Source organism: Pelecanus crispus, chromosome 1 (assembly GCF_030463565.1).
Source record: "Pelecanus crispus isolate bPelCri1 chromosome 1, bPelCri1.pri, whole genome shotgun sequence".
In the NCBI taxonomy this organism is placed as follows: Eukaryota; Metazoa; Chordata; class Aves; order Pelecaniformes; family Pelecanidae; genus Pelecanus; species Pelecanus crispus.
In genome coordinates, this window is record NC_134643.1 from 178,921,269 (window position 1) to 178,993,357 (window position 72,089).

Here is a 72,089-nt window from a genome sequence, read left to right on the forward strand (position 1 = left end):
AAATAAGAGGTATTTATTTTTGCCTTGAAGAACTGTTGATTAAATAATACTTGTCAACTAAACTTTAAGTTTGCTCAGTTTTCATGAAACAATCTGACAATTAGCTTTTTAAATGTTGAATTAGATTTTCTTGTAAGATGCCAGAAAAACTGTAATCTAACAACTGAGACCTTATTAAGGACAACTATGCTCAAACTAGAGTCTTAGGATTTAAAGTTGGTTTGATTTTAGTGATTAGCGGAGACAGCCACCAGAAAAACACAACTTCTCCATGTTTCATCTGGAGACCATGTGAATAGTCCTTACTCAAAGAAGATGTTCAGGGGGAAGAGCTGAGCACATCTAGCCAGGAATGATCTGATTATACATCCTTGTGTCTGCCAGCATACAGACACAGAGGGAGCTGAGTGACCCAAGTGAATAAAGCTGAGCATGTAGTCACACCACTTTCTCCTTTTTGCTTTGATTGCAGTTCTTACGCAGCAGGTATCATGCATTCTTACACATTTTCTAGGTATGTATGGATTCCATACACCGCAAGTTCAGCTTGGCCCCTCACAGAATGACTTTGTCCTTGTTTCCAGTTCCCATTACTTTGAGAAACATTTCAGTCTAATACATTCCCAGCTGGAAGATTCACTTCATCCAGCCACCAGAAGAATATCTCTCCACATCTGGACAGAGTCCTAGTACTTGATTTTTTCCTAAGGAACTATGCAAGTGTCACACAAAAGACATAATTCAGAGTATGAAACTCTCAATACATAAATCTGTGATTCTTAATTAGCAGTGACACCATCACAGTGAAAGCACTCCAAATGCAGTGAAGAAAAACCCTAAGGGGGGAATTCTGACAGCATTTCTTGATGCACGCACACTGAAGCTAGCCATGAGAAACTCATTGCCTGGCAAAACGTACAGGCACTTCATTTTCTAAATAATTGGTGCTTGGTGAAATATTTGTGCACACTTATCATCATATCAGAGATGCCAAGGCCAATTGAACGTCTAAGGCATTCCTCAACTGAGATGACAAAGGCCTTCCACTGCGCAATTCATGCTGCTGTGGCTCAGTGAAACCTTTTATGTCAAGTGTCAGACATACTTGAATGTATCTGCTCTACATGACGTTGGTGGCATTCCTTCTTGATAACAATGGACTTTCATTTAGGCTGGATCAGTTAAAGTTATGTGAGCAGGAAGGGTATGAAGCCCATACTGAGTGCAGTTTACTATGTGATACACACAGGGCCTTTGCTTAAAAAAGCTTTCAAATGTTTCTTGTATCTGTGGGCTGCTATTCCACTTCATTGCTCTTTTAGTCTCCAAGGGACATTTCTGCTCTCTTAACATCCGTCCATAATTAGCAGGGGAAGACAATTTAATCAATACTAAAATACCATGAATATATGACTAAACTAATTCTATTATAGGCAAGAAAAATCACCCTCTCCCTTTATCTCCAGCCCATCACTAAAGAGAGCACTCCCTCTGGTATGCTCTAATAGCCCCGTGCCATGTCAGATATGCAAAGCAATCATAAATCCACTTTAGCTTGTTAGTTTACTGCTGTTTTCTATCACCAGACAAGCACAAAGCAACTGGAATGTGTCAGTGAATCTGGCCCTAAATCACACTTCTTTTTTATCTTTTTTAAGTGGTATTTTTAAGCCGTGCCAAGTAATAACATTCCAAGACACCCAAGGAAGAGAATTACACCACATTCACTGGCTTTCTAGTGTGTGGATGGCCCAATTCTCTGTGAAGTCCTGGCTGCTTGGCACAGTTTGGGCAAAGCAGTATAAGCCCAGCTCAGCTGACTAGTTAAAACAGTTTACTAGAGTAGTATGTACAAGTCTACTATTCCTGAAAGAAGTGCACCAGAATTCAGTAATTCAATTTTTTTTGTTTGTTTTATAATTATATTTTGGGGAATTAATTAAATCATAATTGTAGTGAAGGAGAAGTTTCTCAAAAATTTTCTAGGAGGAATAACTTTCTTCCCCTTCTTACTTTCCTTTTGTTTTGAACTATGCTACATCTTGTTTTATCAAGAGGAAAACCAGAAGTACATAAGTGACAGTCAGGAAGATAAAGCTGCACTATTAATCCAAAGTTAAAAGTCAGATCTGCAGCAGGGTAAAAAAAAAATGCATAGAAGATGCAAAGACAGTGGCTGGTGAACCTAGAGAGACAAAATGTCTTTCTTTAGCAAGACATGGAAACACATAGAAGTCTCTTTAACACCACATTCCTGAGTGACTATGCCTCGTTCCGTAGTCAGACTAAATGAAATGGCAATTGCTCATCCATTACATTTGGCAAGGATGCTGCTGTTATTAATAAAATCTTGTTTCTTTAGTATGTCATTTTATTCCAAAGAAAACCATGACAGTACACCAATGGTTCATGAGACATCATGGTGATACGAGTGCTCCTGTGACCAGGGAATGACTTATAAACATATGGCTTTTAAAACTATGGAACTTATATTGCTTTGCTTAATGTGATAGGAAAGAGCAACAATCTAATTCTGTTTTTCTCAAACCATGGATAACAGTTTTAGTTGCTTTAAATAAATAAGTGGATCAAATTAGCTACATACATAAAGAAGAAATTTCTCAGGAAAACCAATACAGATACACTATGCCAACCTACAGTCAGCAGCTACTCAAGTAATCTAGGGCAGGAGAGAGAATATTGGTACTGGGAGCCAATTTGTCATTTAACTCTCCAGCCCAGCAGGGCTTCAAATACAGCCAGCAATTAAAGCTAGTTAGGCAACCAAAAGTTACATAGAGACAAATGAGGCCATAAAGGGGCCTTGCTTGTCAAAAAGATTGAGAATTACAGATTTCTTGTGTGTGTATTCTTCTGCCCTTCTTCCACAGGAGATGCATTTCACAAGTTTTTCACAGTGCTAACTTAGTGGTATATGCTTTCCTAGGGCAATCTGAGAGAGAGATAGTAAATTAGTGATGTAGATGTTGGTATAATTTAGTGTCCTGATTTCACAAAGGTCCAAGGATGTGGTCATCTTTTTCCCCTATAAGCCTGTAGTTTTGCCTGATTTTTACAAAGCTAATTAAGTGCTGTCAAGTATTTCAGCTTGTGGCTGTGGCTAGCTGTCTTTGATACAAACAGCTTAAAAGCACCATGGGAATGTGCTTCACTTTCAGAATACCCTATGTTCATATGACTACCACATGGGTCAAGGGTCCACCTATGTATGTCCTTGTCCTGAGCATGCTACCACGCAGTGAATGCTTATGCCCAGAGGCTATATCTATACTACATCATAAAATAGCCAGGAATGGTGCTCAGGTCCTTTGTGCTCTTCTGAAGACTTACTGTAGAAGAAGGTGTAATATGTGATGTGTAAAATGCACCCACTGGATAAGCCTGTTTGCAAGTCTGAAAATAAAACACCTACTGAGAAAAGGGGGAAGGAAGTCCTAGAAATCATATGTGACCTAGTTTCTCAGTTTCCATTTAAATCAATAGTTAGTCAAATTCTCAGAGAACTTTCTGAAATACGTACCTTAGCATATTTCACCTGTAATGATGATGTTGGTATTTGGGAAGTAGCCATAGGGTAACAGGATCACAGAAAAATTCAGGTGGCAAGGGACCTCAGCAGGTCTCTAGTCCAAGCTGCTGCCCAACACAGGGGTAGCTCTGAGGTCAGATCAGATTGCTCAGGGCTGCACACAGTGGGGTTTGAAAATCTGACAGAGATAGCAGAACCTCTCTGGGCAATCTGCTCCACTGCTTGACTGTCCTCAAGGTATTGGGTTTTAGTTTTGGTTTGGTTTGGTTTGGTTTGGTTTGGTTTGATTTGGTTTGGTTTTTTGCTTTGTACCATTTGGTAGCTTTTCTGTTCCAATATACATCTGTTGTCTCTTGTTCTCTTGCCATGCACCTCCTTAAAGAGCCTGGCTCGGTCTCCTGATGATTGTCCTGTACCAGGGGGCTTCTGTTGGGTCTCCCTAAAGCCATCTCCTCTCCAGGCTGAACAAGCCCATATCCCTCAGCCTTTTCTCAAAGGACAAGTATGCCAGCCCCCCTGAGCATCCTGGTGGCCCTCCACTGGACCATTCTCAAGATCTGTGCAATTGTATCTTCTGCACATGTGGCTGAGAACAGAATTTGGATGGGACCACTCCTTTTAAAAATTATTTAATTCAGTATGTATTTGAAATACAGTTCTATGATCCAGTATCTACAAGAGTTCTCACTTAAACCTGACATCACACTGCAGAGCTTTCAGAAGTTTCTCCTTAGACTTTCACATCACAAATGCCCATGTTTCCTATGGGACTCCACATTGTATTCCCTCATTCCCTTGGGACTTTCACCTCTCTCCTCCTCTCTCCCTCTTTCTCTTTCTCATGCCTTCCTTCTCTCCACATTTCATCTTCCTTTATGAGGAAAAAAAAATCCAAATACCTTTTTCTAATACTTTTGGTGAGAGCACTTTCAAACTCACAAGGTTGTAAAGTTGCAGCACACCCAAAATAAAAAGCCGCTTAGGTCCAACTTTCTTTTCTCTGGTGGGTCTAGGCTTGCTTAGAAGAGTAAAAATTGTAATAAAAGCTGTAGTGCACCTTGAAGCAAGACCTGGCAATCTGTGAGACAACTCAAAATTAAAAATACAAAACAAAACCAAACAATCACAGTAATTCCTGACAGGAACAAAACATTTCTTTCCTGTGACTATTTTCAAATTGTTATCCCTGTAGTTAGTTAACATATAAAAAGAATAATTACCTTGAACTGACAGGCTAAAACAATTTATAACATATCTTAAGTTCATTATTAGAATTTGGAAGATTTCAAAGACCCATTAAACCCAGAAATATTATATTTGTTATGAAAGTACTGTTTAAAAATACTCAGTGTTATTACTGTTTGGCAGCTGGTTGCCCTCTGCATTGGCTAGGGCATTCTAATTCAGCTTTAGGCAGGAAAAATACATTCTGGAATTGGCATGTCAATATTTTATTTTGGTCCTTATGAAAATGAGCTCTAAGCTAGTCAACAAAGCAGAGAATGAACCAAAGCACTTATTGTGCTATTAAGTCTCTGTGCATTCAGAATACTGCTCCTCAGAGCTGAAATTTTTCCTTCTGCTATCTGGACTCCTACAAGAAAAGCGATATATAAAGAAATACTTTTAGGTGCAGCCAAATCTTTAGGTCAGAAAGGAAAACATCCCTATGGGCATGATGGTCCAGCTAAATGATGAGAAACAGTGTCAGGAGAAGAGTCTAAATTTCTTGTTCCCGTTCCCAGTTTACTCAGTGCCTGGATAAAATTAAGCACAACAAAAGTCCTGGTAGCTAGTGCCAAAGCCTATTGACCTGTTGCATAAAAGGCACCATCATAGAGCCATGGGCTTCCCTTTTAAAGAAAGTGGCAGCAAAACCTGTCAGCATGTATTATACATGCCCAGGATACATTAGTTGTATCAGGCCTATCAAGGAAGATAGGCAAAGGAATATTCACTTTCCAGATTGCAACTCAGTTAGGCAGAGATGCTCAGCTCTCTTAAAAACAGAGTAAACTTGGGCATAGTTGGAAACACAGAAGTCACAGAGTGAATTTTCTAAGGCATTTGAGTATTCCAAGTCATGTGATACCCGTGTAGTCTTATTTGGATGCATATCATTTCAGCTTCAACTCTCCGTTATCTACATAATTCCTGAGATGTGATCTAGCTCTTACTGTAACCACACCATTTTCCCCCTCTTTTTCCTTGCTTCATTTCTCTTTATGGCAGGTACCTACAAAATAAGGATACAAATGGTCACACAGCACTAGGAAAACAGCTCCTATCTGACCCAACCTCCCAAAGTCAGGAGTTACTTTCAAAGTAGTGATTTCAAAGGAGCAAGATAACTGCAGATGAGCTGACCTTGTTTAAATACCTTGAACAAAACAGAATCACTCATGCTGCATGCCAAAATCCATACCAAAAGTGGTTCTAAGGTTTGCAAAATCTTTTGTTATGAAATCTTAATCTAATGCAGGACATTTCTGCAAAGGATTTTTGTTTCAACTACAGTTTTCTAATAAGAATCTCTCTCCGCAGAAATGCCTAACTGCTTCTATCCACGAGCAGGACATGAGTCTCTTTAGAGTTAGATTATGACATACCAGTTGGCTATACCTTCTTGGGAAACACAGCAGACAGAAAAGCAGTTCAAAGTGGGTTTCATCAAGCCCCAAATTTGTCTGGTTTGTACTGTTTTATGAGGGGTCAATAGCCAGTAAACTTTGCTCCTTCAGTGCAATAGCAGCAGCAATGTGCATGACAGGCTAAAGCATAAAAACCTTATGTAGTTTGCCTCAGGATTGTCCTGGTAAATCCTTATCAATTATTCTTTAAGGCCTTGAAAAAAAGTTGGATAAAAACATCATTGTTTTGTTCTCCAGTCGTGACGTGACTCTCATTTGATAATTAATCCCTCACAGGAGTCTAGTCCTCTCTTCATGGTCCCTTGGAAGTGAGACTAGCATGAGCAAAAAAAAGAGAGCATTATACTTTAGCATCTTAAAAGGAATGATATTAAGAGAAACAAATCAAGACAACTCAAATTTAGAATTATTTATTATTATATTGTCTTTCCTGGAACAAATTACTGCTTGTCACAAAAACTGCTCTAAATATTTCTGTGGTCTGGTTTTAGATTATTGCTATCTTTTGGGGCTTGCTTATTCAAAACAGAAAATGTTATATAATTAAAAGCACTAGGGTACTCAGTATTTTACACTGATGAGGGACATTTTGGATCAGATTATGAGCTGTTCATTTATTCTTTTGCTTGTCTCGTTGTTCTTTGGCTAAGACAGCATCACTTGTTTATGAGCCTTGAAATGAGCTCATCAGTAAAACATAACTATAGACGTAGCCCTGCATAATGTCCTTAGTCAAGTGAAGTTCAGAAAGGAATCCACTGGAGTATTTGTTTAACTGTTTTACAGGGTCAGGAAAACAGTGATCAGCCTATTGGGAGATCAAGTCCACCAGTGTGGTACTTTGATGAGAGAAAAACCATATATGAAACTGCTGAAGTTATCATGTACATTATACATTTGGACCAAGCAAGAATTCAGGATTTGTTATGGGAAGATAAAGGCAGTACTTTCTCTCCTGTATTACTGTCGTGGTTTAGCCCCAGCCAGCAACTAAGCACCATGCAGCTGCTCGCTCACTCCCCCTGCCCCGATGGGATGGGGCAGAGAATCGGAGGAGTAAGAGTGAGAAACACTCCTGGGTTGAGATAAGAACAGTTTAATAATTGAAATAAAATAAAGTAAAATAATAATAATAACAATATAATAATAATAGTAATAATAATATACAAAGCAAGTGATGCACAATGCAATTGCTCACCACCCGACGACCGATACCCAAACAGTTCCCGAGCAGCGATCGCTGCTCCCCGGTCAACCCCCCCTAGTTTCTATACTGAGCATGATGTCATATGGTATGGAATAGCCCTTTGGTCAGTTTGGATCAACTCTTCTGGCTGTGCCCCCTCCCAGTTTCTTGTGTACCTGGCAGAGCATGGGAAGCTGAAAAGTCCTTGACTAGCATAAGCAGTACTTAGCAACAACTAAAAACATCAGCATGTTATCAACATTCTTCTCCTACTAAATCCAAAACACAGCACTGTGCCTGCTACTAGGAAGAAAATTAACTCTATCCCAGCTGAAACCAGGACAATTACCGAAGAGAGAGAAGAAGAAATTGTAAAGGTTAATCATGGGGAAAGAAAAATTGTCTGAGCTCCCAAAGAACCCAAGTCACTTCTGAAGGATAAAGAATGGAGCACATGGCATCACCACCACTTTGTTAAGAATATGGTCTAACATGCCCTTCTTGCCTCAGAAATTATCAGTATCTAATTATTTTGGGGTCATAATTCTTTTGCTGCTTTCTGCATTTCAGTCACAGCCAAGGAAAAAAAAAAAAGCTTAGTACAAAAAGAAGGCACAATTGAATCAAATATGTTTATAGGTTCAGCAGTGGAAACAGAAAGAAACATGCTGACACATAGACTTGCAAAATAAATTAACTTTTAAAATAGTATACTTAAAAGATCATCAGTAATATGGAGGATAATCAAGTGCCCTAGACTTATTTAGGCTGGTTTTGTTCACTTTTAGCATGATCTTCACAGTAAAAAGTTAAGGGAATGCTGGCATTATTGCTGGTAGTAGATAAGGTTTCCATGAACGTATTAGGTAAAAAGCAGCGTGATCTCAGTGGGCACAGAAAAGATCTATCAAATCTTCCAAACTTACCACTTGTCACTGTATGACTTTTCCTCTGACAGCAAAATTCATTACTGCTGCACAGACCGTGTACCATGTGTCAAAAAGGACCTATTAAGGTCTTACCTCCACAGTGATGACATAAATATATTTTACCAGGTTCAGTATAATTTCCACCTATTCTACTCTGTCCACACATCTGCACATATTAAGACATTAATCCTAATTCTAGTTCAGACAGTAATTTCATACTGCTGAATCACCTAAAATAGCCTTTCATTTTCTACCCTCTCTGCAGGGTAGAAGTCTTTTATTGAAGCCTTATTCTCAGGGCACAGGAAAACTGCACAACCATATATAATGAGATTGCATCATGTCATTTAGGCTTCTCCTTAACTGCCTCCAAATATTGCAAGCATGAAATCTAGGCTATTCTCTGCATCTCCACCTGTTCCATCTGAACATCAAGAAACACTTTTTTACTGTGAGGGTGACTGAGCACTGGCACATGTTGCTCAGGGAGGTTGTGGAGTCTCCATCCTTGGAGATATTCAAAAGCTGTCTGGATATGGTCCTGGACAACCAGCTGTAGGTGGCCCTGCTTAGGAGGAGGGTGGACGTTCCAACTTCAGCCTTTCTGTGATTCTGCAATTGTGTGATCTCAAATGACAAAAAAAAAAATGACGCCTTATGAGGTAAAAATTTCAAAGGAAGCATGATCAGGAACTGGGTAAGTATAAAAAAAAAAAAGCTGTGACAGAATAGGGAATTAGTGTAAGTTCAAATAATTAGCATGAAAAGATATCTCAAGCTACATCTTATTATAGCTCTTCAGCTTATCCTATTCACCATACATTTTGCTACATGAGCCTGCTAAAATTGAGTCATTTGCATTTGCTATTTCTGATAATTAAGAGTGAGGGAAGGCACAGGAGAACACAGGCCACTTGGACTCCTGCATGATAATCCAGAACAAAATTCACATAAAACATGAAATACGTCCCACATTTATGTTACACTTCTATCTTTGTGATTTGGTCCTTATTAAACAGCCTGGAAACCTTACCAAAGCCACTAAGAGCATCCACACAAAAGCATCTGAAAAGTGGCCACTCTAGGTCTCTGTGGCAGTGAGATTTACCTATTGATGTCAGACGCAGTAGCTGTTTCAGATTCCCTCTTCTCCTTAATAACTTCATTCTCTGGTAAAGACAAATTATCCTTCCTTCAGGGTTGATTTGTGCTTCAGGTGAAAAAGAAAATTCCAAAGAATTCTTCACCCAATAGCATATAATCCTCCTTTTTTGTCCACAGCTCTCAAGAAGCTCTTTTATTAAGGTATTTCTTCGACTGCCTTTCAGACAAGATCTTCCTGTGTTCAGTCCTGGATATCTGTGGGGATGTCTAAAGTCTCTATCTGTGTAATCTAAAATACCTTAGACACTTTTTTTTCAACTTCCTAGTTATTTCTTAAGCACTTGTCTTCTGATACCACTCAAAGAAATCTTCCAACCCTTCATTCACCCATCAGTTCAGGGGTCAGCCATATTTCATAATACTGGCAGGAGTTCATCTCACTGGAGTTCACAGCAGTCCTTTGAGATGGAACCAGAAGATTTCCTTTATTTTCAGCAGTCTTGTAAAGGAAGTATCTTGCTTGGTCTGCAAAACTCCTTAAAAGCAAAACCTTGTTCTGTTACTTTCCCAAATAACAGTTTAGTTGGTCAGCAGCTGAATCACACAATTTGCTATGAATTCACTTAATGTTACTTTGGTTGGGTATTTAAAACCACATGTTACAAAGATGTGTGATGTTTCTGTCAGGTCGCATTCACTTCGGTCTTGGGAACTAGGTAAGTACTCAATGAAGTGTTTTCATACAGAAAATAATGGGCAAATTTTGGAAAGCTTGGATAAACCAACAGATGTCCAAATGATTATTTAAAGGTCATTTGAACTTAATCAAGTTGTGTTTCGTGACAACCTCATGGCATGAGTTTCTCTCAAATACTTCCTAGCTTTGACTATGCCCAAAAATACATGTAAAACAGTAATTTCGTAAAATATATTGTCAGACACATATCTAATCCAGCAGCAAATAATGCCCTGTAACTCTTTAAAAAGGAACCTAACCAGATTTGATTGGTTTGATTTTGGAAAGGGTTTTAGTTCAACTCGGTGTTCGGAATGATGGGTCTAACTGTGTTTCCTATAATCTCACTTTTTTTTACAAACTAAGTTAATTTGCAAAAGTATCGGAAATTATAATGAACAACTGGCAATCAGTTATGCTAAAGTAAGACATTATACCGTGTTTACAAAAGATTTTATGGAAACTGTGTGTCCTCTTTGCATTATAGTTGAACACAACAAAAAGAATGGTAGAAGACAGAAAGGAAGAGAAAGGCACAAGAAAAGAATAAAGATGGAAAGAGAGAAAAGATCCACCTAAATTAAAAAAAAAGGAATTTGGAAGGGCACAATTCAAACGTCTGAAATTACATTAGGAATCAGGAGCTGATTAGCTGCATTAACAGCAAACTCCCTGGATGTCTTTGTTGAAGTCACTAACACCTTTGCATCAGTTTTTTCCATCTTTAATAAGAGTATTTATCAGCACAGAGGTAACGGTTAAAGTTAGATCACAAACAGCCAATAAAAATGTTTTTTCCTCACATGTGTAGAAATAAATCATTTGTATAAAATAGAAATTGCCTGCTGTGCTTTTTATCAAAATAACAGTATCACTTCAGACAATGAAGCCGAGGGTGGGACTACTAACAGTTATAAATACAACATTAACAACGTCATTGTATTTCCCTTGACTTCCACACTTGTATCTCTGGGGAAATAAAGGCCCTGTTACTTACTAACTTGAATTCCTGTCATTGTACTTTGGGAATCAGTCACTTGAGATGAAAACCTACAACGTGTGCCTAAGGTTATCATATTTGGGGTCATTCACAAGCACTGATGTATAGTTGAAAAAAAAAATTTTTCTTTTTTTTTAGAAAAGCAGAGAGATAGAGAGAGACCTGTAATAAATCAAGGTAAGCAACAAACTATGTGATGGCAGAAATTGTAGTGGAAAAGTGAAAAACATCCCAGAGCCTTTTTTTTTTTAATTAAAAAGTAACCACATTTTACTGTGATAATCATAATTTTTTTTAAGTTTTCACCCAGTCCAAAGCAGTGATGTGTCAAGTTTTGTAAAACCACCAATTCATCATTTCCTTCCCAGTATCTTTCCCTCCCTCCTGGCATTACATAGTTAAAGTGAACTGATGGCAGCAAAACCTTAAGCAAAATGCTTATCCCCTATTCTAGCTAATACCAGTGGGTAATTATCTCTCAGCATGCGCTAAAAATCTACCCTGGGTCAGACAGAGCTGCTGCTGCTAAACTTCTTCCATCAAGCTGTAGCATTCCTTTCCTTCTGAAGACATCTATTTTTGTTTAGAAAGGACTGCATTAATGTCATTACATGTTAAACCGCATTATACACATATAGACCCTTCTTTGGTTGGTGTGGAATCCTGTTGCTCATGTAAATGGGTGTCTAAGAGCCCTGGTGGAGCCAAGCATGGTGTCGGTCAGGAAGGGATGGACCAATCAGTTTGACAAAATAATGTAATAAAAAGTCAGCCAGACTTCCAAGGTTGTATAATCCCAATGCCATCTCAAACACAGTCGGGTTCCTCCTCAAGACTGTCATTCAAAAGAAATTCTTGGAAACATAAATGAAGAAGCAGTCACACAGGGACAGGACACAAGGGCAATGGTCCCAGGCTGCTCTGTGATGCTTCTCCATAACCTATCTGTGCTCATGGTTGTTATATATATTCTATTTCAAGAAACTCTGAAGTCCGTAAAAGAAATAAGGCAGCACAGTATCAGCAGTCATTTATTTTGTGTTTAGATGTAACATATTATGACATCCAATACTTTGCTATTTCCATTTGGTCAAAAAATTTATAGCTGTTCATTTAAAGGGGAATGGCCAAATGCCAGTGTCAGTTAGATGGTGGAATGGCAGCAGCAGTTTCTTTTTGCAATGTTCCTTAATCTGCATAGTTAAGACAAGTCAATGAAGGGTCTTTTCACTTTTAGTCCCTGGACTGAGGCCACATCTATAACAGTGAAATAAATAGGCTCAAACTATTCCCTGGCAGCCAGGCTGAATGGCATGGGACAGCCAACTCCTATACAGTTAAACTCGCAGTTTTGAAGACAAGATAGCTATACTCTGACTGCTTGTTGGGAATAGTTCTTGCCACTGCTAACTCCAGAAGCATGCCCACGTATTGTTTGGGAGGGTGATAGCTAACCACTAGAGCTGTCCCATGGACTATAGCATACTTCAACAGCATGGACCTCCAAATTCCTGTGCCTGGGATGTTCCATGGGAATGTCTAGTTTACTTATACTAGCATAGCCAGATGTTCTTGGGATGGTAAGATGTGTTAACTTTCTGCCATATCTGAAACAGTCTCTGCAGTGAGAATGTAGAAACAAAAAAGACTGAAGTCTTCTATTTGCTTTCTTCTAACCTTCTTCCCTCATGCACTGCAGAAAAAGAGTAGATGCTGATCAGCTTCTGTTTTTTCTCCACACTGATACAGCAAGAACATGGTTTAGAAGTCACCTTGTTTTCACAGAGCTATCCTCAGAAAAGTTGGACATGTTTCCCATCGGCTTCCTTGGTCTAGGACTGAGAAGGATGTGTAAGCCTTCTGTTTTCTCAGTTTTCCTTTGTCTGTCTGAGGAGCTGCTTCAGGAAGGTCCTGAGCAGCCTAGAAGACACAAGGAGCTGCACCTGTGGGATATGCATGTGAACAGATCTCACTTTGTAGTTTCTCTAGGCATCACTTTTTCAACATTGTAAGGAATATCTATTTGGGGTTTCAATATTTTCCTTTGCCCAACTGGAGAACAGACTTCTGTTTGTGTCTTCTTTATGCATGGCCCAGAAAAGAGGCTCTTGTTATGACTTGTGGCCATAGTTTCTCAGATCTGTCCAGACACCCATCTTTCCTCAGACACCCATTTCAGACTCAGATCCAAAACAAGGATTACATATGTGTGCCTATGCAGATGAGCATGCCAGCGGTCAGAGCACATTGATAAGTCCAGAATTATGGATTCATTCTGGAAAAAATCTAGGAGTCAATGACTATAAAAAGTGCACATCTATGGCTACAGATGAGTGAGAGTGAATGAAGTTATCCTGTTTCAGAGAAAATAAAAATATTGGGTGGATCAGCAAGGGTAGGAAACTTTTAGAATGAGAAGTAAGGTTTATGAAGACATCAGAAAAGAGCTGGTTTGTGAAACAAGCCAAACCTAGGCCCAAATGTGCCATCTTGTACTGAGCATTGTGAAGCCCTATGGTGGCCCTGTATTTTCCAATCCATCCAAGATCAGGATGTTTTGGAAACCTTGTAACATAATTTAACCTTCTGAACCTTGCAGCATCCATTGTGAACTCAGGAGAGGCTAAGCAATTACCCAACCCAAATCTTTGGAATTTACTGTGTTTGTCCACCATTATAAGAAAAGCTTTTTCAATGCATGCCTTTGACGCCCTGTTGTTTTACGTTGTACTTCCAAACCCACTACCCACTGTATAAAAAGCAGACAAATCGTAATGTGTGTTTATTATATTGACAAAGCTCTAGTGGACACCAACTCTGAGCCAACAGCGTATTTCAGTTGGAACCAGGTCCAGGTTTCAGGCCAGTTTTCTGGAGGCTGAACCCATTTTACCAGCAAGCACTTCAAGCACTGACTCTGTTGTTGTCACTTGTCTCTATTTTTCAAACTGGGTACCTAAGTCGAAGCTAGGCACAAAGGACCGGAAAGGGTTGAAACAATAAACATTGCAAACTCCTAGCATATAGTCCCCCTACACAATTTGGAGAACTCAGTCCTAAGTAATCCTGTCTGAAATGCTTTCATGCTTATTTGGGAAGTGGGAAGTGGGAAGTGGGAAGGGGAGGGGGAGGGGGAGGGGGAGACGGAGGGGGGGGAGGGGGAGGGGGAGGGGGAGGGGGAGGGGGAGGGGAAGGGGAGGGGAGGGAAGGGGAGGGAAGGGGAGGGAAGGGAAGGGAAGGGAAGGGAAGGGAAGGGAAGGGAAGGGAAGGGAAGGGAAGGGAAGGGAAGGGAAGGGAAGGGAAGGGAAGGGAAGGGAAGGGAAGGGAAGGGAAGGGAAGGGAAGGGAAGGGAAGGGAAGGGAAGGGAAGGGAAGGGAAGGGAAGGGAAGGGAAGGGGAAGGGGAAGGGGAAGGGGAAGGGGAAGGGGAAGGGGAGGGGAGGGGAGGGGAGGGGAGGGGAGGGGAGGGGAGGGGAGGGGAGGGGAGGGGAGGGGAAGGGGAAGGGGAAGGGGAGGGGAGGGGAGGGGAGGGGAGGGGAGGGGAGGGGAGGGAAGGGAAGGGAAGGGAAGGGAAGGGAAGGGAAGGGAAGGGAAGGGAAGGGAAGGGAAGGGAAGGGAAGGGAAGGGAAGGGAAGGGAAGGGAAGGGAAGGGAAGGGAAGGGAAGGGAAGGGAAGGGAAGGGAAGGGAAGGGAAGGGAAGGGAAGGGAAGGAGAAATCATTTGCCTCAGACAAATTCTACCCATTTAACTTCACTGGTAGGACCTACATGTCCTAATAGAAAGGCTTGGGCCTTCTCTTCAGCTCTGAGGCCAACTGGCCTAGTTACAGTCTCTACAGATAAATGTTTTCACCTTCCAAAGGGTGACATCATTCATAGTACCTCTTGGAAACAGACCCTCATGCATACTCTCAAATGCTCTGACATTGTACTATTGCTAGTCAAACCATGTCAGGGACTACTTTAACAACTTAAAAATACTGACAGCTGCAGAATAATGCATGAGCTCACACTTCCATACTGCTTAGTTTTCTAATAACATACGGTGAAAGAGACATCTGAATTAAGAGCATTATTGCTCTAAGTTTCCTTTCTTGCCAATAGGAGAGACAGGTCCTTCAGATTTCATATGGCCCAAATCTCACTCTGCTTATGTTGATCTTTTCCCATTGAATCTAGGGGTTCTGGGAAAACTAAACTCTGAACACAAATGACTCAGTTAAGTTCATTATGTTCGTTGGAACTAAACCAGTCCAAATTTTGCCACTCATATTTATCAAACTACTTGCATGATAATTTAAAGTTCTCAGGTCAAAACCTATCTTCAGTGTTATTTGTGCATACCCAGCAAAGACAGCCTAGACTGTCGTTCAACTTACTTTTTTTACTGTAATGATTTTTAGATTTTCAGATATTCTGAACTGTTTTAATCATTTTGATGTTCCATACAGACAATTTCTGTTTATCAGAGAACATTGCCTTTTATTTTTCAGTACAAAAAATATTAGACTGTTAAAGTATTTTCATTAATGTAGAGTATCCTGTGTCCTTTACTCACGACATATTCATCAAACCTGGATTTTTTCCAGAAAAATATACTACTGGCACTAATTTATTTACTTTGGTATCACTGGTTTTAACTTTAATATAATTGAATTCACCAAAGATATTTATTATGAAGGACCCTGTCCTGTCCCTCCAGAAGCCCGATGGGAGTGCTATTACTGATTTCCAGAAGAGTAGGACTGGGTCCAAATTATCTGAATCAATGCCAAGAAAAAATTTGTTTTGGTTTGAGCTTTTGGCTAGTTCCTTACACCAAAAATAGAGATAAAGGAAATGTTTCCTCTTGATCATGAATATTAACCCATTAGAATCAAAGTATATGTTACACTCTGACTGTGATTTTAGAAACGGAAACTGCACGGAACATGCAACAAGCCATTGTCTAGAAAAAGTGATTTGAATTTACTGGTGGCTTAAATGGTGACTAAAGTTGCACACGAAGAATTAGTTGGTTAGGAAACAGATGGTAAGAAGAGGAATAAATGATAAAAGAGGCAGTATGACATCATCTGCCCTTGAGTGAATGTAAAATTTATGTGACAAGACAGAGAAAGATAAGGAATCTCAAGAAACGCGATAAACGGATGTAGGAAAAAACTTCTCTTTTTAACATCTTTATCCTACCCTAATCTTTCTTTCAGCTAAAACTCAGACACTGGGCTTAATCTCATCTAGTTTTAAACATCTAGAAGCTTGAAAATTAAATCTAAGCTAGTCACAATACTCTCACCAGACTCAAAGGAGAGATAATAGTAGGTTACCCAGAAGACAAATCCTCTGAGCAATCTTATGCCCTAATGTCCAGGTGCAATTAATCACTTTCAGAGACAACTGATCTCATTCATGCAAAGAAATCTTATAAACGATACTTCAGGTTTAGCATCTATCATGCAGATGTCTAGCTCAGAAATTACTCTCACAAAGAGTACAGCCTCCAGCACACTTTTTGTGGCTAAACAAGGAGATCAGGGAAAACAGAGCTCCATTTAGCCAGAATCCATCCACCATGGCCTAGTCATTGCTGAAGGTCTCATTTGCATCATACTCTTTCAGACACAACACAGCGCTCTGCAGACATCCTATGGCCAACCTGCAGAGACTCATTAAGCTATTTAGATAGCTCTCCACCTAGCTTTAAAAGGGGATCAGCTTTTTTTCTTCCCTGTTCCACAGCTGCCAATTCCTTTACAGTTCAGGCTGAAATGCTCCATTGTTTAGCCAGATGACCCTTTTCCATCAGCTACTCGTCTTCTCCACTATCTGCATTACAAGTGGGTCCAGCCCCAACTCTGAGAGCTCTGTCTGCTTACATTTGAGGTGGGTAGCTCACTAACTGCATGTCATTCCTCCCTGTGCAGAAGGCAGCTCCAAGGTCCACCATAATCCTGCCTTCAAGGCTTTCCTGGAACTTGCAGGATACGTCTGTATCAGTAAATAGGATTAGCCAGTGACCCACGGATCAGGGGCATGGCACAACTTACTTGCACACATCTAAAGCCTCTTGCCCCACCCCATACATGCCAAAACAAGTTGGCTGTGTCTAGACTTCTTACTGGAACAGTCTCTATCATGCATTATCCCTGTAACACACCCAGGCATTATCTAGGCCAGGGCTAGATGGGATATAACCACACTGCTGGGTGTGGGTTCTCTGAAGAGTGGTGGATTTATCCCATCTGTCAGTTAATATGAAATACATGGAATTACTCTTTCCTGTTTGCCAAATCTTGCTCCTGCACATTAATTTTTAGAACCATAACTGTTCATGGTGCTTAACAAACTGGTATGCTCTTGAAGCAAATCACTTGCCAAGGGGGAAGCGATAAGTGGGTCATGAAGCCCTCAGAAATTATAGTTTACTTACATTCTTAAGAACAAATTCATCACTCAGCTGCTGATATGTGGTAGAAAACACTGATTACACATTCGCAGCTAACATGAAAACGTTAGGAAAGGAATCTGTTTCTCTAGCTGTTCCCTTCCTTTTTATTCCAGATGCAAGAAATATATATACCAGTTTTGTGTTTCACCTATTGAGCCTGTTGGGGTTTAAAATGCTAAAAGGGGCAAAGGGGTTGCTTAAAATAACAACTGCAAAGGGAAGGATGAGAAAGGGAGTGGACTGCATCTTTTTTTAACAGTGAGGGCAAGCACAGATATACATTGTCAGGCTCATTGCTGGTCTGAAGTATAAGTGTTAGCTAACCCCAACTGCCTTATACCACCAATAAGCAGCAGTAAATCTACCCCTCTGCACTTATCAGTCCATAAAAGGGGTTTAAATTTAGTAAGAATTAATTTTAACATTGTTACACTTGTATTGACAAGATACTTTTGGCAAGTTGGATGTTCCTACAAAAGGTATCATACAGCAGAGAAAATTACAATTGCATTCTTACATGTTATGGCATCTAATTTTCTTTGCCCTAATTCTCATGGCTTTTTGCTCTTTGCATCTGGACTTGTGGCATAACACAACTATGAAAGAAATGTGCGTTTCAGTCAATTGATTCAAAGGAAGGGTTGCATCAATCTAAATGCACAGGAATCATGTCTGAGGGATGTAACTTGTATTTAATCAGGAAATTCCCACTAAAATAAAGTGTATTGTTTGCAAGGGTATTCTGTGTCTAAAATAGGGGAAGGAGTGATCCTTGTTCATGTCATTAGAGTAGGCAGGCAAGGTATCTGTAGTGAGGACATGGTCTAATGGGTTATCATTCCTTGTCCTTAATCCAAAAATACAACTTTGGTCCTTCATTTTTGACAGAGGAGCAAGTTCATTCTGCTGACAATGAACAGAAATAGGGGAAATGGCTCAGATATAACAAAACCCACTTTGACATTTAACATAATTAGAATGACCCTTTTGGAAGTTGCAATATTTGCACTTGTTTTTCTTCATTGTCATTTAATTTTCTTCCTTCAATTCTAACCAGAAACATAAGTGACAAAGAACCAAGGGAAAGCTAGTTATTGCACAATGTCAGTCCTGACTAGAAATAAAAGAATTTTGAAATGAATAGACTGAGTTTTCAGCAGGTTAAAGTTGCTTCCAAAAAGTACCCAGAGCTGAATTTTCCAACCCAAACTGAATGCACGCTCCAGCTAACATGAGGTAATACAATGCTGTGAATTTCTGTTCAGTTACTTTGCACATTTTACATGGTCCCATTCTAAAATACAATTGCATATGAATGTCAAACACACCAGAGAAGAGGGACATGGGGCACAGGAGTAAATTCATGAACCATTTGATCTGCTGTGCAGATTAATGAACACAGGAAGACAAAGGTGTGCTAGAGTTGGGGTTGTAGGCCACCAGGAGACTGGCATGATGGAGAATGAGAAATGAGCAATACAAACCTGGCATGGTGAGAATGATGCAAGGCAGAAGAATCTTGAAAACCACAACATCTACTTGTAATTTTTCAAGATGCTGAATATTTATGAATTTTAAGGACATTTTCAGCATCTGTGGGTGAAAAGCCCTGGGGAATTTATTCCCTGCTTATAAGTCACGTGGACTGCAGCTAAGTTTGGAACAAGTTTTCTAAGACTTTCTCATCTGTTTGTATAGTCTTTCTGGAACTAAAAGCTGAAATTGCAGCACAGAATTAGAGACACTATATTCTGCCTGCTTACTTCAGAATCACAGCCCTTAATTATGGTGAAAAGATTATAAATATGTCCACAAGAAGATACTGGCTTTATGAGGGACTCAGAGGAGCTATAAGCCTCTGCAAATAGAAAAGAAGCAAGATCAAGTTTCCACAGGTAAAAAATGAAAGAGTAGAAGAAAGGTCAGCAAATTTAATCTATGAAGGGTAGGTGAGAGGATAGCAGCAATGTTTGGATATCAGTTTTGTCAGAACAGATATCTGGGTGATGCTGTTAGCCTGCAAATCTGTGAATATGGCAGTCTCTCTGGGCCTTGTAATACATTCATGTCATATTCAGAAGCTTTGAAGCAGGAGAGTTGGAGAAGAAACCAGAGGGTTGCTCTGAGAAGAAACAGTATTATGTGGCTGTAGCTTCCAGTAAAGTTCAAGTTCTTCTATGGAAAGATTTCAATAGATGAGGTCAAGGCTACAAAAAGTACATGAGATGTTACAGGAAGAGATATGCCAGAAGTAGGATTTCAATGCCTGGATGAAAAAGCCAAAAAAATCAAGGAAAAGTGAAGAAAGTAGCTTTAGAGAACAGTTAACAAAGGAAAGGAGATAGAGCAGAACCTAGAAGACTACATTTGTATCCCATGCAAACTACGGAAAAATGAAGTTTGTGCTGAGATAGTGCCATAATAGGGAAGCTTACTTGGAAAATAATAAATGCCAGTAGCAGAAAGTCTCCAGCTTAAAAAAAGTGGTGGGAGGAGTTGTAAGGAGTTCATTTCTGACTGATGTTGGGGAGAATATGATTCTGCTGGCCAGGAAGCTTAAGAGAAAGAGATATAGGTACTCTTCTCTAGCAAAGCAGAGAAAGAAGGAAGGGTCATGAAGGGGAGGTCACAGATAAAATGATACCTAAAGGTCAAGGATGGGGAGAGAGCTAAAAACAAGTTAGGGAGAACTTTTCCCTGGAGAAATCAAAATGTATTTTTAAGCAGGAAGTAGCTTTGGAGAGTTCCTCTTGAAACAAGAATACTCCATTTCCTGGAGATAAAAAATAGATTGCTGTTAGGAGCAAAGAGGTCCACTTCAGAGAATGGTGGTTTGATCTGTGAATAAATACATGACCAGGCTACTAGAGCATCTACAGAGGCTTATTGTAGATCCGTAGACTCAGAAACAAGCAAGGTGATGTTCTGTTAATGGCTGCAGATGGAGTGGGTATCATGGAGCATAGGTCTGTGCAAGCTGGGTACAGGAGTTCTGGGCTCCTCAGTACAAAAGAGATAGGAGCTACTGGAGAGATTCCAGCAAATGGCCGCAAAGATGATTAAGGGATTGGAGCACCTCTCCTATGAGGACGGGTTGAGAGAGTTGGGACTGTTTATCCTAGCAAAGAGAAGGCTCAGGAGGGATCTTATTAATGTATATAAATACCTGAAGGGAGGGTGCAAAGAAGATGGAGCCAGGCTCTTTTCAGTGATGTCCAGTGACAGGACAAGAGGCAATAGGCACAAACTGAAACACTGGAGGTGTTGTCTGAATGTCAAGAAATACTTTTTTACTGTGAGGGTGACTGAGCACCTGCACATGTTGCCCACAGAGGCTGTGGAGTCTTCATCCTTGGAGATATTCAAAAGCTGTCTGGACACAGTTCTGGGAAATCAGCTGTAGGTGACCCTGCTTGAGTGGCGGGGTGGACCAGATGACTTCCAGAAGTCCCTTCCAACCTCAACCATTATGTGATTCAATAAAAAGTGGTGAAGATAGTACCTGTGGCTACCAAATGTATTCAACTGAAGGACTAGAGACAGCACAAGAAGATGTCACACAAAATCACAGCATTTAGAAACCAAAATAGATTCCAGAAAAACAAACCAAAACAGAACAAAACAACTCCAATGCACTTGGGAGAAGAAAGGATAGCAAAGACGAGTCCCTTGTGTAGCAATGGAGTGGTCCATCTTTTATGGAGGTCTTGAAGGTTGCAACTCAATACCTGTATGGGTTATGTTAAAGGATTATTTCAATAGTGGGCATGCACCTGAGCAAAAGAATCCACTTTGGCCTTTAAGCCCAGATTCCCCAGTGTGTCAAAGTAATGTAAAACATGTTTGGAACGGAAGGAAAGATTTTGAAGCCAGAATCATCTTGGTAATGTCAATAACAAAGTCAGATTTTGAGACTTCTTCCAGAGGCCACCTTCTATAAACAAAACAGCATCTGAAGACAGAATTCCTGTTTTCCCTTGGCTAACAGCATATGATCCTCTAGCACCAAATATAGATGTATGTAAAACTGACATTCACAGTTTGAGCCTTTACCATACAAAGGGAGAAGTCATGTTACTCCATGACCACATTTTTTTAATTGGGGGAGGCTAGATTTTGCTGCAAAATGTACAAGATAAAAATAACACATGCCTGTTTTCAATATATTAAGGACTGTATTTGATGAGGTCCTGAGAAGATATGCATCCATAGTAACCCAGAATGTCTATGTAGAATACAAATCCTTCAGCAGTGCCTTGAAAAATGTAGTTAATGTAGCCATCTCAGCAAGCAGCTGCACTGATTTGAAAAAGTGTGGTTTCAGTTCATTCGATCTGGGCGTCCCAAATACATCTTACCAAAAATGTGGTGTCCAGTAGGACTAGTAATGTTGGGAGCTTCCTAAAAGCTATCAACCAGCTTCGATATTTGCTGACCTGCAGAAGAGAGTGCTCTGATGTTCTCTGCACTGAGAGCTAACAAGCTACCCTGCTATTTCCATGGCCAACATCCAAAATGGAGAAAACGGCCAAGCACTTTTCTTCATGCACAATCCAACATTTGTTTGAAATAAAAGTGAAGAGCTTCTTTGAAGGTCTGATCAGCGAGGACCTATTTGTACATATAAGATCTTTTCATGTCTTATAAGAGAAAAATTTAGAGCCCAAGGATGTGATGTAAATCTGTAGAAAGCCTTTTCTAGGTCTCTATGAGCATTTGAATAGGTTCTAGTCATCCATATAAACTACTCCTACCTCTTGGGGTACATGGCATCTAAACACTATCTCTTGCTTCTTTCTCCGGGTAAACAATTACTGCATTCTGTCAGTGCAGTTTGGTGAAAGTCATGGAATCATGGAATCATTTAGGTTGGAAAAGACCCTTAAGATCACCGAGTTCCCTCAAGGGAACAACTCTCACCTTTGAAATGGAAGTGTCTCCCGCTCCAAGCCGAGCAGATGATCCCAGGGATTATTTTAGTTGTTAGGAATTGCAGCCACGTTACTGCACAGAAGGATCCCCAGTGGCTCGTGGCAAGAACAGGCTTTCATCGCCACTACTTAGGGCTGAGCCCACAGTAATAGATTTGATTTGGGGCTAGTTGGAACCATCCTGAACAGAGCCAAGAATGAAGCCTGTGGACAGCCAGCCGTCTAGCACCTGAGATCTCTCACCATCCCTCTTTTATTTCACAGAATGGATTTCTTCACAGATTTTTAATGGAATTGTTTAATTGGTGTACAGCTTATCAGTACAATTTAAAATCAGTAAGTGGTGGTGGGTTCATTCTATCCAGATGAACGCTGTGTTTGTATTACATGGCCACATTTGCAGAAAAGCATGCGTGAGTGAATCACTGTAGCTCTTGTTGAGGTCAGACATTTTGCCTGGAAATGAATTTAATCTACACTTGAAAGGCTCGCCTGGAGTGATTTCTGTGCAGCAACATAAACAATGTATGGTCAGTTATCACCTCCTTTGTACAAATGCATACATTTCCCAGCAGCCGAAAAATGTACTTTTTTTTCGATAACTGATCTTATCTAGGCTTCCTGGGAGATTCTGATCCAAACTACTACTTCAACTGGCATTTAAAAGTAAACTTGGTCACCTTTATTCTATTGAAGTAGCATGGAAAAAAGTGTCTTTAATCATTTCCAAAAAATTCAGAAATGCTGCTCTTTCAAACCTGCAGTTACATTCCCAAACCCATTTTGGTAGCTTTTCCCTTAATAGACAGTGCTGCAGTGTATTTTATACCTCAAGTTAATTACATGCTGCTATATTAATTTCAGAATTTTAATTTACCTTGTGATTTCCTTTGCTGATGCTGAATAGGAAGGATGAGGGGAATAAGTTTTATTGTGGCATATTATTTTTAATCTTAGAGTTAGATGGGAAAATAAAATTTCAGTTAGCAACAAGTCTGACTTAAAGGCTTGAACTTTATTTCGTATAAAAATCCTTGAACTCATATAAATAAGGACTATTAGAGACAGACTAATGCCGTCGTCTTAGTACAAATTTGATTGTCTTTCATTGTTTTGCATCTTGCTGTTTTAAGATAAAATATGGAATCATTTGCAACGTATTCTATATTAAAACAGGTATCTGCACCCAAGCTTCACGTTTCGTATGTGATATCTACTGCTATTTTTTTATTATAACTTTTTATGATAAAATAAATATTGTTCCACTGTTTCAAGAATTAGATATAATGTCAATACACTGCAGCTGACAGCCAACACTATAATTTATAGAAGTTGCTTATCTTTGTAGAAGAAGAGACAAAACATAGCTACACATCACACTAAAAAGAATTTCATATTTTTGCACAAATTTAGACTAAGGGAAAAAATGAGACAGATAACGTCATTCTTCTGTATCATCTGTCCAGTATATAAACATATGCAGTTACAAAATGGCAATATTCTAATTTCCCAATTTCTCAAAGTACATTTATTCCTTTAAAACTGCCATTGGTAATGTTTCTGTGGTAACTTCTAAAACACAGAAAACTATTTTCTGACTTTAATTCACCTCATGCATGTAATGTGTGGCTCATGCTGAGACAGCTATTCTTTCTATTCATCCCAGACTTGCCCCAGTTAGTTGACAAATTTCGACCAGACTCAAAAAAAAAGAAAAGCAGGCCCGATGGGGCAGATTTCCAGGGCTACTTAGTTACTGAACAACGTAAACAGAAAATTAATGAGAATCGTAAAAGTACCTGCAAGCTTATGACAAAATTCCCATTGATTCAATGAGTATAACATGAATTAAAATATACAGTCCTGTGGTGTGTCTCATGAGCTTGTTAATGAAAGTGTTTTCCAATGCCATAATTGTGACCATTTCTCATGATTTATACTACATACAGAAGAATAATCTTTAAAGTCTTTCTGTTGTTAAAAAACATTCTGGTGGTGATTACAAGTTATCTGGTCTATTTACTTTCTGTATGACACTCCAAAGAAAAAAAAAGTCAAAACGTTATCAGTCCTTGATGAAAATGTTGCATCTGACTTAAAATAGTCTCCGGCTATCGTTCACAGAACTGTTAATAGCCGGTGGGGTGGAACACAGTGGAAGTGCAGAACATAACAAAATGAGCGTCAGACAGTCTAGAGGATCTTTCAGGTCGTGGTCCAGCTTTCTCTGTTTTGTACAAAAGTGAACTTCCCATAGGAGAAGGAGTATTTCTGCTTCTAGAAAAAAAAAAAAGCCAGATACACTAGCAGCAGTTTGCACAATCTTGTATAATGAATTCCATACAGTTCAGTAAGGAATTTATTTCATAGCTTAATTAGGAAAGGCCACTTAAGGGGCACCAGTCTATTATATTTACAGATGGTTTTCTCTTGTTGCAATCTAGATTAGTCTTGTTAGTTGCTTCTTCACTTAAGATACGGTTAATTTGCTATGATATCCACTATGCTCTCAGTGTTTCATACAGTATTATCGTAATCCTCACATAAATTTTTGTGAAACTATGTTTTCCTTTGCTTTTTCACTAGGCAAAGGAGACTTGCACCACAGCATACACTCTTTTTAATGTCTCAAACATTCTAATCTCTGAAAAGCCAAAGGAGAAACAAAAAGGGTGGTAAACTTAGCTAGTTTTATTTCCTTGACTATCTCATCATTTCTGATGAACAGCCAATTTTTTCGTTATTGATTGTTCATCATAAACACCAGTAATTACAAAAAGAGCCAGTCCAGACAAACTGCTGGCAGCCAGAAACAATTTAGATGCTTTATCACATAGATTCATTTTGTGCAATACTACAGGGTAATTCTGCTTTAGGTATCAGCAGCTTCCCGGAGTTCTGTGTATACTAATCTTACTACTAAAATTTTCTGAAACTAAATTGCTATTACTAGAACTTCCAAAGCTGAAGTAAGTGGCAGCAATGGTGTTGCTACCAAACAGTAGCAAACATATCTTGTGGAGTTGCACTAGCAAGAATGTTAGCAAATATATCTCTGTGTAGTCGCAAACTATTTCTTGATGGTCAGGACCAGCTTAGAAGCCTTTGAGACTCAGCAAGAACTGTGCAAGTAAAAAGCATTTCAAGATAAAAGTTAATGCCATGTTAATTGGCAAGAGTTTCTAATACAAATGAATACTACATTTAGCAAAACATTGTTCACGTATGGATCGCTGAAATGGAAATTCAGAAAATGCAGAAGTGAAAACGGAATGGAGTTTAAGTCCTCAGGACTCAGAATACTATAGGGTTAACTCAGTGTTCACACTTTTGTCATTGGTAGAGGAATTGGCCCCTGTGCTGCAAAAAGCAATCTGAAAAAGCCTGAACCTGAAAAGCTCTGTCTCCCAGCTGGAGTGCAATCAGCCTCCAGCCACCCTCATACAGTTTAGAAGTGACTCTAGTGCCTTTATTTCACAAATACTGCAGTGTAAAACAGGGAAGAAAAACGAGTGTGACAGCTAAATTAGGAAATGGATCAAGAGTGATTAAATGGGAAAGGTGTTTGATGTGGCAGACTTTTACACAAAGAAGGAGATGTGAAAAGGAAGCTAAATGAGGATGGGAAAAGGTAGTCTGCTGCAGTGGTTCAAGAAGCAGGAGATGCTGGAAAGATGAGATAGGTCAGACCAGCAATTTTGAAAGAAACATTTGGTTTTCAGTGTTTTCCCCTGTGGGGATGTCAATAATGTAGGTGACTTGGTCACTTCTGTAATGAAGTGTTTATACATTCGTGTTCTGCATATAATTTAGCTTCCAGCACGAATTAAAAAAAAAAAACCCAAACATCAGGGAGGTGTAGGTAGAGATGCTGGAAAACAGCTTTAAATTCAACTCTTTTTGGTTAGACATGCGATTGTTTCCAACCTTCAGAGGCTGTTCTTAGTCGCCACAAAATCCTGTACAAATCTCTTTGCTCCTTCCCTCACGCTTCACCAAAGGGCGCAAGGACTGGAAGGAGCTCGCTTGAGTTCAGATGCATTGCTAAGGCTGCCCAAAGCGGCACCCAGATAACCCAGCTCGATCACTGCGACTTCGGAAGGGTCAACACACTATTTCTGATATAAGAAGAGTTTACAAAAGTAGCCCGGTTTGGGAAGCACTTTCAAACGTGGTATTAATCTCCTACGTGTTGCACCAGCAGCTTCTCCAGCGGTTTTGCCGCTCTGGAGGCGTGAGGGGGCTGTCTGCAGGGGGGAATAAAATGCAGAGGGAGAACCCCCATACCCAGCTACTGGGAACGAGTGTCGGAGAGGACAGCGGGGAAAAGGCCTCTTCCTCCCCGCAGGCGTCCTCTGACAATGCCAAAACCTCTTGTAACAACCCTTCTGATCTGAAGGAAAAAAAAAAAAAAAAAAACCAAAACCCCAACCAACCAACCGAAACGTTTCAAAACCCGCAAATATGACTTCTTTAGGCCGCCACAGGCAACCTGCTCCGAGACGAGGCAGGGCCGCGAAAGGTGCAGGTCGCAGGGCAGATCGCCCGGCGGGTACCGAGCTACGGAGCACTCCGGCGGGGCGGGGGGGCTCCTGCCCGCGGCCGGGGGGAGGCACGGAGGGCGGAGGGGCTGGGCTGGGCTGGGCTGGGCTGGGCTCCGCGGCGGCTCCGCGGGGCGGGGGGCGGCTGGGGAGGAGGGCGCGGGTGGGGTCTGGCCGTGAGTGATGGGCCAGATGCGGTCGAATGTTTTAGAAAAGGAGGGGGGCCTGCCCCGCCGGCGCGGCTTTAGCCACGGGGTTTGGTGCGGGGCTGACGGCCGCCGGGTCCCGCCGCAAGCGCCCGTCCCTCCCGCCTCGGCGGCCCGCGGCGCCCATCGCCGGCCAGCGGCCCCGGCAGCGGCCCCGGCAGCGGGCAGCCGGCCCCGGCAGCGGGCAGCCGGCCGGGCGCGGAGCGCGGCAAGCGGCGGAGCGCCTTTCCCCGGCTCGGCAGGCAGAGCCCCGCCGGCGGCGGGCGGGGAGGCTCGTCTCGGCTCGTCTCGGTGAGGGGGAGAGGAGCGGGGGGCAAGAGCGGGGCGACGCCCCGCAGCGCCGGCCCGAGGGGACTTTCTCGCCCCAGCCGCCGCGCAGGTTTTCGCCGCTGGGCTGCTCCGCCGGCTGCAGCGCCGGCACCGCCGCCCGTCGCCGTCCGGGGGCAGGCAGCGCCCCGGCTCCGTCCCCGAGCGGCGGGAGCGATGGCGGCGGCCGGCGGGGCGCGGTGCGCTGACGCCCTGTCCCTTCTCTCCGCGCAGGTCGGCGCTGACGGCGGCGGGAGATCGGCCGTGAGGCAGCGCCATGCCCGCCGCCCGGCCCTGGCGGCTGCCCGCCCTCCTCCTGCTGCTCCTCAGCTGCCGCTCCGCCGCCGAGGACGACGGCTCGCTGCGCCAGGCGGGCCCGGGCAGGCAGAGCCCGGCGGCGGCGGCCGAGGCCGCCCCCCCGACGGCCGGGACCCCCGCGCTGCGGGGCGCCGAGCCCAGCGCCTCCCGCCCGGCCGCGCTGCCCAAAGGCGGGGGGGCGGCCGGCGGGCGGCCGCGCTCGGCCTCGCCCCCCATGTGCACGGGGCAGACGGAGATCAAGGAGACTTTCAAGTACATCAACACGGTGGTGTCCTGCCTCGTCTTCGTCCTGGGCATCATCGGCAACTCCACGCTGCTGCGGATCATCTACAAGAACAAGTGCATGAGGAACGGCCCCAACATCCTCATCGCCAGCCTGGCCCTGGGCGACCTGCTCCACATCATCATCGACATCCCCATCAACGTCTACAAGGTGAGGGGGAGGCGGGGACGGGGCCCGCAGCGGGCGCGGGGGTCTGGCCTCGGCGCTCCCCGCCGGCCCCCGGCGGGGTACCCGGCGCCTCCGTGGCTGCTGCGGGAAAACGCGCCCCGTTTCTGGCCGGGAGACACCCGGGGGCTGGAAACCGTGCCGGAAGGTGCTGTTCTGGCCAGACGTTGCCCTTGCCGCCCCACGTGCGTGACACCCCCTCCGTGCCCCAGTCCCAACCCTTTCAGCCATCCGGGCTGGGAATGGGGCAGCAGCGTGCGGCTGGAGGTGGCCAGGCTCTGAAAGTCACCTGGAAACAGGCGCTGTCCTGGGGATAAAGGAAATCAGTGGAATAGATAAATGTGCAAAGGGGTGATGGCTCCCCTCCTTTCCCCCGCGGAATGGAGGGGGAGGCACAGGACACCCTCTCCTGTGGGGTGGGTACCACTCGCTCCCTCCGGCACAGCTGGGGCGGGCTTAGTCATGTGCTCCCCATGGGTCCGTAAAGTCCCTGCTGGCACGGGGACTTTTTCAGGAGGAACCAAGCTCGTTCAAACCGAGCGACTTGTATTAGTTTTATACGTCCAGCGGTTGTGAGGCATGATGCTCTCCTGAGCGGCAAACCCTTTCCTCCATTGGCCAGTGTTGGTGCATGGGCAGCCGAGAGGGAGTAAGCCACACCTGCTGCTCTTGCACCTTCTTTACTCTGCCCTTCGACGTGGTAAGACTTGCCGCGGAAGGAGTAGCAAGCCGTCTCTTCCACCCAGCTTGCGCAGTGCCTCTGTCCTTAGGAATTCGTTGGGCAGTCGAATCCAGCCTCTGGTTGGGAGCAGTACTCTTGGGAGGGATGCTGGAAATAACAAGGCATCTTCTTGCCTTGAGAGTTTACAGTCTGGGTCCCTGAGCACCCATCAGTTACTGCATAAAGTGAACACGAGAGCCTTCATCTTTTCCTTCTCCTCACTTCATACGCATGTTTGTAAACTCTGGGGTTTGTTACTTTTAGCTTTGGAAAACCGCATTGAAGGGACGGGTTTTGAATTTAGTCTTCTGTATCCATAGTGATTACTTCAGAAGCTGCTGAAATGGGAGAATCCTGTATCTTTATCCTTTTAAAGTACTGAAATATTACGAAGCAGGGAACATCATAACTGTGTTAAATTTATGAGCTGGGTAATTTGGATTACACGAGAGTTCTTAGACTTGGAGTTTCAGTATTTTCCACACTATACATTTATCTTACTTCTTGTGAGAGGCGTGTACTCTTCTGAGAGAGAGTGGAATTTATGAAACAAAATACTTTAAGCTGTTTTGAACAAACTGTATTTTGGTGAAAAAAGATACTGAACAAAAAGGGGTTTTTTTATCTGTTCTCAGAAAAAATCAAAAATTAAATCAATAACAGCTGCTCAGTACAAGACTTTGCAATCTCAGTGACACTATTTCAAAATTAAATTAATGATAACATGCAATGATATACCGCAGTCCTTATCTTGATTGAATGTCATCAAGTATATCATTATGAGTAGGCTGGAGCAGGAGGAATAAAAGGTCAGATTGCAAACCTGTAAATATCATACCAGCTGCAAGTCCAGGATTTTTATTGTGCTATTGGTAATGCTAGGAGCTAAGCAATAGCTCTCAGGTGCTAAATCTCCCACATTGCTACTCGTCTTAATGAAGAGCCCATAATAAATTTCTATTATCCCTTACAATGATGAGTGAAATACTTGCTGGTTTAAAACGGGACTTTTGAATAAATGTGATTTAAAAAAAACAAACAAGCCTTAGACATTGTGTTTATTTAATAAAAAATAAGAGTTTGAGTGAGGTTTGAGTTGATGATAATTTTTCATCAACTCCATATCCCATTTAAGTCCATCCGCAGAGCAACGTTATGAGGGACAATACAGTAATGCTGTCAAAAGCTGGCTATAATCACCCAGCGGTATGGGAAAAACAAAGGCTAGCAAAGGCTTGGTTTGTAAATCAAGTGTACTTAACAGTTGTAACTTGCAATTTGAAACAATTTTAAACTGGATGAGACAGATCTTCAGAATTGCTACCAGATCCTCAGTTAGACAGCTGTGTGAAAAAGAATGTGAGAGAATTTCTGATGTTAATAAAATGCCAGCAGTTTACTCAACAACACTTGTAATAGAAAGTGTGAAAGTGTCTGTGAATGCTTTCCAAACAGACCCGTAAGAGAGAACTCGGAATTTGCACTAGGAGCAGCATTTTATTAGGTATTAAAACTGATAACTGCAAAAGATGTCCCCTGTGAACAGTGAATATGTAAGCAGCTGAAACAATACACAAATGAAAATTTACATGTCTTAAGTTGAGGGTGTCTAAAGAAAAGCAGGTGTTTCCTAGATTGTGAGGCAAATGCAGTCCAATGTGTAAGATGCTAATTAGTCCATTGCACTTGATAAATTTGAATATCGATCAATACATTCAGTAGAAAATGGAAAGTATTGGAATCTGTCACACCGTCAGGAAACTGTGTGTGGGCTTGAGGGGCGTTCAGTTCCGCGTGCAGAACCTGGAAGACCTTTTGGTGTTCAGGGTCCTGGTAAACAATCTGGCTTTGGCTGTACCCCCAGGACTGCAGAACAGCAAGTAGAGAAAAGTCTGAGACAATCACTCTGCAGTACATAATGTTGTGGCAGTGTAAATACTTTGCAAAATTGCTACTAATTGGATGTGAAGGTGGTCCTACGCCTGGTGAACTGCTTCACGAAACAGGCTACATAAGCATGTCAAATCAACAAATTTGAGGCCACAAACAGCAATTCAAGGTGTGAACATGAGGAGCAGAAGGATAGAGTAGGTGGTCAGGGAGCTTTTTATGTCCTTCTCTGCACTTAATCTTTGGAAGACAAGACAGTGGAAGCTTGTACCCCTGACAATACAGGTCTGCAGTTCTGGAAGGCTTATGCTCAGTTTCCCAAATGGATAAAGTTGGTAACTCCCACGTGTAAGACAGCAAAACAACATCAGGACTGGAAATTCCAAACTTACCTTAGCTCTGCCTCTCATGCCTATGTGTGTAATGAGATAGGAACATAGACTTAAAATAGCCATAATCAAATATCACAGTAATGTGCTTTCTCTTCTGATATATAGACAACATAGCTCTCTCTCATTTTGTAATATTTATTCTCTTATATTAAATCCAATTTATTGTCGTGTTCCAATGGATTTTTAACCGGGGGAACAACCTATCCTCTGCACACTCTTGTGTGGCTTTCTGAACTCTATCAATTTGCTGTGACACAAATGACTGAGGAAGAATATCTACCTGGAAATACTGTCACAGGTTCCTTTATCTCAGAGCACAATGGAAGAGCGGAGAAAAAAATTTCCAGGGAAGGAACAAAAACTGGTCTTTATCCAAACCAATGATTAAAGGCCAAAGTCAGCTTTGTAGGCAATGATTTTTTTTCAGTAATTTTAAGGATTACATAAAAAGTGTAGTTAACATTATATAGCATCATCAAAATATAACAAAATGGAAATATAACAAAGACCAGACTAGAGACTGCATATCCCATGTAGACACAAACTGGCCCCTATGTTAATCCATCTGTGCTCTGAAAAAGGCAGGATTTCCATGGAAATGTCTTTGTGATGACCTTACTAACTCTTGTAATGCCAGTACTTAGAGGGCATGCATCATGATAAAGCTGATCTTTTCCTAACTTTCCAAAAAAGTCAAGATGCTTGTCTTTAGAAAACATTGTTACTATTCCGTATTACAACTCTTGGCCACTTGGGAGAAATGCATTATTTCCTTTCTTTCAACATCTGAACCACTTACTTGAGGTCTTGCAAAGTTCATCTCAGAATTTCTTAGCAAAGTTTATCGATCTCTGACCATATGCATGGGCGGGCAGCTCAGGAGGAGTACAGGGATCTTGTTAGGTCCTGCAGGGAGGAAATTAGAAAGGCAAAAGCCCAGCTAGAACTCAATCTGGCCAGTGCTGTAAAAGACAATAAAAAATGCTTTTATAAGTACATCAGCAATAAAAGGAGAGCCAAGGAGGATCTCCATTCTTTGCTGGATGTGGGGGGGAACATTGTCACCGAGGACAAGGAAAAGGCTGAAGTACTTAACGCCTTCTTTGCCTCTGTGTTCAACAGCCAGACCGGTCATCCCCAGGGTACTCAGGCCCTTGAGCAAGAGGATAGGGATGGGGACCAGAATGGAGCCCTCATAGTCCAGGAGGAAGCAGTTAATGACCTGCTATGCCACCTGGACGCTCACAAGTCTATGGGGCCGGATGGGATCCACCCAAGAGTACTGAGGGAGCTGGCAGAGGAGCTTGCCAAGCCACTTTCCATCATCTATCAACAGTCCTGGTTAACAGGGGAGGTCCCTGATGACTGGAGGCTTGCCAATGTGACGCCCATCTACAAGAAGGGCCGGAAGGAGGACCCGGGGAACTACAGGCCTGTCAGCCTGACCTCGGTGCCGGGGAAGATTATGGAGAGGTTCATCTTGAGCGAACTCCACAGGCAAGTACAGGTCAACCAGGGGATCAGGCCCAGCCAGCATGGGTTCATGAAAGGCAGGTCCTGCTTGACCAACCTGATCTCCTTCTATGACCTGGTGACCCGCCTGGTAGATGATGGAAAGGCTGTGGATGTCATCTACCTGGACTTTAGCAAAGCTTTTGACACCGTCTCGCATAATATCCTCCTCGGGAAGCTGGCAGCTCACGGCTTAGACAGGCATACTCTTCGCTGGGTAAAGAACTGGTTGGGTGGCCGAGCCCAGAGAGTAGTGATAAATGGTGTTAAGTCCAGTTGGCGGCCGGTCACGAGCGGTGTTCCCCAGGGCTCTGTTTTAGGGCCAGTCTTGTTCAATATCTTTATCAATGATCTGGATGAGGGGATCGAGTGCACCCTCAGTAAGTTTGCAGACGACACCAAATTGGGTGGGAGTGTCGATCTGCTCAAGGGTAGGATGGCCCTGCAGAGGGACCTGGACAGACTGGATCGATGGGCCGTGGCCAACTGTATGAGGTTCAACAAGGCCAAGTGCCGGGTCCTGCACTTCGGTCACAACAACCCCATGCAACGCTACAGGCTTGGGGAGGAGTGGCTGGAAAGCTGCCTGGCCGAAAAGGATCTGGGGGTGTTAGTAGATAGCCGGCTGAACTTGAGCCAGCAGTGTGCCCAGGTGGCCAAGAAGGCCAACAGCATCCTGGCTTGTATCAGGAATGCTGTGGCCAGCAGGAGCAGGGAGGTGATTGTCCCCCTGTACTCGGCGCTGGTGAGGCCGCACCTGGAATACTGTGTCCAGTTTTGGGCCCCTCACTACAAGAAAGACATTGAGGTGCTGGAGCGTGTTCAGAGGCGGGCAACGAAGCTGGTGAAGGGTCTGGAGAACAAGTCTTATGAGGAGCGGCTGAGGGAACTGGGGTTGTTTAGCCTGGAAAAGAGGAGGCTGAGGGGAGACCTTATCGCTCTCTACAACTACCTGAAAGGAGGTTGTAGTGAGGTGGGTGTTGGTCTCTTCTCCCAAGTAGCTAGCGATAGGACAAGAGGAAATGGGCTTAAGCTGCGCCAGGGGAGGTTTAGACTGGAGATTAGGAAGAATTTCTTTACGGAAAGGGTGGTCAGGCATTGGAACAGGCTGCCCAGAGAGGTGGTGGAGTCACCATCCCTGGAGGCGTTTAAAAAACGGGTAGATGTGGCACTTCGGGATATGGTTTAGTCTGGTCTACCCTTGATTAGTCTAGAGTGGGCTTGGTAGTGTAGGTTAATGGTTGGACTGGATGATCTTAAAGGTCTTTTCCAACCTAGATGATTCTATGATTCTATGATTCTATGATTCTAAGCTAGAAGTCTGTTTTGCTTAGGAACCCTTTATGGTCAATAACGTAGCTTATAGGCACTTAAGAAAGATCTGAATTGTCCAGCGGAGGAACCTGTTTAGACTCTGCAGGCAATGGGGGGTAACTTTGTTCCATAGTTAGATGGGAACAATCTACTCTGAAGTCCAATGTATAGGGTAGCGGAAATGTCCGTACGTTGTTGAAGGTACACATACGTAGTTTTCATGGTGGATCACCAAACTGAAATACATTAGGTGATGTCAGTATAGATTTGTAAATTCAGAGCAGTTTTTTCATTATGCATATATTCATTATTTATACCATGTGACAAATTTCAAAACAATTTTCATCTTACTTGGTTTTTTGCTTCTACCCTGTGTTTATGCTTTCCCAATCTGACAGCAGCACGGCTTTCGTAATGGTTACTTTTGACACAGTCCTTTCACTGGGATTGTGAAATTGCAGAAATTTTTTACTTTGAAAACACATTATGAGGTTTCTGACATTTTCAAGATGTCTTTCTGATATTACTTGGTCTTAAGTAAGTATTTTTTAAAAAAACGAAGCTTCTAAGCTGAAGTTACTAATAAAGACACAGGAAAAGAAACTAATTGCATGCCTCGTGTTAAGATTTACACTGTTTATGGGATAGATCAGTAAAACATTCTTAGCCTAACTAGGAAGCGGGAAATACGTTTCCTTGTCTAGAGGGAAGATCCCCACCCTGACATCATGATTATTGTTAAATATTAGTAAATTTTGTAATGTCTGACTTATCCCTGAGCATAAGCTTAATTTCCTGGGCAAATTTCCTGTTTTGAAAAATGCTTGCTCCAATGAAATACTGAAAAATACTTTCTCTGCCTGACCTCTCTGTCTCGAAAGTATGAGGTGAAAATCTGCCAGTCATTTCATAGATACATTGAAAAGAATGTTACTTGTGAATTAGGCATACAGTTGCATGTCTGATTTCCCTTGTAACTCTGCAATTCATCATTATGAAAATCGAGTCCCATCATCCTGTGAAGTAGACCTGCTGTGAATGCACAGCTAGGAGGAAGTACGAATTCCTGCTCTGCATTTCCGTGCACATTTATTGCTCGGGACTAGGACACTGATGTAAATAAGTGCACGTTTCGCTACTTCTTCATACCTGACTGCAGAAAGTCAAGAGTAGTGGGCTGGAGCCATGGGATCAGCCTTCTGGCTGGTGGCCTCAGCAGCTGAGCCATCGAGAGCAGCAGCGTGCGGTGCTCGCATGCTGGCGTATTCCAGCAGCAGATTATGAACATCTTTCTGTTCCTGCACAACCAAGAGGAAGCAGGGCAGGAATTGCAATTCACAGGTGTGTCTCTGAGTCACGACATCTCTTGGGGCTACTTTCATAGCTGTGCAGCTTTCACATCAGTTTAGGCTTAGATCTGTGCCAGGACTGAAAATGTGTTTGCTAGGAGTGCCTCAGATGTATTAGTTCTTTTACGTATGATTTCACATCCTTCTGCAATGTGTTCCCTTTCCTTCCATTCTATTTCTTTTTATCTTCAACACATTTCTGTGGCTTAGCAGTTAAAACTGTGCCCATGTAAAGTAAATGACTATAAAACATTGGAAAAGGTCACTCAGAATACGGCCAGTGGTAGCCTTCTTGGCATTTTACTGCTGAAAACACAACATTATTTTTCTCTTTGCTGCCACTTGGCAATATCTCATGACTGTAAGCCATTTATCATTTGTAAAATGGCACTCTTTGTACAGATACACTGTTATGAATCATAAGCAAATTGTTTTACCCATACAAAATTGCATTAGACTACATCTGTACTTCACTAAGAATAATCATTGCTCCTTGTCCACAAATACGATGCTCCTGAATACTTTACAGTGGATTTTTACAGTACTTTATGGCAGTGTTTTGAGGAGATGGCAATACAGAGGACAAACAGAAACAAGAAGGAAGCATAGTTCAGCAATTAAAACATTCTACTTTTTTCCTTGTACTTTCTTAATGTTGTCAAGCTTTTGTTGCAAAGCATATCATTAACCACTTGCAATACCATGATAAACTTAGGACTCACGCACTAAAATGCTCAAATTTCGCAATACATCAGCCGCAAGAGAAAAAGGGCATGCTTTTCCAATCCAATGCAGACAGCTGTTTGCAATCCAATTGCCCCTGATTAAGCTGGCTGAATGCGAGTGATATTTTGAAGTTATGCTAAACTCAAGCTAATGCACCCTTTCTCTCGGTAGACCGCATTCACTCATGTGCAGCCCCATTACAATCCAGCCATATGGCTCCCAGACTGGAGCTAGCTCAAATCCAGTCAGCTTGGAGCACAGGTGTGGCTGTCTGCACCTGAGAGATAAGCATTACTTCAGGGAAATCTCTGATGTGTGGCTGAACAGTTGTGATTTTAGGGAAGAGAGACAGGGAGTATCTTGCAGATACACCAGCTAGTTGTAGCTAAAAGTCTTCAACAGAATCTTCCAATAGAAATTTGATCAAAGTTCTGAATTTGAAGTTCTTCAAAGAAAAACAAAATATTTTAATTTTGAAGTGCTTTTTTAATGAGTCATCTCTGGTTTAATATATACACATGTACAATATACAATAGATACTATAAACAAGTATACAATGTACTTGCTACCCAGTCCTTGCTTCCTATGGCAACTAGGTGTGGTAGGCTGGAGGTTCACTGCCTGATTGATATAAATTAAATTAGTCCAGGTGTCACTGGATTCTGTAGAGTGTACATTTAGAACACCTGTAATTATTCACATTGCAATTTTAATAGTTTGTTACTATCAACCCCTTACAGCAATTCAAAAGAAGTCTCAGGGAGAGGCTTTATTGAAAATACTTTAATTACAGACTGAGTTATTTTCCCACATCACATAAGTAAAAGATACTGTATGGTTATTACAGCCTCATCTCTACTTCCTCTGCTTTACTACGTTCCATGAAATTCTCAAGAAACGTAAATCCTTAAAATTTATTTTTCTGCTTCATTTCTTCAGAAGCATTATACTCTTTGTCTTACTTAAGTAGATCATTTAAGAAATAGATCAAAGCTGGGCTATGTTACAGTTTTCCTACTGCTCTTCTTTCAAAGACCCCGTTTCAGCACAGGACTAAAGCAGATTTCTGAAGGTGTTCTGGTACCTGAAAATACTGGTGGGCACTTCATAGAGATTTCCAAAAGCATGTGGTCATGAAATGTACTTAACTTCCTTTGAATTAAAATAAAATGATACTTAAATTATATCAAGGCTTTTCAAAAACTGTCTCGGACCTTGTAACTGTTTATCCTTAGATGCACACATATGCGTGCTTAAGGACTTTGCTGAACCAAACCAATGTCAGCAGGCAACTCTGTGGCTGTTTTAAATCATTTTGGTCCGCAGCAGAACCTAGACAGTATGATGACCTATTTCTTCTTTTCTTACATCCCTGTTAAACTAGATGTGTGAGGAGACCTGAGCCAAGGGAAAGATTTTGCAATCTCTTTTGGGTAGTTACTGTTCTTTCCTTTCCTTTTCCATTTTGTAGCCCTCTATCTGCAACAGATCCAAAAGGCCTCATTTGAAGAAAGTTATGGAAAACAGAGATGGGCTTAGATAATCTAACTACTTACAGAAACTCAGAGAGTTTACTTTTATATATAATGATTGTGACTATTTCTTGGCATAATGTCTGTTCTGGATTGTCTTGTTTTTATGAGGAACTGGAAGATTTGGCTGCTGCTGTGGTGTATTTGAGCCATTGGAGCAGGTCACAGCAGAGTACAAAGATTAAATGTTTCACAACTGAAGAAACAGACCAATGGTTCACAGCATCAGCTGTGAGGAGGGTGCTTTCTGTGCCCAGTAAGTCTTGTCCCCTAAATCAGCTAAAATGTACCACTAGGGATATGACAGAAGATTTCCATTAAAGTGTATGACCTAAAGTGCAATTGAACCATATAAAATTCATTGTGCTGTTTTCTTTATTCCGTAGCACTTATAGGTATGCTCAATGTACAGATAGTCCTTTCAGTGTTGTAATACAGAATCATTGGAAAACTGGTCAATAAAGAACTTCAGTGTGGGCTTCATCTGATCTGTCTTTACCTGCTGTGAAACATTTAGTTCAAACTACCTCTTTAGGCTACCTGAGTGTCCAGTGGGTCCCTTCTTTTATCAGGTGGTCAGCTCAAAACTATGGGATACATTGCTCTCCAGTGTTGCCTGACTTCTCAGCTGAGGGAGCATAGACACCAAGCTTCAAATAAACCCCACCCCAGATGTGCAGTTGTTGGCTTTGTCCCTGTTCTGATCAGCCTCAAGTAATTTTCTGTATTTCTAGTAAATGAAGGGTAACTTGGAGCATATAAGAAAAACAATGAACACTCAAGACAGATAAAACCAATACAAAGATGAGGGAAATCTTCACCTGTTCAGTCATTTTTTACCATAGACACTGGGGTGGTGAAGCAAAACGAGAGGAGTTTGCAGGGCTTAAGAAGTCAGGACTAAGCCTTTATTCATATCCTTGCCCAGCCAGGGAGCGACTGGGAAGTTACTGCCTAGTTTTTAGGACACACACCTTGGAGACTCCTGAGTGAAAAGGTTCTTCTTGGCTAAGTTTTACGTGGTGGAAAAGAAAAACAATGAAGAGAAAAGTCTATGTTGCAGCTTTGGGAATTATTTTAAAAAATGGTTCATTTCTAATTGTTGTTTTCTTTTCACAGCTGCTTGCAGAGGATTGGCCCTTCGGTGTCGAAATGTGCAAATTAGTACCCTTCATTCAAAAGGCATCAGTGGGCATCACAGTGTTGAGTTTGTGTGCCCTCAGCATAGATAGGTGAGACCCATTTTTTCAGCAAACTCTATAATTTCTTTTCAGTACGGGCATTGGCTCAAATTTGCCTTTCCACTCAGCTGATATAATACAAATAAGCTGAGTCTAGGCCAGTTAAACCAGGTGGGTTTTCATATATTTTTAATTTGCAAATGTGTGCTGTTGCTTCAGGTACCGAGCAGTTGCTTCTTGGAGTCGCATTAAAGGAATTGGAGTGCCGAAGTGGACTGCTGTTGAAATTGTACTGATCTGGGTTATATCGGTGATATTGGCCGTTCCAGAAGCTATTGCATTTGACATGATTACAATGGAGTACAGAGGAAAGGAACTTAGAATCTGCCTGCTTCACCCCACGCAGAAAACATCCTTTATGATGGTAAGACACTGACATTTATAAAACCTCTGGAACAGTTCAGATCTTCTCAGTGTTGTGTGGATTGTAATGTGCATAAGCCTATGTGAAATGTAGGTGAATATAATGTTAAATGAAATGCTGACAAATTTCTGAAGTATATTGGTTAAAAGAAGAGCATTCAAAAACTTTTGCCTTTTTGTGGGCTTTGGGCGTAATGTACACCTTGCAGAGGTGCTTTTCAGGACAGACTGGCTGATTAGTTATAACATGGTTTCCAAAATGCTCAACATTCAACTCCTAACAATGTTTTTGCTTCTGTTTTCCTTCTAGTTTTACAAGCAAGCTAAAGACTGGTGGCTGTTTAGCTTTTACTTCTGTTTGCCACTGGCTATCACAGCATTTTTCTATACTCTCATGACCTGTGAGATGTTACGAAAGAAAAGTGGGATGCAGATTGCTTTAAATGACCACTTAAAACAGGTAAACATTTATCCCTGACAGCTCTGCTGACTGTAGAGAGGATGACAGTAATACCTTTACTGACTTTACTGTCACATCATTATTCTGTTCTTGTATAACAGCTTCAAGATTGCTACTAAGGAGAAGCTTCCTAACAGTGGTGCTGCTGAATTCTTATATCTATAAATATATATCTCTCTCAGATCTCTTAGAAACCTAAGATTTTCACTGGCAATCAAAAAACTGGTGGTTTTTTTCCTGTTTGGTGTTAATACTTCAAGTTTTATAGTTTTTATTTTTTCTTTACAATAATGAGAGCTGGATATTTTGTAATGAAAACTGAAGTCATGTTGTAATGTAGAAGCTGGTGCTGTAAATTTGTTAATTATTTTGAATCAGTTTCACGCTGAACTATAGAGAGGTTAGCAGTACATGTTAGCAGAACAAAACACATTCTAAAATACATTCCAAGTTAGTAGTGCACCAGAGACAAACATCATACGTCACTAGAATTAAACTACATTTGTACTATAAAGTATATTTGTGCTCCTTTCCTCTTGCCACAATAAAGCTGTAATTGAAATCTCTTGGGGCATTTAAAATAAGACCTGAGATCAAAGCACAAAATACAATTGAATACAAGCTGGTATCTAAAAGTGATTGGGGAGGCGAATATGTTCTTCATTTTAATTTAAATGACTGGGTTTATGTCTTTGATTTTTTCATTTCATTACTCATACTTTTTAAAATTCGAGGTACAGAGAATCAGTGCAAGACATCTAAAAGAACAGAAAAGATTAAGTACATATTCCAAGAAAATAAGGTATTCTGGTGTTCTCCTAACTCCTATTTTGATAGGGGTTTTATTTTGTTTATTAAATGTTTAGGTGTTAGAAGACAACAGCAATCAAGAGACAGACAGAAACTATCACACTGTTCTGTCCAATTTTCTTTTTTCAGAGACGTGAGGTGGCCAAAACTGTGTTCTGTCTGGTACTTGTTTTTGCCTTGTGTTGGCTCCCACTTCACTTAAGCAGAATATTGAAGCTCACTATTTATGATCAGAAGGACCCCAACAGATGTGAACTTTTAAGGTGAGACTGTAAAAATAAAATGCCTGTGCGCTGCTGACATTGTACATAAACATATTTGGATTTCCTAATGAACTAGCTTACTTTGTGCGTCTGAAGTTCTCCAGGCTTCTTCATCCAGGGCACTCTGGTTTCACTCCAGTAGCAGAGTCAGGAAATTATGAGGCATCCCATGAACACAGGGCTTCTGTCCTGTTTGCCTGTATTCTCCTCATCCCTTCTGGGACTGTCCTGCGGTGATGTTACGAGGGCTGAGGAGGAATTTCTGTCTCCGTTTTCAACAGAACAGCTAGGATTAAATCTGTGAAGAAAACCTTATGAGTGCTTCCTCCCACAGGTTAAGGGGGTTGGATCTTCTGAAATCACTTTCATGAGAATGGTCTACTGATTCAAACTTTATTACTGAGCGCAATTGTTATCTCCATGAGTTAACCCTGTTAATATAAGCCCCTTTACTATTACGTTTAATAGTCTTGGTTGAGTGAAACTGAGTGAATTTTCATAGCTGTGAACCTCTACTAAGCCTTTTCAGAAAAAATGAGAAGTATCTCACTTACTTTAATTTCCACACAGCTTTTTTCTTGTGATGGACTACATTGGCATTAACATGGCTTCGCTGAATTCCTGCATCAATCCCATAGCTCTGTATTTGGTGAGCAAAAGATTCCAAAACTGCTTTAAGGTAAGAGGCTGCAGGGAGCTGCTCCTCTGGTTAAAAGATGATGTCAGCAGTAAAATTCATTCCTTAACATGCACAATGTGTTTTAAATGGTCATTAAATTTTACTTTAAACTTTAACTGGGTTATGGTAGGTGCTCTCTCCCTCTCCTGCTGAAGCTACATAGAAATCATAGGGGCAAAAAGAGAAAGCAAAAGAGAGGAGCGTACAATAAACCCTCTCAGCACCATGCTAATCAGTGCTACATCACTTCCTGACTAGAGCTGGCACCCAGCCGCTCCGAGAGCACTGACAAAGCAGACTCGGACCGCGTTACGGAGATTCACGTAGCCATATCCTCTGCAACCCAGTGGGGAGAGCGCTGACCCCAGGTACCCCCCCCCAGCCTGACCGAGCGCTTAAATCAGCGGGCAGTTATGTAAAGCAGAGGGTGCAAGTATCCACTCGTCCCTTTCCAACACCAACATTTTATGAGACAGGCCTGCCTCTAGTTTGGCCTTGGTTTGAGTGAATAGTCCTGGGCACTAATTCTCCGCACAGGACTTCAGGCTCTGCATCACATGTGGATTGCAGCCCAAAAAAAGTCCTTCAGCCTTCATGTCTGCTTGGAAAATGTCCAGACTTGGGCTTTTTTGTGGCTCCCCCAGTGTCTGTCTTCAGACACTGTATCAGGGTTCTTACACCGCCTGCCAAAAATTCTTGTTTTTCTTTCCTTGCCGAGCATTTAACTGTTGGCCACTGTTAGGCTTATTGCTTGGCTGTGTAAATTCCTTATTGGCTATATCATTCCATCAGAGGCCAGTCAGCTCTACATCGAGTAGTGGTAGGGTATTTCCCACATAATGGTGACAGCATATGTTGCAGAGGCTTTAGTGTCAGTCTCGTCTTCCCTGTCCACATTGCTGGCTCCCTGAAAAAGTCACTGGAGCTGAGAGCACGTAAGAGATATCTACCATCCTGAGTGTGGAAACAAGTGGGTCTGCAGGATCCCAGATGGACTTCCAGCACCCAAAGGCCCGTCAGTAGCATCAGCAAAAGGCCTGCAGTACATCTAGCAAATGTATGAACTGTATGTAGGTTTTCACCATTCTCCTACTTAGTTCTCTTTTTTCCTCCTCAAAAAAATCAACTAAATAGCAGCATCTTGCTTAGAAAGTACAGATTACCATGCATACATTTTTTTCCAAGAAAGATTATCAGAGAAAGGACAACAAGGAGTCATAATTTTATTTTCAGATGCATTTAGAATTGCAGACCAGACTCAGTGGTATGTGTGTGGCCATTATTATATATAACGCAATATAACTCTGCCCTCCAGTACTCAGGTTGCTAATGGGCCATGCCAGAAGTTAGTGGCCATTTGAGCAATGCAAAGTTTAAGCTTGTTTCTTTGCTTACGCTGTAAGCCCAAAATGGCAGCTTGCACACTTGCTGTTTCCTACTGTACTGCTGAAGAACGGCAGCGTTTCAGTGCATTTTGCCACATGTGCAAAACAAAATGATGTAAAATGTTTATTCCTTTTATTTTAACAGTCATGCTTGTGTTGCTGGTGCCAATCCAAAGATCTGTTGTCCTTGGAGGAAAGGCAGTCCTGTTTAAAGTTCAAAGCTAATGATCACGGATATGATAATTTCCGCTCCAGTAACAAGTACAGCTCTTCATAAAGCAAGTGTAAAAGGTATATTCTCTTATATTAATGCTGGTGCCTTTTTAAGTAAAAGTGGCAATTATTCTTAATGAGATGGTAACGTTTAGAAAAATCTAGTTTTGTGTTTGCACAGAAAAGGTTATAAAAAAATAATTGCCACAAAACTGCGTCACGTTCAAAATCATGGACGTTTATAAAATCGTCATTTATGGAACATGAAGAAAAGCATAGAAAGAACAAGTCATTGTTAGCACTTGAATACTTCTGAATCAGCACTTCCAAATGATCCCCACTTCCTGTACATTAAATGATCATTTGTATTCGCTATAACAGTTGTAGGAACTGAAGTCACAGTAATTACTAAGCAGTATAATATAACGTTAATTGGATCAAAGCCATTATTATATATAAATCAATGTATTATCTTTTATAAAGCAGATTAACCACCATCACTATTTTGGCTTTTTTTAAATAAAACATGAAATACTTTGTAATAGAAGTTTAAATGTAAAAAAGTGGAATTTTTGTCAGGTAGCTAATGAAAATATTAAAGGATACAGTCAAGTTAAAAGTGCGTTTCACTCTGATGATTGTTTTTACCTATTTTTGTTAGAAGGACCCTCCCAAGGCCTCTATAAATACTACTTTGTAACCACTTTGTGTGTTCAGTGCATTTGGCAGCACCTTGGGTATGGTCCATTTCACTGTTTCTACGTTATCTGTGTTTAGTGACAGTGGAGAAGATAAAAACACACCAAAAGCAAAAATTAATACTACTAGAACCATAAAAACGATGGCTAGTATTGGAAACCATCTATTTTTAACTGAAAACAAATTGATTGTATCCCATGTAAACAGTAGGCATTCAAGAGCCTGACAGTTCTTCACTCGAGATACTTTTGCGACAATTTACAACTGTTCTTGCAATCCAAATACTGTCTTGGGGCAAAATCCGTTAGAAATAGCAGGTGGAAAAAATGCAACCAAGGAAAACAGAGGGAGAATTTGAACTTCTATTTTCATTTAGATTTAAATCTTCATAAAGAAAATAATTCACAAACTGTACTTCTAGAGAATGTGTTCTACTTCTGTAGTTCCATATTTATGGGCTTAAGATGTGTGATTAGTTTCTGCTTCTGTAAATAGTTTAGTGAAGCATAATTAATTATAAAGTATTAAAATATGGGCAGGACCCTGTGAGAAAACAGAAAGATAAAGATGCCTGTAGTAAACATGATGTGTGTTGCCAGGAGCAATGCATGTTTTGTACATACGTGACAGGACATTCTTTGGCTTTTCATTTCCTATTAATTTGTTGCAGATGTCCCCAAAGACTTATTAACATATTTTGTGCACTAAGGCATGAGTTTTTCAAGAAAAAATGTCATAAAACATGCTTTTATAGAAGACGTTTTCGATAGGCATGGTATTTTATTATAATAAGAATATTTATCAAAACTCAGGAATTTTTTTTGTAATTTCCAAATTTCACATGCAAGGATTTTTACCTTTTTTCCCAGTCTTTATTAACTTCAGATTTTTTAATAAACTTCCTTAAATATGCTCAGGATGAAAACAGTTTTCATTAAAATGTTCAGCTGATGTTGTGTTAGATGGGTTTCATCTCATCTGACTTCAGGTAGTTACAACTACCTTACAGACAGCTACAAACAGGAGAGGTGAACCCCATTCCTGGTGTTGCCCCATCAAAAGCTAGTAAGTGTATGCTTGTATAATCAAGCTGAGGACCTGTGCACATGCATTTGAGCATGGGCACGTGTTTTTGTGTGTGAGTATGTGTGCAAGTGTGTATGTTGTCTACCATTAGGTTGCTGTTAACCATCTTTCTGCAGCACATGCACCCAACTGCTATAATGCCGAACTTTTATAAATATAAACCTATTTAAAGTTTTGTTCTTCACATTTTTACCTTAACTTTCATGGTAACTTTCTCACGGTAAGCCATGAATATCACTTCACTTCACCCTGCCTGCATCTATTTCTGTGAAATGCGTTTCATCTATTAAGGATTTATCAGTTAAATCCTAAGTTTGATACTGATCAGTGTTATTTTCATCAAGATAGATCATTACAATATTGTACATGTATATTATTGTTATTTTTATTTAAAATATAGCTGTTGTATTGGCAAATTTTTAATTTTTTCCTTGACTAATTCTTTGTTAAGATGAGTCCTGCTAAGTCAGACATTTAGGTTTTGCAAAGGACCATACATACTGCCCACTTTTTGGAGTTAATAAATACATATTAGTACACTTCTTGTCTTTTTTGCAGTATTTTTCAAAGCAGTATTTTTACTGAAGCTCTCCTTTCCTGTAATAAAATTTTCCAAGCTTCTGCTCTCATACAGTTAAAAGAATACGCAGGAGAGCTCCAGTGCATCTGTGTTCTAGCTAAAATCAAATCTCTTAATACTGAAACAAGCATTTTCTGAAGTCCTCAGTATTCCTCTATCGACTGCAATCGATGAATGTTCAACCATTCAATTTGTTGAGAGCAGAATTAGGGCAGCAGAATTAGCACACAGCAATAGCTCTTTAAAAAACCTAGCTGACATTTGCTACCTTGAATAAAAAAAGCTAAATACTCTTTTTTTTTTTTTTTTTTTTTGATAAAGTAGTTGTTTAGAAAAGTTAGGAAAAGAGGTTGAAATCAGCTTGTGGGGTAAACCAGTCAGTCTAAGACTCGCTAAGCCTCAAACAGGGGGTCACAGGTAGCAGAACAACTGCAGAGAGGCATGTGCATCTTTATAGGAGTTCAATGTGCTTGCCCAGAGTGGTGTGACAGAGTAAGAGTCATCTGTCCCAATGGCTTGAAGAGCTGACACAGAATGGCTTGAGATGAAAAAAATAAACTTGTAAGAAACTACATCACATCTCTGTGTTTTGGCCTTCAGGAAGTAGCTAGATTTTACTTCCCCAGCTGCTCTCAATTCTGCCTACACGCAGCTCTCTCAGAGTTAAGAGAGGGCATTTCAGACTGGGTGGACTGAACTGATACACTGGTATTACACCTCAGAGAATCAAATGCAAAATTTGATGGTTATGGAGCATCTGCTGTGAGCTGTGGCATTTTCCTGTCCAAAACAGCTCTTAATCAACACACAGTTGGCTTAGCAAGTGAATGTTGTATGTACTGAAATAATGTTAAAAGTTTTTTTTTTTTAATTGTTCTGTATAGCTGTGTAAAATAATTCTATATTTCATTTTCTGTTCTCACTTAAAATAGCAACTTCTGTGGTTCAGACAGTGTAAACATACTAAATTACCAATAAAATATTTGTAATTTTGATTCATTACAAAAAGATGTCTGACCTTTTTTATTCTAGGGGGTCCCATCTAATTGTTAAACAGTGACAGTGATGTAAAAAAGAAAGAAGCAATTCAGAACTAAACATCAAAGCTTTTGAGTGGGATAATTTTATATAGCTGAAAACTGGAGAGAGTTCAGACTTGCATACGCGTTGCAGAATCATCTGATGTTTGTTCTAACCATCAGTCATGCCTATCTTTGCTCTGTTTGTATTTGCTCAAAATGTCAGTTGCAATCCCTTCTCTACACATCCATATATAGTCACAAATACTCCTGTGTTAGGGACATCACAAATAAAAGGCATGAAACTTTTAGTTCATTAGTTTAGAAGTGCATGCGCTCAATGCTGGAATATGCTTCATGAAAACCATCATTGCTTTGTATGCTGACATTGTAATTTTGTGCATATTTCAATTTACCTTTCTTAAAGCAGTGGAAAACAGTATCAGACTGAATATGCTGTAGCTGGTCAAATACGTAACTTTACATGCTTGCAGTATCTGTACATCCCAAAACATGTTTGCTGTTACTGCTGTTTTGTTTCTAATAATTAGGTTTCTTTCTGTTTAATTGGTGGCCTGCTGCATCCATGTAGATTTGTCTTTTTTCATGGTCCCAGGACCTTTAGCACATAGTTTCAAGTTTCCTGTGCCTGGAACAGAAGCACCTGTAGGGATGCGATAGATCCCTTGTAAGTAAATGTTCTACTTAATATCTCTCATAGCCTCTTCACTTCCTTTCCTGTCACTTTATGCTATGGTCCAAACTCTTCACCAACCACTCGTTATAAAGAAGCATTTTTTGCATATTTCTTTCAAGATCCTACAGCTTTCTACAGGCAGGCCATAGTCTTCACAGCCCAGCTAACTTCCTCCCATGCCACAATTCACTTTTCTAACTATTGGTCTTACCCACAGTTTTATCTACTGCAGTCTTGGCTCTCTCATTTAGGGGATTAACTGTAGCTTGTTGTCAGTTTTCTAAACAGACTAGAACTTGCATAGCAACATGGCTATACATGTAGCTTACATTCTTCAAACACTGACTCACTCTAACCAGTCTTCAGAAGGGTATATTTGGTACTCTGGTGTTGGTGGAGCAGGATGGTCCAACTGGCAACCTGTGGCTGGTTCTGGTCCATAGAGTGGTTCGCTTTTTACCGTACCTTCCTACAGCCTGCTGCTCAGACCATCATGTCCTTGTAGTCTGCTCACAAGGGCCCAAGAGTTTTCCATGTACATGCTGTGCACTTCTGTTCAAATTTCTAATCCAAGTTGCTGAATGGCTGTCCAGGAGATCAAGAGAGACAAAAGGACTCAAAATGAGTCTTCTGTGTTCTGCCAATCAACTTTCTTCTCAGTCAGCAGTGGTAGGATTACTGTATTGCACAGCACTGGCAGTCAGATGGTTTATTGGCTTGCAATTGCTAATGCAAAAGTACTATCATTAAAGCCCTGGCATCCATTTGGTCTTGTCAGTCTTTCTAAGTACTCTCATTTAGCTGTGAAGGAGGTCCCAAAGCTCGCTCTCACCACTGAAAAGGCGTATCCCTCTCAGTCCTCTTTCTTTCTCTTGAACAAGAAAACTGCCACTTAGAAAGAAAATTCTACTATAATTACAAGTAAAATCTTCAGAAATTGATATTTTACCTTAGCAATCAGTATTTTAAACCTCCTTGAAATCTCCGTGACAAGCTAAAGATGTCCTGATTGTGGGAGGTAGTATCTGGAAGGAATTTTACTGTAGTGACATGGTAACTAGTTAGAGCATACAGCTCAGCAGGGAGCTATATATGTTATGGGATATGAGGTTGCATCAAAATTTTCAGAACAGTAACGTGGAAAGTACCACATTAATACCTAGATGGTGCCCGTCAGTGGATATCTGTAATTTTAACTTCAGTGTTGCCATGAAAGTTCCCATCCCCTCTAGCCAACCTAGAAGGATGCCCTGGAAAAAGTGGGAGTCAAAACCTGAAACCAAGTAAAACCTGAAAGGAAGTACTAGTAAGGAATTAGGGTAACCATACCTTCTTCACAAAACAAATTTTACAAAACTTGCTTCTACTTGGTTTTTTTGCTGTTGTGGGAGAGCTCACGAGTCTGGTTACCCTGAAGGAACAGATCAACGGTGAATCTGAGGGAGTCAAGGCAATGGCTCTCATTTGAAGGTACCAGGAAAAAGAATAGTGACAAATCCCCAGGATGCTCATTTCTTCACAAGGAGGACAGGTTCAACACATGCCCAGACTTTGCAGGGGCAGGAGAGAAACGCACCAAGCTAATAAAAGCAAAACTGGTGGATTTGGTAAGTGTTAGTTTAGTTGGAGCTGCAAGTGAGATGGCAGGATTCATGCAAACTGGATTTTTTTTTTTTTTTTCCAATGAAACTAAACTGGAAAAAGCATCATAATTGCTAATGGGTATTCACAGGACCAGACTGGAGCTTGCCAAAGGTATAGGAAGCTAGCTCCTGAAATGCACCTACAGCAGGTAGCATGTCCTACAAATTTGGCCCCATTGGTGCTCTTAACTTGCTAGCACAGATGTATTGCAAGAGGTTCACTTCTGCTCTATTTCAATACCTGACAGCTGCAGTAATCACACACATAGACTTTTAATACATATTTATATGTATACGTATATATGTATACATATATATTTATACCCCTATATATACAAATAAAATATTACATATTATGTAATATAAATTGTTTGATATACAGGATATTTTTCATTAGTTTTGTCTGAAAAAGCTGTTTCAATAAAATCAAGCATTTTTACAAAACCATATTGATCTGAACAAAACTTAGCTCACTTTAAAAAAAAAAATAGTGTTCTATCACTTTGATCTCATATTTTTAATTTTTAGGGGTTTTTAAAATATATTTTGAAACAATTTTACATTTGTTCATGCCATAATATGAGGAATGTAAACTACGTATGTCACAAATGTAAACTATGAATGTCTGCCTGACTATTGGACTATTGACTATTAAAATTTTATGTTCAAAAGCATTAATAGCAAAAGCCACTGACCACTGACACAAATATTTCTGTTGTTTTCTGACTTGGATATCTGTTCAGTAGAAGTTTGAAATGCTGACAAATCATGCACTACTCACTGAATGACAAAATTATGAAATGTAATGAAAATATGTGTAAGCATTTATTAAATTGTATTCATAACAAACCCCTGAAGTTCCAAAGAGAAATTGTTATGAAATAGTTTTATAATTTTGTTACTTTAAAAATTGGCAATTTACATAGGTCATAAATTTTAATTTTGTAATTTTTATGACTATGATACTGGAAAAGCTTTTTTTTTTTTTCCCCAAAAGGTTTAGAACTTTATATTTTGATAGCAGATGGAAACAGACTGTAAAAGGTGAAATGAACCATGAAATTGATACTCTGTTTCAACTACCTCCATAGGTTATGAAGAGACTTCCTGTAGGACTAACTACTAAAATTCTCTTGTTAAATTTGTTCACCCAAATTTCATGTTAAAGAACAAACAGACAAAGAATATGGCAAAGTTCTTAATATTTGCAACTCATTTAGTATTTAGCATCTTGGAAGCATTTGATCTTTTTATAGAAGTGTTCATACTTAAGCTAAGGTATTTCACCTACAAATGTCTTCACAGGAAAAAAAATGTGTCACAAATAGGTGAGGTTATTTGATATTTTTTTACATATGTATGTAATTTATACAAGAGAATTTAACAAATTATTTAGTTAACTAAAAAAGAATGAATTTATATTGTAATACTTGATACACAAGTCAAATACATTTAGAATACTCTATAAACATATCTATGCATATACATGTTTTTATCTGTGTGTGTACTTACATACACAAATGTACATTTATTACATAAGCCAAGATGTTGGTTAAAGAAGCAGAAAAAACTAGAAAAGTTATAATTGGGAGTAAAAATAGCAGAAATTTCTAGTATATATGATTTGCTGAGGCTTCCACTGTGCTTTTGCCTACTCAAGAATTTACAGCTTTCATAGAAATAACCAAGTTTTCCAACTATTCAAGGTCTGACCATGTTTACTCCAGTCTTTCCAATGAGTTGTAAAACCTGGTGTACAATCACGTTTCATGGCACTCCTACAAAAGAGCAGGATTGTCAACCATGGGCTCTTGGCCAAATTCCAATTTAAATAATTGCAATCTGTTTCCTCTGTTCCTCTCTTTTCTTATCAACTGCAGCATCGCTTAGAAGAGCATACTGCCCTTCTCTGCAGTTTTGCGCTTTGCACGGAGACATCTGCTCTGTCTCATGCTGGAGGTGACGGCATTTCAATGCTAGAAAATGGGAGCCTTCCAAATCCTTTGTCAGTTTGTACGGGGGTGTTTCAGAATGAAAAGCAAAATTTCAATGTAAAATCAGTATCTTAACACTCTTTCAGTACATGTCAACTCAATGTTAAGCAGATCTAAATCACTCCTTTTTTTACTGACTCTGTTAAGGAGTTTTATAAACATATGTTTTAAAAAGGCTTTTAAATTTTAGTGTATCTTCTATTTGTATAGTTAGAAAGATTTATTATGATCTGGAATCCATTAAACAGTACTCAAGTACTTTGAATAAGCATTAAGCATGTCTACAAGGTTGAGTGTAGAGCCAGGAGCTGCAGAGCTCAGTGTGCACCAAGCTCAGGCTAAGGTAGTTGCATTACTTCCACAGCAGACCAGGCTAACTTCTGTTCAACTCAGACCTTGGGTGGAGTGAGCTGGTGTCAGTCTGCTTTCATCCATGTAGGTGGATCCTAAGTGATGCGTAACTACTTACTAAGGCAAGACCAAGTGTTTGAGCCATTGAACTGCACAAGTATAACATGATCATCACCATTTATTGGCTTTATTAAAAAAAAAAAAAAAAAGGCTTGTTGTTTGCTTATATTCAGAAACTTCAGAATTGCCAATGGAAAACAGTATTTTCCAACCAGTAATGTTTGTGAAGTAAAAGATGACTTAGAAATGAACTGGATTTGATTGTATTTGTTTGCAAGAAGCAGTGAAGAACTGGCAATATTGGTTTTAAGGTTTTTCATTGCTTAAATGCACTTTTGGAGCATCTGACAGGTAAGGAGAGGTTGAGAGAGCTGGGACTCCTTATCCTGGAGAAGAGAAGGCTCAGGAAGGATCTCATCAATGTGTATAAATACCTGATGGGGAGGAGTAAAGAAAACAGCCAGGTGCGCGGTGAACAGACAAGAGGTAGTGGGCACAAATTGACACACAGGAAATTTCATTTATAAGAAAAATATTCTTTAGTGGAAAACTAGAACAGGTTGCCCAGAGAGGCTGTGGAGCCTCAACCCTTGGAGATACCTAAAACCTGATGGGGCACAGCCCTGAGCACCCTGCTGTAGGTGACCCTGCCTGGAACGGGGGGTTGGAGTAGCTAATCTCCAAAGGTCTCTGCCAACTTCAACAATTCTGTGATTCAAATGTAATCAGTTCTATCATGTATGTAGTTCCTATCTGAACCTAGAAAAGCTGCCACTGTCAGAGAATGGACATATGATCAGACAGACAGGTTACTGCATTAGAAAAAAGTGGAGATCCCATTTTTGCCCTTACCTGTCCCTATTTCAGTGCTGGTCAAGTCTTTCTGCTAGTCACTTTTCTTCGACTAAGAAGATACTGGGAGATTATAGATGAAGAACTGATGTTTTGATACTTAGCACTGAGTAAGAATAGATGTACTTAGAACAAGGGTCAGTGGACATTTTGGAAAGCTTGTCTTAAGATGCACCAAAACTGACTTCCTTGTGGGACACCTGGACAGCTGAAGTCAATGGAAGTTTGCCAGGCAAAGATGTGTTGATGTGTAAGAGTGACAGGACTTTCTTAGAAAAGGCACTTCAGGGCTTTAATATTTTTAAGGGTACCATGAGAAAGCTATGTTGTAGTTGACATGTTGATTTTATGAGAGATAAACAAGTTGAATTCCACTGAGTGATTTATTTTATTTTATTTTATTTTATTTTATTTTATTTTATTTTATTTTATTGTATTTTATTGTGGGCAAATGCATGTCAGGTATAGTGCTTATAATACTAGGTAGGTATGTTTACTTCTTAGTTTAGAATAAATATTCAAAGTCTGCACGTCTTCTTTCTGTAGACTCTAGCATCTCTGAGGTTTGTCTACCCTTTTATATCCTTCAGCAGGGATTAAGTTATGATTATGTCTCACATTGCATTAACTTGTATAGTAAATATGAAGGCATGATCTCTCAAGATTTTCTTTTTCTGAATATTTATTTTCTATAACCTGATTAAATAAGATGAACCTAGTGTGTCTTTTGTAGGGTAAGAAGCAAAAGAATATCTTGTCTGTAAGGTGACACTAGTGAGGATGTATACACTTTCCTCCATTTTGTCCCATTAACAATTGTATGCATTTAGAGTGTCCTTGAAGTAGTAATTCTGTTGTTCAGAAACCTTTGATTTTGCTGGGCTTCTTGAAAAGCAGGAAGGAAGTTGTGAAACACACATCATATACATACAGATGTTAAGTACAGTTAATGAAGATAAGCAGATGCATTCCTTAATAGTAATTAAACAAGAGGAGGGAACACATTGTCCATTTCTATTATGAATTTTCTCTTCAAGGCTCCCTACCTGACATGGCAAGTCAGTTCCTTCACTTCATTTATACCAACATGCTTTTTAAATTATTCCTTAAAATACACACCACACTAAAACCAACATTAGACTTCTATGTAATACAGGATTACAGATTTACAGCTGCAACTGCAATGTAAGTACTTAAGATTGTGACTTATTTTGCTGTAACAAGTACACAAACTACTACACAATATTTGAAATATATTAAAATCCAAGTTATCTCATAGTGGAACTCTACTAAATATTTGTCATACATATGACTCTCCCTTCAATATGTTCCAGAAAGAGATTTTTCTCATTTTACAATGGTAAAAATGTTAAATAATCTTTACACATTGATCCCTTACCACACCCTGATCTTTCCTGCTTGTAGCAGTCTACAGTAGCTTTTACAAAGTTTCACACTGTTGACTGCAGACCACCTTACTGGTCTCTCATTCACCAAGACGGTTTTGAATTCTAATACCATGTTCCAGTGTGCTTCCATATTCCATTTCATATGCAATTCATTAAGTGTACACTACCTATAATCAATTCAAGTCAACAGAACAGAACCATGTCCACAGATGCAAGGTCTTACTTGGAATGATCTACCAACTTGACAGAGATAGCTCCTATTAAGGGTGGTTTTAAAAGCATGTGAGTTTAGAAAAACCTGACAGTGATTACTTTTTAGATAAATCTTCTTCAGGGTGTCCATGAGGACACCATGCAAGACAAGGTCAAAAGTCTCAGAAAAATTGAAGTCTAACCTCTAAGCTAGTCAGTCCTTATTTCTGTCTCATGTAAATCAAACACGTCGTTGCCCCAGCCACCATTGCATGTACAAGCTCTCTTGCACAGAGTCTTCTTTCTGTTCCCGTTCATGCTGCTTCCAAGTGATACTGTGGTGCTTTCTGCTGAAACTACCTTCCCACTCTGAGTTTGGGCAACATGGATTGTGAGACACAATAGGGGAGGAATGGAAACTTAGTCTTACGGCTGCAGTGGCTATCCCAGCAGGACACCTCTTTTAAAAAGCTGTCCTCTGGGATCTCGCTTTCTCTGAAGGAGAAGACAAGCAGAACTGGTGTCCCTGTCATGGCTACTGCTTTGAGCACAGTCGACTGGAGGTTCTGGGCCTGAGGAAATAGCTTCTTGTTTGTGTGCAAGGGACAGGATCCAGAGTGCTGAACCGAATAGCATTCAAAGGAGCTGTGTTCAGGGAGGGAAAGGGCCACATAACAAGGTTTTAGTACAAAAACCTCGGACATCTATTCTCAGGGCTGCCAAACATGCAGCTTGCTCAGTTGGTGAAACTACCACAGAAAGACTATCAAACAAAAAAGAGAGAGAGAACCATTTCTGTTGCAGCTAGTTGCTACGTAGATTACATCCTGAAGCTCATGGCCCTCAGGCTTTAAAAGGCACAGCAGCCCTTGCGGTCATGGCACGTGGCCCTTCATATAGCACAAGAACCACTTTGGCGTGCCACAGGGTTTTTCAGTGGCGTTCAACTGCCACATGTCTGTTAGATATGCATTGGGCACTATGTGGTGGTGTGGACTCCGTAGGTTCACACACTAATATCCCTATCAGACACTTCAAGGAGGATGCTTCAAATGGAGATGGATTTATTTTCTTCCAAAACTAATCTACTTTGAAACCACTGAAATTGATCTGAGAACCAAACCAAATCCCAGCAAGTGAAGAAAATCAAGGGGTTTATTTCAAAACCCACCCTACTGCTCTGAGTCAAACTGCTGTAGACAGAGACGGAAGTACTTTAGGAAGACTGATTCGTGAGGCACCTAAAATTTAGATACACATTACTCCCTTAGCCCATCTTGATTTAATCTACACATGCTTTCACTGGTTTTATAGCCATCCTCAGCCTTCTCTCTAATTTTTCTGTAATTCCTTTTTATTTTTCAGATTATTAAAGTGTTTCTACGCTTGCATTTAGTGAGAGAGCTGCAGTTTTAATTCTGAGTTTTCATTGCATATTTATGTATCGGGGTTGTTTGTTTGGGGAAAGCTTTTTAGAAAGATGTTGTAAAGTTCCAAGTGACTATAATATCTTGTTTAAGGCAGAATATATAATATAAGCCCCTAGCCCACACAGGTATCATGGAATCAGAGAATGTGTCTGGAACATTCCAGGGATGAGATCCAGTAATGCAAATAATTACTTGCATGTTGCAAATATTTATTTGGAGTAAATAAAGAGTGAGAGAAGTTCTGGTGCAATGACTCACCTGCTGACTGAGATGGTAAACAAGTACAAACAACTGTGAAAAGGTTTCCATTAGGTTTTTGTTATTTCACAGTTTTTCACAGAAGAGTTATCCATTTTCTTGTCGTCTCTTTCCTCTTCTCAGTATAAATAAGTTTTCTCATTTCAGTGTTTCTTATTAAATGATACAAATAGGAACATCACACACATCAGAGCCAAAAAACAGTTAAGAAAACCAGGAATAGTGTGTCATAGCGTGGCTAGTATGTTAAGGGAACCAGACACCATGTAATGTCTCAGCTATAACTGGTGTCCGGACACGTAAACCAGTTTAAAATACCACAATGCAACTTACAGTAATGACTTTATCTTCATTAAAGAGAAACACTTTGTTGCAACCATTTTTTTAGCACATGAAAACGTGCTTGCTTAAGGTCTATATTGAACTGTACATATATCAAACAGCTGCACAATCCTGGTTTGTGTAGAGCCAGCTCCACAAAGGGAAGCAGCATAGTCACGTTACCATAGATGATTGACTGGCCCTTGTGCATGACATGGTTAATTAGCCTGAGCTCATCACCAGAACAATACTGCTGTACTGCTTATCAGATCTAAGCTAGCATCATTCCTATGTCGTGCCATATAGATACAGACACCAGCTCTCTCAGAGCACAGTGAAAAGTGGACATGTCCATACAGTCATAGATAAGGGGCAGAAGGGTTCAAATAGCTTTATCCAGTCTGATCCCATTAATGACAGAGTCCACAGATTTTCACGGGGTTATTTCTGCTTCAGGATAAGTAGTCTCCTTGGAAATTAAAACTTGTCTTTAGAGAAATGTCCAATCTAGATTTAAAAATTGCCAGTGACGCCACACTTCTTTGGTGAGTGAATTTAGCCACTGATTTCATGTATTGTTAAGAAAAAGAAAGAACTTTATTTTTTGTTTAAATGTTTAGCTTCACCTTTTTGACAAAGGAGCTTGTTAGACCTCTGACTGCTGGACTGAACAGCCCTTTGGTATTTGCCCTGCTTTTGTGTACCGTGACCAGTTATCCTTGAGTTATCACGTTGATAAACTAAGTAGATTGAACTCCTGGAGACTTTCCAGGTCTTTAATATTCCCATGGCTTTTTTTTGACCCTTCTCCAAATTATTCACATCCATCATGAATTCTGAGCACTAGAACTGGACACGCTATTCCAGTAGCAATTGATTCTCTGCCAAATGCAGCAATGACTTAACCTTCCACTCCTGTCCAGGGGATACACCTAAGGACGGCACTTGCCTTTTTTTATCCACATGGTATTGATAAAAGGTTATAACATGCCCTCTTCAGAATCATTACTTCACAGGAAAGTCCTCTCTCCCGGCTTTATGGCTTACATTTTTGTTCCTAGAAGTTAGACCCTCTATTTGGCTGTACAGAAATGTCATTTGTTTGTCTATTCTTGTTTCCCAGTGTCCCTGGCCACTCTTTATCGCTGATCCATCTCTTCTTAATTTTTCACTCCTGTTATCTTTGTGTCATCACCACATTTTGTCAGACAAAATGTTATGTCCCTTTCCCCAGTCATTGGTAAAAATGCTCAATGACATAGAGCCAAAAATAGTCCCTCTGGCATCTCATGGAAAACATAGTTAATCAAACAAGACACAGATACACTCTTACTTATAATTACATATGGAGATAAGCAGCTTTTCATCAATGTAATGTGTGCTACATTGACCTGTTTTTCTGTAGTGTGTTAATGAAGATGTAATGCAGTGCCAAGACAAACCTTTACCAGAAGTTTCTCAGTTCTCCAACCAAAGTTGGATCTTCATTCAAAATGCTCCAAGGCTTCTGGAAAATCAGCACTGGAGGCTCTTTGTACTAATCTCAACACTAATCTTCACAAGGGTTTGGTTGCAAGATTATTGGAACTGCTAACTTAAAATCATGTGACATCTTGCACCTGCTAGCTATCCTTAGTACCACTGGAGGATATTAAATCCTCATCACCTAACAGGAAGACATAATTCATTTTTTTTCCCCAGCCCATAATACAGAACTGAAATAGTTATGGAATGCTTCTGCTTTTTCTCTGTCAGCCATTACAATTCTTTTAGGGTCATCTAGCTTTTATTATTGTTAGTACTGGTTTTGTTTGGATCTACTCAGAAAATACTTTATCTTTAATTGATACTGTTACAGGCTTCCTCTTCCATTCCTTAATCTTCTTTCATTAATTTTCTTTATGTGCTGGCTTCTTTGCTGTTCACTGTTATGACTCATAAATATGTCGTCTTCTTTATTATTTGTTCTGCCTTGATTTCTTTTACATCCAGACTGCTTCTTTTCTTAGATTCAACCCTCTGTCTTCTTTGGTGAACTGTAGCTTTTTCAACATCTAGTAAAATATTTCTAAGCAGGTCCTAGTTACCATCCATATCTCTTTTCATATAATTTCTTCTAACTATATATACATATCATATTGAATGATAAGATACAGTAATGTGCATACAACTAAGAGATGCAGACTGAATGACAAAGGCTATCACTTTCAGATGAATCGGGCATCCTGCCACTTCAACCATCTGGCAATGAACCAGCACAGCTTTAATGGAGGCAAAGAAACTCAAAAGGATCTACCTACCATTGTTTTGTACAGAAAGCAGTGAAAGCATTTTCCGTCACCACACTATAGTACCACCATCATGTAAGCAGACAAAGACATATAGGAATGTTGTGCTAAGACTGAGGAATTAATCTCACAAATCCATGGCCTTCAACAGCTACATCTTCATAACAGCATACACAAGACCAGTGTCAGACACGAAAACAATTTTTATTTCTTTTAAAAGGTAGTTGCAGTCCTTGGTAGTCTTATAAAATATACTATTTGTGCATGCTTAAAACATGTTTTCACCTCAGTAAGAAAAAAATGGCAATTTTGTTATTTAGATTTATTGCCTGCTTTGAGGCAATGAGAGGAAGCAACAAAAAAGAAAAAAAAATCTCTCATACAGTATTGGTTTTGTTTTTATTCTGGTTGTGGTAAGAAGGTGCTTTTAGTGTGCATGTTTGGACACATATCTGAAGCTAACAACTTACCTTGCTGTCTGATCCCAGGAAAGGGCTCAGTATCATTCTGCTTTTTTCTTGGCTCCACATGTCTAGGCTGCCAGCACGTATGTTTGTTGTAGCACGTCTGCAAACGTAATTTCAAGGGTTACAAATCCCAGTTGTCCTTTTGATGTGTGACACTAGCATTCTTCAAGTTAGCCTTTCATGCCAACTTGTTTTCTCAAGCACTGGCTTCATGGAAGACCAGCATGGTGACAGGGGCCAGATGCACCAGGTGGAATTCATCTCCACTAACTCTAAATCTCTACAGTACAGATACCTATATTTCAGGTAGTCATGCTAGGTTTGCTTTTTAGTCAGTGGAGAAAAAGAGACACCCTCAGAATGAGGTCCATTTTACCTACTTTGGGGATCTGTATTAGAACACCAGAGGGGGCCTACTATTCTCCAACAATGAAGTTTATACTTTAACAGTGAAGGGAGTTTAAGGGGAATAGCTCAGATGTAGATGTTCATATTTGATTCAAGGAATATCACTGATGTAGTCTTATAGATGCTCTATAGGTAGATGAATTATTTGCTTAATATCAACAGAGCTGTAAGCTTTAGCTCTCATTCCTCCAGTGTGTCAACATCTTACCTAACCCTACACCTTGAGCTTTTGCATGGAGCTTGAATTTTACATTGAAGAGGAACACAAAATACAATAGCCTTATTTATAGGGCCAAAATAAGTTGGTTTTATTTTTACATGGGTGTAAGTTTAAAATCATACAAAAAAGGCAAAACTAAAATCAGACTGCACTACAATTTTAAAGTGTTGTGATATTTTCTGAAACATATCTGTATTTTCCTTCTCACACCTCCAACTATAGTGAGGTATGCCTCGAATTTGCAGGTTCAGCAGTTAAAGTCCTAAACCCACAGCTTTGGTTAAAACTGGAATGTTTTATTTTGAAAAAAGGATGTCCATATACAGAAACTCCGAGATCCTTAGAACAGAATACTATAGTGATAACTGCTAGTAACTACTAGGATGATTTTGCAATTAGCTGATAAGAAAAATGGAGAATAAACTGAAACATAGGCAGTTACTCATCTCCAAATAATAAATTTAGCAAACTAAACCCCCTTATCTTTCCTGATACATGAAATCTGTCAATAAAATAATTTCATGTATTTAAAAAAAGCATTAATAAGTTTTATAAGAGTTATATGATAAGTATTTCTTTTGCCTTTTTACATGCTTCTTGTCTACATGCCAGTACATCCAGAGATCCCTTCCTCTTTTTTCAGGACTCATGGACACCCATTGCTTTCCTTTTGTCCACACAGCCAGTCATTTTATCACAGAAGGCAATCAGACTTGGTCAGGCAGGATTTACCCTTCCTGAATCACATTCTTGTCCTCCATGTGCCTGAAAATGGTCTCCAGGAGGATTTGCTCCATAACTTTCACCGAGGCTGAGGTGAGACTGACAGGCCTGTAGTCTCCCAGATCCTCTTTCTTGCCCTTTCTGAAGATGTACATAGCATTTGCCTTTTTCATGTCTTCAGAAACCTCCTGCGCTCTCTACCACCTTTCAAAGATGATGCTGAGTAGCACCACAATGACATAAACCAGCTCCCTCAGCAATCTTCAATGCATTCTGTCCAGTCCAATGGTCTTGTATATGTCCCATTTGCTTAAGTGGTCTCTAATTCCAGCACCCTCTACCATGGGGAACCCCAGACTCTGCCACAGAGATTCAGGAAGCCAGAAAGCAGACCTTGCCAGTAAGAACCAAGGCAAAACAGACACTGAGCCAACCTGTCTTTTCTACATCCTTCATCATCAGGTCATCCATTCCATTCAGCAGCGGATCTGCATTTTCATTGCTCTTCTTTTTGTTCCCAATGCACTTACAGAAGTTCTTCTTGTTGCCTTTCCCATCACTCATCAGTTTAAACTCCAGCCTGGCTTTGGCTTTACTAACTTCATCCCTTCAAGCTCAAGCAATGCTTTCCATACTCCTCCTTAGTCCATGCCCGCTTCCACTTTCTGTATATTTCTATTTTGTGTTTGAGTTCAGTCAGGAGTTCCCTGTTCAGCCAAGCTGGCTGCCTGCCACACCTGCTGGTTCCTGCACATCCGGATGGTCCTCTTGTGCTCTGAGTAGTTGTCCCTGGAGATCAGTGCCCTGCCCTGTGCCTTTGAGTAAGGGCTTGCTGCGGAAGGCACTGCCGAAGATTTTACCATTTCTACAATTCTGCTAGAAGAACAGTTTATAGTAGCGTTTCCTAATCCACTTCAGACAAAGCAAACCAGGTAAACTGCTTAAACTAAAGAATTCAGTCCAAGTAATTTTTCCTCAAATGAGGGAGTACTCACAACTCACTTTACTGGCTAGATATAGAGCAGTAAATGGCATAAAGGTGGTAACAAACAGCTGGAGGGAAACAGACCACTGAAACTCAGTGAATGTATGTTCTTCAGCCCGAGCTCAAATTGACAATACTTAGAGCAAAATTAGGAAAGGTTGATCTGGCAGCAACCAAAGTGAACATTTTTAAAGTTATGTCCCAGAACCACTACCCCCAACACACAAATTTATATGTGTGTATGTATATATATGTGCAATAGTTAAACAAATAATTTTAAATCCATTTTGATATTTTAAATACCTTATGTACCTCTAGGTACCTGGGGTATTCTGATACTTTCTCCCAATGTCTCTTCTTGGCACTGTTTCATTTTCTATTAAATACTTAAATATTAATTCACATGGGAGAACAAAAGGCTATGAGAATAATTCCAAATATAGATTTTAGGCCAGATGAGTGGCAGGAGTTGAGATGGTCTCAGACAAGGGTAATATATTGGAGTTACAGCTTCATGATCTGGATTATGGGATAAACTCTCAACTTTCAGAAAAAAAGTAGAATCATTTTTCCTTTCTTTTTGTGTGGATAAAGTCCTGAAAACATCTGCAAACTAAAAATGACTCTTATAGTTGCTAACTGCTCTTGAACCAGTTGTGTCCCTTCCTCGTGGTCCTACTGGATATCCATACTGCTGGAGCTAAGTGCACAACCGCTCCAGCAGCGATTGTGGCGACTTGTGGTTGTCCTCACCCTGCCAGCAGGCTAAGAAGGTTTGAAGAATAGTAGAGCTGGAAGAAACTCTCTGCAGTTACAGGTGGGCCTTGTCGTTGTGAAAGTCACAGTTCCTGGCCTTCCTTTAACGTGCCATTGCCCTGTCACTAAAAATGTGTCACTAAGTGGTGTGTCCTATTGACCATCACTGCCAATTTTGTGGTTGAGATCCATTTGGGAAACGGTTTCTCCCATACCCTCATGAGACATGATGCAGAGTCTTTATCAAACCCTTGTTGATGCACCTTCTCCATGAGTGGTCTGGGTCTCAGTTGATTAGGACTTATGAGGGCTGTCATGGTAGGCAAAGGTAGGGGGAGATTCATTCACTGGTCCCCCTGGGTTTGGTTCTGCGATACGCCAAAGGTCACCTCAGCGCATGGGTCCTGTGAGATACCTCTGCCAAAATCTCACGAGATGGCCAGGGTCCTGATCTATCTGTTACCAACTAAACAACAACAAACCAAATTTTGTATTTGCAAATATAAGTTAAATTTCCAGTTAATTTCAATCATGTTTCTGGCAAATAACTAAACCGATAGGGGAAAATATTACTCAGTTCCAGCCTTATATTTATTGTAACAACTTTTATAAAATTTAGCCATAAATGAAATATAAACAACAGTGCTTTGGAAAACAGTTAAATGCAGCAATTTTCCTCTTTATTTCAAATACATACACTTTTTTCCAGTTATTCCCTGGCTAAAAATTCTGATGTTCTCTCCACTGTTTGTTTTTTCATAATGATTTTACCATTGTTAAGTCTCCTCCCCTTTACTGGAAATAACATTTCATTTTGCCCTCTCTTCAAACATCCTAGTCTGCAGATGAGCAGGATACAGAAAAAGGCACACCTACTTACTGAATCTAAACATGCCTGAGTTATCATGACATCTTCAAAGTACTCCTCTTCCTTCCACTCTGCCCCCCACCCTTGTTGCCACATACATACTACAATTGCTTTTGATGTCAATGTGTCTGGATTCCTGGTTCTAGTGTCAACCATCATCTAGGATACTTAAAAGAAAAATTGAAAGAGGAAGAACAAGTCAGACTAGGTCTATGTTTTGTTGTAGGAAGCCTTGAGAACATGAATCATTTTAGACATGGGAATAATCATATTAAAATCAGCATTTTTTAAACCATTTGTCTTAAGAAGCTGTGAAAATACTTTACAAGACCAAGGACTGAGAGCCAAATCTAGATCCATGTTTTTGTATACATAGCATAACTTAGTACTTCGAGCTATTCTAGAAATCAGGAACCAAATAGGTACATTAATGGGTACTCTAGTCAGGTATCAGACATGTTAAAGCCCAAGTGGTGATTTTCAGTTGCCTAAACACAGGTGACTAGAATAATTTGAGATGTCCTACACTCTGCCTGCTCCCCCCAGTGTCTCTTTTTACGTGCTATAGTTGTGCTTAGTGTGATGGGTAGTGAGAAACCTCCCTGAGGTCTCTGGGTCATCTCCCACAGATCTCCCCCCACCGCTTATTGACCAACCTAACAAGTCTATATTCGTAGTGACATTTTGGATACAGTCCCACATCTGTACCAGTGAATCTCCTGTGATAGTCTGCTTCTAAACACACACAAGATTGCTACCATTTTGGCACCGCTGAGCAGCTCGGCACATGTCTCATGTTTATACATAAGTGGGATTTTAAATTATGCCTGTTTTCTCAAGAAGCCCAGTCTGGCAGGTAGAATCTGTGAACACATAACACACTTCTAAGGCATAAATTCCATGAAGAATATAGCAGTCTTGACCATGTTCCTCCTAAGATTCAAAACCAGGGCATTTGCTATGAAAAAAAAAGGGTATTTACTATTCAAAAAAAGGTTACTCACTGACTTATTCCTTTCCTTTCCTTATTCCTTCATACTTATTCCTTCATACAGTAACTCAACAGATACAGTACCTTCTAAAAAAGGAGGGAACTGTTTTCAAATGCCAGTTTGCCTTTTCTCACCTCTAAAAAGTGTACTGCAGGATGCTGGGATCAAGAAGCAAAGATTATCCATCCCTGCTGTTCATGTGTGCCACTATACAAAAATTAAAAATGCAGCCAAGATTGATTAGTCTGGGGAACAAGCAGATACCTGATTACTCTTCTCCAGCAATTAGGGCACTCACTCACAAATGTGGGAAGCTGGATTCTCATTCCTACTCCGAAGTCTGCATTTGACATGAAGCAGTCACCAGCTAGCATGAGCATTGAGTGCATTCATGATTTCCTTTTCTTGTTAAATTATGCAAAGCCCTGAATGCAAAGAAAAAACCCCAATGAAATCTATCTTTCATCATGAGAAAGAGAATGCCTCATCAACACATTACAAAAGTCATCATGAAAAAGCTGGGTTTGTTTTCTGTGACTAAATAGTATCTATTCAAGTCTTTATTTAGAACTAGGAGGGCAAAGTCATTGCAAGTCAGTCATCAGAAGTATTTAACTCAGAAATCAAATTATTTTGGATCACTATTTGTATTTCTTGTTAGGCATGAATAAGAGCAGAAGTTCACTAAGCTGCATCTTGTGAGTCAGGCTAGGAATTAGTTCTAAATTCAGATTTTTAGTGTGGCATAGACAGCAAAGACGCATCAGTGTTAACATTGGCACGGATACCCACAAATCTAAGATTGTTGATGGACAAAGTCTTTTACTTTTCTTCAAACAAACTGTAAATAAGACTGAGTCTACCTGGATGTCATGTGAAAGATAGTCTTGCAACTCTGGGTTTTCTGTCTTTGTACTCATGTCTGTTTGTTCTTCTATACTTAGAAGATTTTCTAAAATTTGTCCGGGGCATTTAACATCTTGGGCCTCTACAAAAATATTTAAATTCAATTTAATTTCCAGTAGCTTATATTCACTTTTTCCGACTCTAAACCAAAATACAATAAAGTATATCTTAAATTTCAAACCTGGAATTGCACAGATGTGTTCTTTTTCTTTAAATAAACCCATTTAACATTTTTAGAATTTTAACAAGAACTGTGGAGAACATTATGCCTTCTTGGTATATTGGTTCTTTGGGCTCCTTTAAATAGAATAATTAACTTAATTTGACAGTATGACATATGGGTATTTTCAGTCCCAAATCCCAAATGTAGTCAATACATATATTGTATGCACATCTCTCCAGAACACCATGCAAAATCTCTGGGAAAACCTAGCCCCTGCAACCAAAGGAAACTACACTCTTACCGTCACATTGGTAAAGCTAGCAATATTCTATCTATACTGGCATCTGGGCTCTCAGGTATGTCACAGAACAGTCCACAGGCAGCAGCCAGCATTCCTACTCCAAGGCAGAGTTACCTTCCTACCTACCATAAGTTCCAGGCTATACATTACACACAGTTTTCCCCTGGCCCAGGCAGCCAACAGAGAAGTATGCTTGATTTTCACTGTTCCTGAAAATACACATAGTTGTCACTGGCCATGTTGCTTCCACATGGCTTCATTTTCTGCCTGGAAACTTAATTAGGGGAGATTTAAGAGAATTTTGAATATTCATCCAAGATTCCGTATGGAAATCCTGAATGATACCCTGATCTCCTGTCTGCATAACCTGGATTTGATTGCAGCATGACTAGACATCAACTGCACAGAAGTTCACTGAGAACATGTCCCATATGCAGCACGTTTTGTGTTTACTTTCACATTAATGGAATAGCACAAAAAGAATAGGAGGTGCTCATTGTCTCCTCCAAGCATGGAACTAAAATCCACACAATACTCAGTAGGTGTAAATCTGTAAATTATTAGGTCTCCATTACAGTTTTGGCCCGTGCAAATCAGGATTCTTCCAAACACTTACTAGATGTTAGCATGGGCCAGGGACCACTCCACATAGACATAGTGTAGACACGCTAGTTGAGGGCTAAGGGAATTCAGCTCCATGGATGTAGGCCGCTCCATGCTAGCGAATGCTTACAAGGCACATATAGTTTATGTGCCTAAATATGGGCACATCTATATATATGGGTACATCTATACTACTAAGTAGAGAGAAACAGAGTGGGGTCAAACCCTAGACCCCTTCATGATAGCTTTTTATTACTGCCTATTTATCAGCTTTCCGGGACATGTTTTGGGTTGCTCATACTAGCTCTCCTCAAGACAAATCTCTAGAGATGGGCTAACCTTAAGCAGTTTGGATACTGGACCTCTCTGCCACTGGTCTTCAGAACAAAGAAATAGCCTATGGTCCAATTTAACTAACTAAGGTATATCCTTAATTGATCAGGGACATCAGCATCCTGATCTATATGTCCTGATCTATATGTAGGTATAATGGAATTACTGATAATACCTGATAGCACACTACAAATCAGTCCCAGAAAAGTCAGTGAGATACTCTTCACACACAGCATAACACAGGAAGATAATATGGAGTATCTTATCCTGAGAGAACAGAGACAAAATGAGCGATCCCCCACTTCCGGACAAACCATAATATAGCCAGAGAAGACAGTGCCTTCTGTTCTCCATGTTGAAGCTGGACCACTGTGCAGAATGGACCACAAGATTCATGGAGCCAGAGATGGTACAGGAAAGAAACCACTTGTCCAGTAGATCAGGGACACAAGGGCTCCCCAGGGGAGTCTGTGTTGTGGTCCATACATCAATCACTGGTGTAATCCCATAGTTTATTAATAAAAAGTGATTGAGCAGTCCCAGCAGAGCAGAACTGAAGCCAGGATGCCCTCCTTCCACAGATTTCTCTTCTCACATGGATTCAGAATCAGGGACCTGGTTGACACGCCAGTACCCCACAAGCTTTGTCCTTCATCACAGAATCATAGAATCACAGAATGGTTGATGTCAGAAGGGACCCTGGACGTTCCCCCCACCAGCTCAAGCAAGGCCACCTAGAGCCGGTTGTCCAGGACCATGTCCAGACAGCTTTTAAATATTTCCAGTGGGGGAGACTCCACCACCTCTGTGGGCAATCTGTTCCAGTGCTCAGTCACCCTCACAGTAAAAAAATGTTTCCTGATGTTTCAGTTTGTGCCATCACCTCTTGCCTTCATCCCTGCACAGTGATTCAGCTTTAACAGCAAATGAAGTCTGTCCTGCATCTTCACTTGGTAGTGATTATATCAAATAGCAGCTATGGATTCAAAACGATAAAAAGAAGGACTTGAAAACCAACGCTCCAACTTCCTAACTATTTAATGAAAGCCATGTCCTGCCTCCAGCCACATAATGAACTGAACCCTATGTTGTCCGTATGCTCAGTGGAGCATAGACACCTATCAACTCCAACTGGGTTTCTCTTCATTTCGTGTAGATACCTAAGGATTTTCCAGATATATAGCTGCTTACAGTCCACAAGAGTCACTTAGATACCACAACTGGTAGGCTTGATATAGCCCTACATCTTTTCACTGGCCTGTAAGTTGATCAAAGGATGCATCAATAGAAGACAGACATTCCTTGATAGTATCAGATGGCAAGAAGTACCTCATAAAATAAATTGTTAATAATACCTAGTAAACACATCATGTCTTAAATACTATCTTACTTTATTGGAATGTAGCAAAGATTAGAAGACATGAAGACAACTAGCAATTATATTAATAATCTTGTTTATTGCTCACTGAGTTACTTCAGTCATACTGAATGAGACTGAATGACCAGTTTGGCAAGTCTCTCTGAAGAATAGGTACTTAACATTTAACAAGAAGCATTATTAGTTTGCCCTTTAGTACCCCCTGTACTTCAAACTTGACAGCAGTTCAGTATTCAGCCTCCTCTGCAACTCAATCTAAATCCCATTAAAGTCAATGCAAGTCTCTCCCATTTTAATGGGATTTAAATCAAGCCTTTAATCCTCAGTGTCTGTGTCACTGAATGGGAAAATTATAAATGTGGGTTTGTGATGTAGGTACTGCTGCAATGGGAAGTGAATGGTAGCAATCAGTGCAAGTTACTATGAAAAAATACATCTTTGTGTATCTTCCTTATTGATGAGAGCGTAAGATCACCTATCCTTTAAGAAAATCTAAAGCAAAATAAATATTTAAGATGTAAAAACTTGACAACCTTCACTCTGCCAAATCTAGACCTCTGAAATGGTTCATCTGCCTTAATGAACTTGCCTAAAAATTGGAAGCTAATCCTCCAGGTTCCCTTCACAATCAAAGGCAGAGTCATTTCCAGAGGGCAATTAATTTGATCTGGTTTAGGTGTATATTTTCAGCTGACATGAACAGCCTTCTTCTGATGTTTATTTCTTGACATTAATCCCACTGGGAAGCTTGAATGGGTAACTCAGACTTACATGTCTAATTTTTATCCATCTATAATTAAGATAAATATATCTCACCCCTTACTGGATTTTTTGAAAACTGTAAGAAGTACCCTCTAAGCCTGGAAAGTAGGTAGTTGACCTCTGCCGTGCTGGTGTTCAGTTCCATTTCTAAGTTTAGATGCAAGGAGCATAACACACTGGTTTGACTTGCATAAGAAGGTAATTTTTTTTTTTTTTTTTAACTAGAATACATATTTTAGGTGAAAACAACTGCTCTTATATACATACTTTGAATTATGGAGATATCATCACAGTCCTTGTTAGGTTATTGCTATGATTAATCATCCTTAGTATTAAACATATTATCTCAGCTGTGGTAGAACTTCATAATTTCTTTAGTGTCTGATGCAAGTCCTCTCTGATTTTATAGTTCACAGTCCATACATTCAAGGCTTGCATTAGCCCTTTTAATCACAGCAGTATGTGAGGAGCTCATAGATAATGTGTTGTTCACTGAAACTCCTTAGTGCTTTTAGGCATGTTGCTTTTCAAGGCACATATCCTTGAATAGTAATATAGTCTAATTCACTTTTCCTACAGTGAATGCTTCATAATTAGCTGTATTATAAACCTGTTTTTCTCCACTGAAGAGATTCTGTAAATTTGCTCTGCTGGCAGAACTATTTTAGCAAAACAAGATCCTAAAGGAGTTTTTCCATCAGTGTAGCTACCACGCCTATTTTAATGACTCTAGCTAAGCCAAAATTAGAGCTACATTTTGTGTGGACAGATATATGAGTTTAGGGTGTGTGATTTTTTTCCCCAGCTCAGCTGAGACACCATACTGACAGAAAAACTTTCTATCATAGACCGGATCCATACTTAAACTTTTGCCCACAGAGCCTTACTAATATAGTTATGCCAGGGCAAAAAAAACAACCAAGAAAACAAAAATCTCAATGTACACATAGATTTCAGCAAAAAGTATTTTTGGGGATACAGCTTGGCAAGCTCCACTAGCAAACACACCCTTACTCCCCTGTTACATATTTGCACACTTCTATACTGCCTCATTTCTGTCTTCTGTTGTTATAGAAGTGCCACCCCCAAAAATCATCCCCTTGTTGCTATCACAGCACTGAAAAAAGTGTATAACACCTGTTTAAGTCTGGCTTGCAATATGAGCTCCATGAATGATCTTTCCTCCTCATTATTTAGCTGTTAATTCTTTCTCCATGTTATTGCCAAAATATGACTACTATAAAAAATTACTATTATGAGAGTTCAGTTGTGGACTATGGGATGAGGTTGCTTTGTTATGTATGATGTAATTATTGAACCATGAACTCTTTTGTTCTTTCTGTGCCTCGTATTTGAGAAAAAAACCCAAAATATTAAAGTTACAATTTCATAGATGTAGGTCAGGTTTTTTATGGATTTTTCTGAAAGTATAAAAATATGTGCGCCTAGGACTAAATTCCCATTTGTAAACTATACACTAGAATACATGTCAAAACACAGGAAATGACATAAACTTTTGAGTCACATAGAAAATACATATCTGTATTTGAGCAAGAGATTCTTCAAGCCACTAAGTATTATATATAGCACATATATTGATGGGTATGGTTTGAGCTAAGGAAAGAGCTATGGTGACATAGAAACGTAAGGATCTTGAAAAAGTGAACAACTTTACTGGTTGTTCTTTACTTTTATATAACTCAGAAAAAAAAAAAAAAAAAAAAAGAGTTGCATGTGGTTGAAAGTCCCTAAGATCTTTCCAGTAATATAATGATCAATCAAGCTACTGCTGGAAAAAAAAAGAAACAAGTAAGAAGAATGAAGTAAAGAAAATTCAGAATCAGGAGTCAACTTTTTATTTGTTTGTGGGACCACTTGAGTGCTTACAGCTCACAGCTACCCGAGTGGCAGATGTAACCACAGCACTAGCACTAAGTTGCTTGTGCCTTGTCATTACAATGCTTCCTTTTGTCTGATGGATGCAAATGTTTGACAGTCATTAGAAAGTCATCCAAGGAAGTACTTCCTTTCCCTGTACAAGATCCTTGTCGTGGATTTTTAACAATGAGCTTTCTCAGTAATTCAGCTATCATTAGCAAAAGAATAGTTTCTTACAGCCTGCCTCTGCCCTTAGGGGTCTTTTATAAAGAGGACAGAAGCTCTTTGTTGTCATTCCTTCACACGTTATTAACAGAAGTTTAACAGAAAGAAGAGGGGCTTGTTACATGCCCGCTGTAATTTGTCTTTTTTTTTTAGTTCATTCAGATCTTCATCATGTCCAACCAGAAGATGGATTAACCCAGATCCAGGGTGACTGTTTCCATACTAAATAGAAAATGAATTCAAAAAAGGCAGACAGAATAATCTCTCCCTGCAAAGAACCAAATCAGATAACTAGACAGTGAATATTCCTGCGTGCTAAACAACATTTTTATAAAACAAACTGCTGTTCAACAAATGAAAGTAAATCTCAGTAATATGCAGATATATTACCTTGATAATTTGATATGATCATCGCTTTGCCTAGTTGACGTTTTTACTTTTTGTCTCTGCTGCCTAATACTTTCCGTGCTACCTATGCACATCCGTCGCTGAGCCCACCAATTGTCCTGCACAAAGCAATAATCTACAGTGATTGCTTCTAATCCTACTGCATTTGAGTCTGCAGTCTGATATCTGTGATGAGGCTGTCAGATGGTGTAAAACAGAATTGCTCTACTGATGACAGCGAAGTCAGGCTGACTTACACTAGCTGAGCCTCAGCTTCCTCATTCCTGCCTTTGGCAGGGTCCATGCACCCACAATGACTTGCCACTTTTTACAATTCTAGCAATACTTTTGATGAGTTTGGGACCACGCCCAAAATTTTCTGAGTGCCGGTTACATGTTCCATTTTATTTGGCAACAAAATTAATTCCTGAAAAGTCCCATCCCCTTCTGTCACCGGTTTCCACTCCCCATTGTAGTTGTCCTCCCTAGCTGTGCTCAGAAAATATCACAGGGATGTGCCAGGTCTCTACAATAGTCTAGGTTAAAAAAAAACCCCAAACCAACCCCTACCCTTCCCCCCTGCCAAACATAGCTTTTGTGGCTTTGGAGAAAGTTGAAGTGGGGGACCAAGCAGCTGTGGGTGGACAGGAACCTTTTAAGACAATTCAGCACTGAAAAAAGAAATCTATAATGTGTAACTACGACCTTATGAAAAACCAAAAACTAACATATGGGAAGTACTTAAATCTTATATATATCAGGAACAGCGTAGTGCAGGTCTACTGGTCTAGTTGACAAGGAACAAGTAGTTAATTAGTTACCAGACAGAGGGGACACTCTGGCCTTACAGATAAAGTTGTCCAGATATCCGATCAGTTTGAGCAACCTCCTGAATTCAAGGAGTGTAACAGTCTCAGAGCCAGCACAAGTAGGGTCATGCATGTGCAGTTCAAGATGTTCGTAAACAGCCTGGCAAAGAGGTGCACAGTAGTGAAGTAGTGAAGCCTGCAGGTGATAAGAAGTCATGAGATCGCGTAAGCAAAGGCAAAGGGTAAAGGACCACAGAAGCACCTTAAGCAACTGAGCAGTAAAATGGCAGGTGTAATTCAATGTAGATAAATGTAAAGTCATGGGGGAAAACATTTGGAAAAACAGATCTAGTACCACATGTAAAAAGGTGATTACATATAAAATGTCTGAACCATTCCTATGCCCTTACATGTATGCAGATATTATTTTATGACTGAGAGCTACTGCTAACCGTTCTGAGAAGTGAGTGTTGGCAGCCAGTTCCAGCTGAAAAATGTAATTTGGCAAAGGTTTACCTGTGTATATTTAACACTGTACTTCCATGTGAGAATAGAGGGGATGGAGACTTGATTACAAAAAGAGCATTTGAAACACTATACATATGAGATCACCTGAAGTATAAACAGCAATCAGCCTGAACAACTTGCCATCCCACCTATACAGATACAAAGTTGAATGTTTATGCATATGGAATAATGCTATATAATGCAATAACTGCTTGCTACTGTGATTAGGGTTAACATATGGCTCAGATACAGCTTCAGTGTGTCCAAACCATGACATGTACAGACAGAGATTACAATTGTCTAAAGCAGTGCTCTAACTGGGTTATAAAATAGCTTAA

The 72,089-nt window shown here is 40.3% G+C and overlaps 1 protein-coding gene across 1 annotated transcript; it reads left to right on the forward strand.

Moving 5' to 3' along the window:
- Positions 1-27,862: 27,862 nt before the first annotated feature.
- Positions 27,863-43,265, forward strand: EDNRB (endothelin receptor type B). The gene is made up of 7 exons (XM_075717320.1): positions 27,863-28,336; positions 38,907-39,019; positions 39,188-39,392; positions 39,702-39,851; positions 40,791-40,924; positions 41,495-41,603; positions 43,134-43,265. The coding sequence occupies exons 1-7, from the start codon at positions 27,863-27,865 to the stop codon at positions 43,263-43,265; spliced, it is 1,317 nt and encodes a 438-aa protein (XP_075573435.1).
- Positions 43,266-72,089: the final 28,824 nt, after the last annotated feature.

Coding starts and splice junctions, on each gene's coding strand:
- EDNRB (XM_075717320.1), top strand. CDS start 27,863: ATGCCCGCCGCCCGGCCCTGGCGGCTGCCCGCCCTCCTCCTGCTGCTC. Junction 39,020..39,187: donor TGTGCCCTCAGCATAGATAG/GTGAGACCCATT, acceptor CTGTTGCTTCAG/GTACCGAGCAGTTGCTTCTT. Junction 41,604..43,133: donor GATTCCAAAACTGCTTTAAG/GTAAGAGGCTGC, acceptor TTATTTTAACAG/TCATGCTTGTGTTGCTGGTG.